Source organism: Hoplias malabaricus, chromosome 3, assembly GCF_029633855.1.
Source record: "Hoplias malabaricus isolate fHopMal1 chromosome 3, fHopMal1.hap1, whole genome shotgun sequence".
NCBI lineage: Eukaryota > Metazoa > Chordata > Actinopteri > Characiformes > Erythrinidae > Hoplias > Hoplias malabaricus.
The window spans coordinates 18,889,573-18,961,661 of NC_089802.1; the positions used below are offsets into that span (position 1 = coordinate 18,889,573).

Consider the following 72,089-nt stretch of genomic DNA (forward strand, 5'->3'; position numbering starts at 1 on the left):
AATTGTCTTGAACCAGACTATATGTGACTGCAGTCTCTCAAGAACTGTTGCTTTGGTTAGTTTGCTGCTTGTTGTTTTATCCATAGATCTCCCATATGTATTCCCGGTGTGGTCTTTTTCAGGCATCTTCTGGTACTAATATTACTGTGGTTTACCAATCCTGCTCCCTAAGATTGGCCTACTTGAAGTGTTTACCTCCAGAGAGAGTCCACTTAGTTGGATCAAGTGTGTTACATTTGGGCTGGAGCTGAATTCTGGTGGCTTGGTGACTGCTGAGGAAAGAACTTGATAGATTCTGCAGAACTGCAGATTGATAGATCTGTATCATGTTTGGTCATGAACAAAAGTAGATTAATTAAAAATATACAGAAATGTTTTAACACTCTGAAATGTGCTATATCAATGCTGATATCACATTTAAAGGGTATAAAGGACATGTCAAGTCAGTCAGAGTTGTTTATTGTGAACACTTATTTACTGCCTCACAAACACACTTTTTCTGCTCTCATAAGAGTGGCTTATCCTTTCATGTGTCTTCAGTAATCTTCCTCACACCTCTTTACAGCTCACACCAGGTTCATCTGACCTGCTAAAGCACTGACTCAAACTCCAGGAGTCTGATCCTGACTGAACACAGGGATTAGAGCTTTAATCAGTTTTTAAAGTTTGGTCTCAACCTGAACTGACCCAAAATACCAAGCTTTGAATCTGAACCCAACTATAGCTTCAGCATAATACTGTTTAATGCCAGCCTAAACTGACCAAATCTAACCAGAAACCTGACAAAATCTGAAATTCTTAATGTTAGAAGCTGCAACATGACTTAAGACCAGCAGTGGACAAAGTACACAAATAATATAAAAGTACAGACTAAAGGTTAAATATTACTCCAGTAAAAGTAGAAGTCCTCGTTGTAGATCTCCACTTGAGTAAAAGTATTTACCTTAAAATGTACTTAAGTATCGAAAATGAAAGTACCATGACGTATTATGGCTCTAATGTTCGATTATAATTTTTGTAACGAGACTTATACACACAAGGTGTTGCCCCTCCAAACCAACAGAGGTCACTGTCTCCAGAATATTAAGCCCAATTTATGCTTCTGTGTTGAACCTATGCCGTAGGCAGCGCGGCCTGATGTGCACCTCACCAGAAATGTAACTCGTTGTGTCTATGCAGACCACAACATCTGTAATTGGTCTGCATGATTCAAGTTGCTCAAGTCAAGAAGTCCAGAAATATTAACTCCATTGCACTACACACCCTAAATAGTGCACTAAAGATTTGTAAAACCAATGCCACTACACCACTACTCTGGGTACTACATAGGGTTGAAGATGTTTAATTTCAGCCCTAGTGGTTTGGCAGTGTAATTGCAGCGCGACACAGACGTCAATGCAGAAGTTTCACAGTGTTATAGGACAGTTGTGCATAACAGTTTTTTACATGTTTAGGAACACTAGGCAAGATTTGGGTATTTTATAAAAGCATTGTATTTATAATATGTATGTAAACCATAAGTAAATATTTGAGGACTTCTATTTCTATCTGACCTTAACTAACTGAGCCTCAGGTCATGACTGCTTTGAACAAATGGTCCCCATTCTAATACACTTGGGAAAGAAGACACTGAGTAATATATGAGCACAGAGACTCTGTCTTAAACATTCATGAGAGAATTGTCTTCACCGATGATGTCTTCTGGTGCTCTCTGTTTTTTGCTAATGACTTTTCTATATTACATGTTGCCCAATCAGAGGCAAGTCTTTTCCCTTGCATTCTTCAAGGATTTTCCACATGTATTCCCAGTGTATTCTTCCCAGTAACTGGTGATACACCCAGTTCATGACAGAATCATCATCATCATCATCATCATCATCATAATCATCTTCTTTTCCGCTTCTCCATTTCAGGGTCGTGGTGACGACAGAATATATTACTCTATTCGTGGCTGCCACATTCTTCAGTTTTTGCTTGTAACTAGCTTCTTGTGTAATAGATGGGCTTCAAGTCTATCACATTATTGCTGCTGTGCATTGTTTTAGTCCCACTGGGTGTTAAGAAGCTCTATAGATTTTCTATATATTACAAGAAAGGAGAAATATACAATGTAATTCAGGGTGGTTTTATGTGAGTTGATGAAGCTTTGAGAAATTACAGACTCCTATTTTCTTTACAGTAGTGGTGATATGACCCAGAGGTCACAAAATGTACATCAAAAATATTGCCATAGAATTTACTATCCAAAACCACCAATGAACCTACATGTGTTCTGAGGTTATACAGTATATCATGTTTATATATTTAAAAGTATCATAAATATAAACAATATATTTAGTGGAGTATTTTGCCTTAAAGCACATTGCATGTACTTTGTGGCAAATTATTTTTGTTGAAATATATATTTGCAAGGCTTTGGTAAAACAATGTGACAGACACTGGCATGTCATACTTTCCTAATATGTTTGTGTCAACTGGTTTCTCTAGAATGAAATTCACAACAAACTACTGTGAGTAACTTATATATTGACAATTCAATCATGCAGGAACTTTGAAAACATGACAGAATTCTGCTTATAGTTTACAGTATAATATGGTGGCTACATGCTATAATAGGAGATAAATCATTGTAGCATTTTGGCAATGTAGAAACTAGATTATCACATTAGCTCTGTGCACTACAGTGACTCAATCACAGTTAATGGGTGTTTTTTATTTTCATGGTGTTCTAAATGGCAGCTCAAAAGTAATCACATCACGCAAGTAGTTGAACTTCTGCCAGAAAACAAATTTCAGGTTTGGTCATTATGATGAATTTTACCTTAAACCCTTGTGTATAGCTTTCTTACATTTTAATAATTCATTTACACAAAAACTGTGAAAAATATATGAAATTCCCATTAAATTTTCAAAGAGATTCCACCTATGTTCTGTATATATGCTGTGCAAGCTTTGAACTATTAAGAAATCTCTGTTTTTAGAAATGTACAGGAGGTCTCCAAAAGTTTAGATGACACTGAGTGTGTAACCCAGCACACAGTAATAAAACGACTGCTTGTGTGGGCTGAGCAATAGCCAACCCCCCTCCCCAACACCCCTCAAAAAACAAAAAGAAGGGATATTCCACATAGAATTTACCACTGTCTGCTGCTTATATTGCACTAGAAGACACCCTCATCTTTCAAACGATTAACTGGCTGTACCAGCACTGTAATCGTGTTGCCTATTGGTGCACAGACCAGTGATGGAACACAACCTGGGAAAACAAATGTAGTGCTGTGTGATATGTAGCTTATACAAAATGAAACCATCAACTAGAAACGGACATCGACCATTGCTTATTTGAAGATACAGGGTATGGCAACACACAGGAGTATGATGTAGCACTCTTAATAAAGCCTTAGTGCTCATTTGGGTTTCATGAAAACGTTGTTTTGGCCACAACAGGAAATAAATCACCGGTGCTGTTCACTGGCCCTGACCTCAGGGTCACGTTTTTATAGATGGATACTTCATCATCCACCAATCTGTTCTCACACTGAACACAAAAGACACACAATTACTTGGGCCGACTTGCCCGACCTTGTTCCATGATCCTTGGAATGTACTTTCATTGATAAAATAAACAGGAATATTCTTCTGGAGTAAAGTTGATTCCTACCCAGGCAAATATGATGTTGGAGTCCCAGCTGTGAAACGGGTCCTTTAAAACACTTAAATGTAACTGTATTTTACTCAGATATATACCAGCCAGTGTGTATATGTGGTGATTAGATCATAGGAGTTTTTCTTCACACTGAAAAGGAGAAGCTATTGGATAATTCAAAATATCAAGGCAACTTGATGCATTAAGATTTTTTATGTGCTTTCAGCAGCTGCTTTTGTGACCTTGTGTCCCTTGCTAAGTTTCATTGAGTGAATCAATTTATATATCTTTTTTCATATAAGATTATGCAACTAATAAAACTATATCACATATAATTTTGCAGACTCTTTTCTCCATGTTATGGAGGAAAATATAATAGCCTCAATTTGTTAGCTAAGTTAGACAAAGCTGTGTCATATTAAACTTGTACATTAGCGATATGTCACAGTTAGGAAGTGTTGGAACACCCCAAATGTTAGCTAACTCGTGGGTTAGTATTCAGTCAGGTCCTAAGGAGTTTGAATTTGTCAGAAACTAATCTTAGAATGTGTAAATTAAGTCACTGTCTATAGAAAAACTTGTGATAAACATTACTGCAGACCTCTCTAAATTACAGTATCATTATGTGGATCACACAAAACTGCCTTTCCTCAAGGATGTGTCAATCACATCATCATAAATATCACCAGCTCCAAGGCTGTAGGTGTTCTGTTTAAGGTTAAAAATATGTAGCCCCTGAGTCAGTTTTATTAAAGAGGACACTGGGTTTGTTTATATTACATTATATTATATCAGTCCATTACAAAATGCACAAACAAATATAGTCCAGTATAAAAAACAAACAAACAAAAAAACAATAATGTGCTATATGTGTGATTGTGTCCTATATAGCTCATAACATCACTATTAAGAAACACACACATTTGACCTTTTGACCCTGGTCACATCTGCTGTGTGAGAATGGGGGGGGGGGGGGGGGGGATAAATCACAACATAAAGCAGATGAAATCACCCCAAATGGCCATGTGATAAATTTTTATGATGCGGTCATGATATAATAATTATATCAAGTGTGAGATTATATCATATCAATAAAGAGTCCACACCTGAGATGGTATCTGATATTTATTTCACAGGGATCATTATTTAGGCCCATGAAGCCTGATCATAACCTCATATCAGCTGCTAAACAATTCTCATTCCTTTATTGCCCTGTTTATTTGCTCATTTCTTTTTCTCATCCATAGAATAAGATAGCATTATCTCTCCTGGAGATGAATGCTGATAACTACTGTTGATATTGAAACACTGTATATCTTCCATCTTAGTGATGCTAAAAAGAATACATTAATAACTTGAAGCAAGCGACACAGACCAGCAAAGCTGAACTCCATGATCAAATATCAATGACATATTATTGGTAGTAACTAGATACATTTACTAATTTATGTATATTTATGTACACAGTGAAGGGTTTGTCTGTCAGTGATATATAATGCTGGTCCTGGAGAAACGGAATCCAGCACAGTATCAATACTCCTTCTCCTGAACACTGAGTACAGCTTTTGGAGGTAAATATAGCAGCATTCACTTGCCTAACTGAATCTCTGGTTCATACTGATTAGAAAATAATGCTTATTGGACTTGGTGAATAAATCACTTAGGTTCAGATATAAAGAACTGTGCAAACGTCATGTCATCATTTTATATGGAAAAAGGAATTTAAAAATAATAATGATAAAAAAGATTGTAAGCTATAAAGAAAATGCAACAACAAATAATCTTAAAAGAAGACCAACATTTTTTTTATGAATACTTCTTAAAACTTAGAAAAAAACAAGCACCTGTTGTGCATCAGATTTGAACAATCCAGATATATCTGTTGATCTTTTCACTTTGAGAGCAAAATTTCATTATATGGATTTAAAATAATATGTAGCTCTAAATAAGGCATTTTTGAAAAAAACAAAACATTTAACAATAAAGAAACTGGGTTAGAAAGGAGTTTAATCGTGAGAAGCAGAAATGCAACCAAATTCTAAGACTCATATTTGGGGAGACACTAAAGGATTACAGTTTAGTTATTTATTGGTCAAGACTTTTGATTCTTTTAATATTCTGTTTGCTGATATTTTCTTGATGCTGAAGAATGAATAGCTGGCACTGAGTGTTATAAATCTTACTTCTGCAAAGATCCTGGAAAACTCTGGCGTGAAACCCATCATCCTTGAGTTGCTAAGGAAGGACGTTGGCTCCGCCCCTTGGATTCGATCGTCCAATCAGGGAGAAGCGCTGAGCCGCAGGCGCTATAATGAATGAGTAGAGAGGACGGTGGATGTGCCGGAGAGTTTCAGACCAAACACCCAGCGCCACAGACCACAAACAAACACTGTTGTCATTTTCAGATATTAATATTTGGAATTCCTGCGCTTTTCTCTTTGAGCGAACGGCTCGTGTGAGGAATTTACAGACACCACAACCAGAGATATAATTAAAATTATGTAAATATTTTCGTAACGGTTGTGGGGGACATTGAAGTTGGAACATGTGAGAACTTGGGGCAACTTTGGTCTGTTTTCTGTAGGACGTGTTTATGTAGAAAAATGACGGCTCTGGGTAGTTTGAGGAACGGGGAGTTTTCATTTGAAGTTCGCGAGTGTTTTTAGCATGGCTTGGCCGCCCCTGAGCCTCTGTGTGGGATGGGGAGCGCTCGGAGCCCGGCGCTGGAGCTGAGGAGCCTGGCTCAGAGAGCCGCCCTCATGCTGTGTGTGCTCGTCTCCTGCGCCGCGGTGGTCTACTTCACAGCGGCGGGACGCTGCGAGTCCGCGGTCGGAGAGCAAGCGCTCTTGCGTGGACTCAGGAACAACAGCTCCGCGGTAGTGGAGAAGGAGGTGGAACTGGAGCAAGGGCAGCAGCAGGACGAGCTGAGCTCCGGCCGTGAGTGGACGGCCAGCCGCAGGCTCCCACACGCCCTCATCGTCGGAGTGAAGAAGGGAGGAACCAGAGCTCTGCTGGAGTTCCTCAGACTACACCCAGACATCAGAGCTCTGGGCTCAGAGCCCCATTTCTTCGACAGACACTACGGTCGAGGACTCAACTGGTACAGGTAAAACAGCACAGAAACTACCCTAGGCTCAATGAAAGAGAGAAAGGGCATTTGACAGGTCGATAGACAGGAATAATGAAGAAAAACTATCTTCATGTCGTTTTCTGTCTGTGTATCTATCTATCCGTCTTTCTATCGGTCTACTACCAATCAGTGACTTTTTAATGAGCTGTAAAGACTAATAAAGCAGAAGTGTACAGAACCATTTGAAAAGCTTTCAATTTACATAATACCAGGTTACTTCCAGCAGTTTCAGGGAAGAAATATTTAGGAATTCAGATAAAAGCCTGGAGCAACCATTTTAAGGGCATTTGTTGTCTAAAAAAACATTTTTCACCATTTTTGCAATTTTTTTTTCATAGTTAAAAATGGCAGCTGCACTTCAGGCCACAGTGTTCATAATTCACGACAGAATAAAATGACAAATGAGGGAATTAAACCTTGTCACAGAAACTCTGAAAGTTAACAAACATTTCTTACTTCTCCTGCAAAGCTAATTTTCTGGATATAAAAAGCTTTTATTTCAGAAGTGACAGTCTGTATAGAGACAGAATAAAGAAAAGATTTAAATGAAACATGAACACTAATGAGACAATGAGAAAGAGTTACACCCAGAATAAAGAGGAGCTTGAGACTGTAGGGAAATGCATAATATTCGTGTTTAAAATCTTTTGTGGGAATTTATGATTTAAAAACCATATTTCACAAAAGTAATTAATAGGTAGAGGAAGCGAACAGGAAATAGAGAGTCAAAGAAGTCATATTTGACAAAATAAAAGACATTCTGATTTAGTATCCCTCCACACATTAGGGTAAAACTGTATTTTGTTATAAATTATTTATAAACATGGTACGAGAGAGAATCGGAGAGTGAAGCTTGAAAGAGAAAGCGAAGTTCACACAGATACACAACAGGCCTTAAGGGAGAGCTGACCTTCTTTTCAGTCAATATGGAAACATTACTACAGTCAGGAGACCACTAGAGTGGTTCCTAATGCAAGTCCTGGGAATGTGTACATTTAGTGTTCTCCCTGCTCTAACACCAGACCTTGTGCAGAGCTACGATAATGAGCTGATGAGCTGACTCAGATGTGTTAGAGAAGAGAAAAGGAACACACTGAATGTTCAAGGCAGAGGGACATCTGTAATATTTCTATATTCACCAGCTACACCCGTGAAATATGAGCACATTTGTTTCCACTGTCTATCAGGCAAGATCAGCGTACATTTATAAATAAAACAATAGCAAAATATTCCTGGACGTTTGAGTGAATGGAAGATGTAATGCCATCTGCCATGCCTCAATCCGCTAAAGAGGGCCTGGATAAGTTCTCAGCGTTAATCATCTTTGTAACAGATGTTACTGTGAACAGTCAGAGCTCCATACACTCCTGCCCCACATAATACAAGTGTAGAGACACAGTGAAACTCCACTGGTAGTAAGATGCTAGTGGTTTTTAGGCACATTTTGTTTTAGCTTGTATGATCAGGGTTTTTTCTCCAGCTAGGATAATAATGTATTAGCAGACAAACAAACATTGTCTAAACAATTGCAATAAATAGTGTCACAGTGATCCTGATAATGAGTTACAAAGTGCAGTAATAAATGCCACCTGTGAGCTTTACAGAGCCTTATTTAATAGCTTATATTTTGCTTGATAGTAATATTATTATTAGCATTAAATCAAGAACTGGGATAGCTTCTGATATTATTTATTAATTTCACATAATATCAATATTCCACAAAGTATACATAATAACACTGCTAATAATCAGTAAATAATCAGTGCATTTGGTCAAAATTAATGAAATTGCTAAGTTGGCCTGTAAGCTCTATTCTTCAGGACAAGCTTGTCCATTTATATTCTGCTGGGAGTTATTTACTAAATTAACATATTTTCCAGCTTCCTTTGCCAGACAGATCTACTTTATATTTATCATTTTGTTATAATCATTGGCACTTGCTGTATGTATGTGTAGTAAATTAGTTGGATGTTCTTTTTGGAAACCTTGATACCTATTTTTGAGAGCAGAATTTTGGATTGTATATATGGGTGAACTAAACTCAGACATTCCCTGATTCAGCATAATTGTGCATGGCTTGTACCATTTGCAAAATGTACTTATTAGGAGTAAATAGCACATTTTATTCCTCAGGAGTGTTTTCTTTTTTTTTACTCATTAAAACTAAAATGAAAGTCATCGGAACTTCTGTCAATATCACCCACATGGTCACGGCAAATGATTTTATTGTCTGTTTAGCACCATAAACTTCAGATTGTTTGGAGAGTTGACAAAACTCAATTATTTGCCTTTTAACTGGTTGATTAATTGTTTTGTCAATTCACAATATATTAGAATTCAGTTGTGGCTGTATCAGACCCCTTCACACTCAAATACTCAACCTAGATGCAGCTCATACTTGAGTAGCACTAATATTATTTTAAAGAAATCAATATGTAAAGGGCACCGCTTAGTATTTTCTTGTTAAATATGTATTATGGCTGTGATCTTTGATGTGGCCCAGTGTCATACACAGGAGATCTGAGGCAGATTGTCATCCCTTCAGGAGCAGATGGACCTCACAGCATGGCAAACCACTTGACATTATTGTGAGACCTGTCAATTGATCTTTAACCCGAGTCACTTTTTCCACCCAAGATAATTGTGTGTGCCAGTCACTTCATAAGGTCAGGGGAGCTTATGGACAAGCACCCAAGCACAAAATTCTGCATCTGCCCCCAGCCCTGTGTCGGGCCTATGGAGTAGACCTGGTCATTAATCATGTTATCAAGATGAGATTGAAATCTATAGGTGTGAGAAGCAGAAAGCTGCTCGTACAGCTGTGATTCAGATGCGTACCTTTTGACAAAGGAGAAACCAATGGTGCTGGATCTTGGTTACAATCTGGTACAAAGCCCGGTGGAGACAGATGAAGTTCTGTGCTGATGCTGTGTTTCTATCGATTGGCCTCAGTGCTTGACCTTGAGTTGATGCAAACATTAAGCCAGTTAGCTTTAGTCAGCGTAGATTCAGTTACAATTAGCAAGAAGCTAGATCCTGCTGAGGCATAATCTGCTCAAGAGCTACAAGGTCAGGTTTCAGACAGCAACACTGTCACTTTCTCATAAGGAAGCTATTTGCCATAAACTTCACCCTCAGCAGTGCATGACATTGGTGCCACCCCCTGTGAACCTGCAGGGAAATGGACTTTCTGCAGTATGGCGTGTGTAAGAGAAGGTAGGAATGGAGCTTTGATGCACTTAAGTGTTGTTTTCCTCAGGTTTCTCAGGTTGGAGCAAAATTCACAAAGAAGGTAAGCTGTGTATCCTGAGAGAGTTATGAAACATTCTTAGGTGAAAATGTTAGTTTCTGTAGCATCAATAATATTGATTTTGGAATAGTGGAGGAGTCTGGGAGTTTAACCTGCAGGATTGGGTTTCCTAGAGGCAACCCTTGTAGATGAGCTGACATTGTTGTTCTATGACAAAATGCTTTCTCACCCTGGCAAATAGTGCACAGTCACATTGAGCTTTAATGTTATTCTTTTGTGTGTTGCATCTGATGTCATCACGTTGTAAGAACTCATCTGCAATTCATAGAAAGGTCATTAACATCAACATTTATATTCATACCCATGGACACAGAGCCAGTTATCAGAGTGTTATGTATGGGGCGCACATAAACACATCTTTCAAAACAGGAAAAATAATTGGCATTCAAATGATGAAGTCTAACCCTGTGATCTTGACCACAGAGACGGAAAGATTTATCTCACTGTATTACCTGAGACCAGCTTAGTATTCCCTTCATGACTATTTGATAGGTTTGCTCTGCAAGCAAGGCAAGTTGTTGGAGATGTTATAAATTATTTATGTTTTCTGTCAATATATGCTATTAGATCTACTTTATGTGAATATTTACATCCAAATGGCTGCAATTAATATAATTTTATGGGATGTTTGATATATTTGATGTATTCCTTTTTTTGCACTAGGTAAAAATACAAATAAAAGTCAAATTTCAATAAATTTAAGTATTTAACTGAAACTAATTAGGCACATGTGTAAATTAATACTCAGCACAAATCTCAAAATTAGCAGCATAGCAAGCAAATATAGACTAGGTAGAAATGTACACATCTGGGATTCTTTCACTTCATTTTATATTTTGTCTAAAAGTATGGACTGTATCAAAGATCAATATTGAGATAATATTTAAATATTTATAAAAATTAAGGGTAATCTTTGTACAATAATTAATCTGTAACTGATAATAAAGAAAAATATTCATTCATTCATAACTGATTTCCAGACATAATTCTATTTTTTATCAAATTATTAATAAATGTAAATTATTTTTAAGTATTTTGAGAAAAGAATTAAGAAATTTATTTTCTAACATTTGGGAATAGGCTTCCATATAAATTATGTAATTATGGCTAATTAAATGTGTAAAATTAAGTATTTGAAGCCATTTTTTAAAAATGTAAAGACTTTATATTAGAAGGTGTTTTGTTGTCTTAACAATAGACAACATATTTTGGACATGCTAATATGCCATATTACACTCTGGCAAGAGCTTTTGGCTGTATATCAGTAGATGAAATGGGTCAGGTGCGTCTGGGAGCGGGAATATACTGTAGTTTATGAAATCACCATAAGGCCTAGACACTTGGTTTGTAATTCAGCTCTCATTAGGTGCCTCATGGGAATGGTGAGGGGGTGAGTGTAGGGGGTTGGGGGCCGTCCCAGTCCTGTGTTTGATGGATGTCTACGGGAAGTGGACAGGGCACAGTTACAATTGACTGGGCCTTTAATGGCCACCATGCAAAGAAATGGATGGCTGAGTCCAAACCCACTCACAAACACACACACACACACGCACATACACACAGAAAGACTCACACACATACACCACTCTACCGTGACTGCTGCTCCATTGTCTGACTGCATGCATATGCTTACTCTACCCTAATAGCTGCAGGATTTTACAGGAAATGAATGCCAGGCAGATAATCCCCATACAGTACGCTTTTCCACATTTGGATATAATGGCCTTCATCTTCAGATGGTTGGCTTATTTCATTTATTCCAGTAATGAGGACCAGGATTGTGTTTAGAATATTAGAAGTCCTCTGGTTAGCATTGGTTTTACACTTGGGGGAAACGCTAATAGAAATAAAACATTATACAATTAAGCTAAAAGTCAAAACTTGGGCTAAAACATAAGATAAAACAATATTGTGTCATACACAATAGCATACATTTATAGAGAAATTCCACATGTTTTAAAAGTTCTCCATCACTGAACTGATTTAATTAAATAATTCAAGTGCTTTAGTGTGAAATGTTTGATTTTAAGGAAATTGCAATATCAGAATTGTTCACATTAATAGTGAAAAGGCCCAGGCATTCAGTATTGAATGGCTCCAAAATCTATATTACAGATATGTATTAAAGAAAATGTTTATGAATACGTTTTCTGATGTTTTTCTAGGTTTGTTTCGAGATTTTGGCCAAAATTATATTAAAAAAAACATGCAACTGTATATTTTTGGATAGTGAATAAAAGTTATTATGGTATTGATATTGTGATTCCTGGTTCCTGGTATCACTGTTGAAAAGAAATCCAAATAGAATCTATTCTCTATCATTTCAAAACTGATATAAAACCATGCTGGATACATTTGTTTACACCTCAGGGTTTGATTTTTTTTTTTTTTTTTTTGTTAAATTCCTCAGGAAAAAAATTAAAACCAAAATGAGTTAAATTCTTCTCACATCTCTAGCAGTAGGTGATGCCTGGACAGAAGACAGGGTAATTGCCTCACATCTGTTTGTGCACAGCAAGCTGCTGATGAGGCTGTAGAGTGGCCCATCTACACCCTCCACCTGCCACCCTCATACCAGCTGAGGCCCAAATTACCATACCCCCATCATGATCAATACCCAGGGCACCATTTGGTTTATTCAGTATACCTCTGAGGGCCTGGGCCAAAACGCAGCCTCAATTAGGAGAAACCTATCCGCCACCTCCTCTGGGCTGCTGGGATTTTGCTCAGCACAGAGCAACTCAGTAAACAATGGAGAAGCTTCAGAGCTTGTAGAGAGAATACGTATTGCTCAGGGTGATCTGAAAAACTGTTAACATTCTGCCAATATTTAACCAACAAAGCATTACTAATCCCCAGAGATCAGGGTGGCTGGAGCAAATTAGAGAGAATCTGTAACAAAAATTATAATTTCGCTTTGTTCTAGAGCATTTACCATAAAGGTTTGTATTGTAGAGTTACAAAGATATGTTACATAATGATTTACATTTTTTGCAGCACAAGAAAGGGCATGAGAGGAGAAGTCTGAGATTTTGAAATGGACTCACTGGCATACACCAGCGTTTTATCCAGCAGCATATAGGCCTTGGAGCACTTTGTGCCTTCTTTTTTTAGAACATCTTTTAGGCTTTTATATGAGCTTGTTCATGCTAGTGAGTGGCCAGAGCTTCACAATCTATTCTGCACCAGTGACTTTTGTCTCCCAGGCTAATGTAAGACTAACTGCTAATGGACTTCACCTTTTGATTGCCATCTCCTCTCTTGTTGGCTCAGATTTTCCCTATTCAGCGTAAGCAGATCACAGTGCATTTGCAACTTGCCATGTTATACACATGCATGTACATTTCTGCACATATAATTTCTGTCATGTATAAATATTTTCTGTTTTTTGCCTTTTTTTTAAACAGCATTATTTTTCTTGAAAGAACATTTGGTCTATAAGTAATGGACAAATGATAAAGGTCCAAAATAACACACATCTTAAGTTAAAACTTACTTTTTCATTTAAAGAGACTGGGTTTTTGGAGATCTTTTGTTATGACTGCCTTGATATGCATTCTGTTTTGGCGTATTTATGCCAGAACCCATGATTACATATATAAAGGGAGCTTGCTTCCATTGGGGGTGGAGTAAGGGTCAGTTGGAAGTACGAATAGGTCACCTCAATAGAAGGGAGTGAATAATTAATGGGCAGCTCTAATAGACTCACTGGCCCCATTATAGACGTAGGTAAACAGGGAAGTCTTTAGGTTAAGTGCTTTCCCAGATGAAGTCATTGATAATGCAGTGTGGCCAAGGATTGCAGAAGCTCTGTACTGCTGTATTGATAAGAGCTGGTGCTGCAGGGACAGCATCAGAGAGAAGGAAGACAGCATCCTGCTAGAGGACACTGGCATCAGATGTCCTCTGTGACCTGTCCACATAGGCCTAAAAAATAGGGCCTGGAGATTTCTTAGATCTGGCTGTAACAATAAAGTAACAAATGTTAAATGGCCGCATTATTTAAAAAAACAAAAAAACAACTTTTGACATATTTTGTCATTTACCAGTGTCCCATGTGGACAGAGACATGCAAAGTGGCTGCCAGCGCGCATCCATATTCCAGCTGTGGAGAGACTTATTTATTGATTATATTTGTTGTGCATTATTATGTGCGTTAGTTTAATTAATGTGATTTTTTCCTGTTGAACAGGGAAAGTTGTGTATTTTGAATGTAGTCACAGTCCTCATGTCTCCTCTTAATCATCTACTTTCCCCTCTTTATATATGGCGTGTTATACACTGGGTTGCTCCTGAGTCTTTGTAATGATGGCTGGTGAGCATCTGGTGTGAATGATATCCTCATTTCAACAACAAAATGCTAAATTGGTGTTGGAAGTGAGGTGGTGGCAAAACTTCAATGATGCCAAGAGAGTGTATCCAGTGAGAAGAGCCGTGAACAACGAGCCATCAGGACGGGTGGTACTGAGAGCAATGCCTGCCACTTGACTGACATAGCAGGAAAAAGTGGCAGTGGTGGACTGCAGGCAATGTGGAAGATTGCACTGGCAGTCCAGAGAGCTGTGTGCACAGGTGACTGCCTGAGGAACCGTGCCGGTCCATGATCTATGGTGTTGCTTGTGTATAAGGACAGAACCGTTGGCACACTGAGGGCAGCACAGAGCAACAGACCAGCCAAAGCCAGCCACCATGAGCCCCACACCCAGCTATGGCTTGAGGACAACAATGGCCAGCAACAGCAGATTCAGCAAACGGAGTGGAAAGCAATGTGCAGGCTCCATCATGATGCTTGTGGCAGATAGAATGTTGGTGATGATTTACATATGGCCACGGCAGTCTGGCTGTCCCATTTTGATGAATGCAGGGTTTGCAAACCCTACCACTCTTTGCTCCAAAAGCTAGCACACACCCACAGACAGCTGGAGAAGATGAGGGCATTCTGTTGTGGGGATGGTGGTTTAGAGGAAACTCACAGCCTGTGTCCTATCCCAAAGTTACTTTTCCCTTTTCCCAATTTTTTGTCATGCACTGGGTGTGTGTTCCTGAGGCCTGGTGGTTTGTTGGTTCATTAAAGAGTGTTTCAATCTGGAGTGTATCTTCAGTGATGCACAATACAATCAGAACAGAGGTCATTTCCATATTTCAATAGTTTTCAATAGTAACAAAACAGGAAAATGTTGGGTTAAATTAATTATGAGGGTTTCTCCTGCATAAACCCACACAAATGTCACAAAAGACGACCCTCATTGGTGAATAAAAGTAAAAAGTAGGATGAGGGGCCATTATCATTTTGGCAAGAACATATTTATTACATAAAACTATCAATATTACAATAATAGCATTATTCATTCATTATCTGTAACCACTTATACAGTTCAGGGTCGCGGTGGGTCCAGAGCCTATCTGGAATCACTGGGCACAAGGCGGGAATACACCCTGGAGGGGGCGCCAGTCCTTTACAGGGTGACACACACACGCATACGCACACTCACACCTATGGACTCTTTTGAGTCGCCAATCCACCTACCAACGTATGTTTTTGGACTGTGGGAGGAGGAAACCCACGTAGACACAGGGAGAACACATAATAGCATTATTAACTAATCAAATACTATGAAGAAAATGCAGTTACTATACACTATTTTTTATAGCTTCTCTGTTATTGGTCTTGGTATAAAGTATAATTTTATGACACAGTTCTTATACCATAGCTCATATGAGACCACATCTCATTATACCTTAACCATAACTGATGCTGTCATATCACAGTGTTATGTTGCCCTCATATTTACAACTTTATTAAGACATTTTATTTATTCTGAATTTATACTGAGCCATTCCTGAAACTTCAGCTACCATTCCTTGGTAATATTACTACTGAGGGGAGCCTTGGAATAACATATGAATGTTTTTAACTATCTGCACTCTTTCCTTCATTCACTTGTTCACATTGTTCCATGGGCACATATTAAAACTTAAGCTTGAAAAATGAGCTGTTAAGTAGCACATGAACATAGGTGTGGTCATTTTCAGAAGCAGGTGGGATGCAGGAGGTCCATTAAGTCCTGAGGCCTTCAGGCCACTTAAACTAAATGAGTCCCATCTGCTGGCCAGAGCGAGAGAGGAGAGTAAGACACAAGCGCATGCATTCCATTTGTTTTGCCTTGTATGGCAGTAGCCCTCCCTTGATTGATGCAGCCTGCACATCTGCACACCTAACAGCATCACTGATGCACTTACTGAGAATATCTCAGCGAGAAGCAGAGCCGCCTGGCTTCTCATTTGCAGCCAATAAACTGCACGGCTGTCCCTGAAGCCCTCCGCTGATCTGCTGGAGGACAAAAGCCGTGTCACCTCATTAGCTCTGTTTCTGCCACCCTGATCTCCACTTCTAATGCATATGCTGGAGGCATGATGTGATTAAACCGATCAATAGCACATTGACAAATGTAACACTAGTCTTAAGGAATACAGATCTGAGGGACTACAGGGGAAACAGGGTTGATGAAGAGTGGAGAAAAAGTAAGTCCAGGGCAGACTTCCGTCCTATTTCCTAAACCTCAGAGGTTCAGCGTTACTACTCAATGTTAAGAGAGTATATTGAGGCCTGTTTTCTGTCTTGTCTCTTGCTGCATTTATTTGTTTTTATTCAGTTAACCAAAGAATTTTCTAGCCATGCCCCTGCACCTGTGAGCTTCTCTAGTCATGTGACCAAAGCTCACAGATGCTCCTTGTTTTCTTGCGCGCTGTAAGTCATAAGCCATGTTCAGTTTTTTGCTCATTATCATATTTTATTGTGGCTTTTCCGTTGCATGGTATCTATTCTACTCTACTTCACATGGTGGTACTGAGCTTTTTTTTACCATTAGACAAATTTGGTGCCTGGTACCTGAAACAGGGTAGTTTTTTGGCATGTGCTTGCTTATGGTAGCAGTGAATATTTGGCTCAAATGTGGCACACATCTGAGCCAAAAGTGCAAAAATTGGCCCACATTAGGCGCAGATGTGTCTGTTGTCTGGCAAGGGAGCTGAGTAGGGACTAAACTTTGATGTCTAAACCTTGTAAAGCGCTGGTTTAACAGAGAGACGTGCCAATAATGATGAAATGCAGATGACCAGCACAAACTAGGTGTTTGAAAAAAATCTCCAATGTACAGTAGTGATCACAGTTGTTCTTATCTGATTCATAACAGCAATTTGTAAAATTATAGCATGGTCTTTTTGAAGGGGAAGACGAAAGAAGGGCAAGAGCTGATAAAAATGTGCAATAAAAAAAATAACAAACTACTGATGCAAGGAGCTGTTATCAGTGCCAAAACACAAAAAAACAATGTGAATACATGATGAGTAAACAACGTTTAATAAAATACATTTCAGAGGGCGAGCTTTGCTAGTGGAAAACTACCAGGTACCAGGGACCAAAAAGCAAGCAGAGTCAAGTCAGTACCATGCAGTAGAAAAGCACCATCTATGGTTATTCACCCACGAGAGTACATCCAACTCCATATTCCTCACCTCAAGTTGGTTTTTTATGCTCTTCAAATGTAATTACAGCATTTTTTAAACAAATGGCTTATATTTAAAATTCCATTTAAGCAACAGGGGTGGATTTATAGAGGTTATATTCACATACATTTTTAACAAATTGACCTCTGACATCCTTGTTCATGTCTTACTTCATGAAACTAGTTTCAAACACTGTTGGGATATTGACTGAAAGCTGATAGAATTGTTAGGATGAGCTAGGAGTAACAGGGAAGCCAAATCTAAGACAAATTTGCTTGTTGTGTTTTAGGAGCATGATGCCCAAGGCCCTGGATGGGCAGATAGTGATGGAGAAGACACCGAGGTACTTTGTTACGTCTGAGACGCCAGCACGCATCCATGCCATGTCCCGGGACGTGAAGCTGATCGTGGTGGTCCGAGATCCCATCACCCGGGCCATCTCAGACTACACCCAGATTGTCTCCAAGACACCTGGCGTGCCCAGCTTTGAGAGCCTGACCTTTAAAAACCGGACAACAGGCCAGATCGACTCCCTTTGGAGCCCACTGCACATCGGCCTATATGCCAGGCACCTGGAGCGCTGGCTTGCTTACTTCCCACTCTCACAGATCCACTTTGTCCATGGCGAGCGGCTCATAAGTGACCCAGCCGGAGAGCTGGGACGAGTGCAGGATTTTTTGGGCCTGCAGCGCATCATCACAGACAAGCACTTCTACTTTAACAAGACCAAGGGCTTCCCCTGCCTCAAAAAGCCAGAGGGTAGCAGCAAACCCCACTGTCTGGGCAAGACCAAAGGCCGGACCCACGTCCATGTTGACCCTGAGGTTATTCAAAAACTGAGGGACTTCTACCATCCTCATAATTTGAAATTCTACCAAATGGCTGGCATGGACTTTGGGTGGCAATAAAGGATATATATTTTTTCTTTCTTTCCTTTGTGAACCCATGCAAAAAATAGGAACTGAAAAATTACACTCAGTCATGCCATGCCAAGCTGCAGAAGGCAGTAACTCTTAATGGGGGCTTGTGTGCCTGCTCTGCTGAGTAAATATTTGATGCCGTTAGTTATCTTTAGTGCTTTTACGGCACACCATCTCAGCTCACCCACAGTCTCAAGAATGAAGCAATTCAACAGTCAAAAGACTACTAGAATTTAGGGAACAACTGATAGTGGTCATCGCTGTGTGATTTACAGGGTGTGGATAAAGATGACCTACTGTACAATGAAAGACACATCAATCAAATTAACATTTGATATTCAAAAGAGACATCATATTCATCAGCTTTAGCGACAGGCTTTATAACTGTAGCATTACATTTTTGAGTGGGAGTACATCTGAGTAGAGAGATCTAAAGGAACGGTCATAAAATTGGACATCATTCATAAAGGCCCAGGTTGAAGAAATTATGTTAGATGATAGAATATGATCTGTAATATTTAAATTCTGTAAAATACTGTAAATGAAGTTATACCATAGGACTCTGTGACAGAAACGAGGTGCTATGTAACAGTTTTGATGTAATGCAATGTAACCCAAGACTGATTTGGGGATTATCCAGTGAAAAAGCTACTGTTTTCCATGGAAGCGGCCAAGAACTGGGCTGCTCCATGTGCTGGACCATGGGATGGCTAAGACCTCACAGATCTAAGCCATGAGACAGGAGTGAGCCAAATAGCCACTTTTGATACTGCTATTACATTTCATACTTTAATTGTGATAAGGAACATTACAGAGAGCAAGCCGCACTCTTGCCTGTTTTAATCAGAGCTTTAAAGCTCTTTGCTATTGTAATGTATTTTCAGACTCTAGTATGAATTCAAACCCTGAGGGAAAGCATAAATAAACCATATCATTCCTTTCGGGAGACGACACGTTGAAGTAGGCTAGGGCTAAACCTCAAATTGTGGCATATTTCCTGTGTAGTGCACTACATAGGTAAAAAAATAATGGTTCCATCCCCTAAATAGTGCACTTTATGTCCCAATAGGGAGACATGCAGCCTAATGTAGAATTCCAAATGGTTCTCTGCTAAATGTATAGTGCACTATTTCAGCATAAGTCATTTTTTAATGACCTATGGAGCGCACTGTACCGGGAGCAAAGAGCCATTTGAGATTCACTTACGTTGGGAGAAGGTACTGATGTATTCTTTTACAAGGTACTCTCTGTATAGTAGCATTTACAGCCCAAATTCATGGAAACTATTGTTTGTATCTTCCTGTAGTTGATGATACATTCAGACACACAAAAACTGAGACATGTGTATTGCTTGCATGAATTGCACTAGTTTCAAATATGGCCAAGGAAAAAATATTTTGAAGATTTAACTTGTGTATTTGCTACCAACATTGGAAAACTGGAAAAAATAAAACTCTTTTTTAAAAACAGTCTTTGAGTTTGAATGCAGCTTCAAATAAATGGATTATTCAGAGATGGTCACAAAATTGTAGGGTTCACTTGCAAAGCACAAATTGTTCAGAGTTGTATACTCTACATGACTGTATAATGAACAGTATATAAAACAGTTAAAAGAAATCAATAGGGCACTGACAGTAATTCTCGTTCTATGTGCAAAAGTACTAGTGCAGTGCCTCCTTGTGGCCTTTCACACATTTCTCTCTGCTTTCCAAGTATTTTATTTTTACATTTCATTCATCCTATCAGCAATGAAATAAACGTACATCTTTCCAGTGAATACAAATTTGGCTAAGTAAACTATACAGTGACAGCACTTCGCTTCATATATATATATATATATATATATATATAAGTACAAAATAAAGCCATGTTAGAAACATGTATAAAACAAGAAACAAACAGTCTGATATGAGCCAACACAAGTAGCTAAAGGAGTTGTTCATTAGCCAGTTCAAACTTATTTTAATTATGCATTTCACATTTACGGCACATAATAATGTAAACACTTTGGGGTTTCGGTGTCCCAGACGCCCAAATATTTTGGTCATGAAAAATGTTTATCTACACAAGTTTGGGTAAGCATAGCACAATGAAAACAATTCAAGTAATAAAGATGAACTTGATAAGAGTGCCCTTCTGTCCAATTTACTGTTACAGTTCAGTCCAGTTCCTATCAGTCCTGTGCTCCCTTAAGCTCATTTAAGTATAGTCTTAAATTCAGTGACTTCATTTTATTATAAATGCTGTAATATATATATACGTATGCTCATACAGAAATATAACTTTGCACAATCCCATCATGATACATTACAGTAAAATATATTGCACTCTGGTGAATGCATTACTTTTAGAAATGTATCCAAACGGACATATCTTCAAAAACTGTTTGAAACCAAACTACTGTATTATTTTTCTTCTAAACGTCCAAAGATATATATCCAACATTGGGCTGATGCCTGTAGTGGAGGAAAAATCTGACATGTTAGTGTTGTAAATTATGTCTGTTTAAAAAATACATATTCTTATACATCCTTATAATTATAGTTCTGTCAAATGAATGTCTATTCAGTTATCAGCATGCTGTGGTGGAATACAACCAAGATCAATAGCACAAACAAAGGCACTCAAGCATGTAACTTTTATATTTAAACAACAGAAATAGCAGGCATGATTTTTTCTAATCAATTTAAAAGAAATTCCAAAAATACAGTCATGAGAAGCTTAGTTTTGAAGACTGGGAATGCTTCTATGCATTAGCATGTTGATGCTATTATTTTCTTAAATCCCATTTTGAAAATGGCAGCTGCCTTTCACATTGTGTGCGCATTTAACTGCGAATAGACCAACAGAAACAGCCAGAAAAAAATTGTAATATAATCTTGTTCTACAGCTATATTATGAAGAACATATTTTTCTGTCTCCTATAAAGTTTTTGGAAACGTTTTTTCAATGTGACATCAATATTTTAATTAGATGGTGCTTTCTCCAATTTTTGTTTAATATTTAAACAAAAATATTCAAGAAAATTCCAGCATCTGTGCCAGAATTAGCCTCTTACGTCAACAAATAATGTCAATACATCAATAGAAAAATCAATAACCACAGTGTCACCTTCAGCGAACATTACAGCACAGTACATAAAAACAGTTTTGAAATATTGAGTCTTTAGAGAAGCCATATTAAAGGCCCTCGTGGTTCACAGCCCTCAGTATAATACGAGGTCAGGTTCAGTTCGTTAAGAGCATGAGGCAGTGCCGAGCGGCAGGGGGTGGGATTGTGTTCCGGGGGCAGTTTTCGTGCTGAGGAAGCTCACAGTTAGCAGTACTCCTCTCCCTGCTGCTCAGGCATGTCATTAAGGTCCAGGAAGACGGAGTTGTTGGAGAGTTTACGAGCCGAGCCGGACAGGTCCAGCAGCTCCTCTGCCGTGCTGGGGACCGAGCTGATGTACATGTCCCACACCTGGTCTGGTGAGTCCAGGTCCAGCAGCTTCTGCTTGATCTTCAAGTTTTTCTCAATATTCCTCCGCTTGTGCTTGAACTCCAGGATGGTCTTGGTGTACCTGTTGATGGTGGTCACAGAGGACGCCATGCAGGCAGTAAAAGAGCCCCAGGCCAAGCTGCATGAAGGAAAACAGCAGCGACAAACTCAGGCAGCAGTAAATGCAGGCAAAATTATGACCAAACTCAAAACTATTAAACTGAATCACATTAGGTGTGCAGTCCTTAGTCATTGTCCAATGATTCTTCTTCATATTATAGAACTGCCATTACACATAACTGACACCTACTGGCCTGCGTGTGTTTTTTTTTATTAAACCGATTTGAGACATAGCTGCCCCCATGTGGGCAATCCATTCTATTGATCATAAACTTGATTATTCAGACTATAGGATATTCATGTAAGCTGCACAAAAATCACTTACATTAATATTGTTTGCTATCTTTTGCTGATAAAAAATAAACAGTAATCCCATTTCCAGTTTATATTACTGAAATAATAAAACGATTCTCTTGATTAACTTTAAGTGCAAACTATATGTAAACTAGTGTTTTATCAACTAAAACAACAGCGAGATCTGGTTGAAGAGCCATCACGTTAATCTACAAATATCCTTGTTCTACCTAAAATTATGTATGGGCTCTATTTTTGTGAATACAGCTCGAGTGCAGAAATAATGTACAGGTTACCTCGGGTTACGTCAGTCCCGAGTTAAGATGTTTCGTGGTTAGGACACATCTCCCATTAATGTATAAAGCCTTGTTTCGATTTAAGTGGTTTTTCGTCGTAAACGTCGTAACGCGAACTTCGTGGTTGGTGTGCGCGGCGGAGGAATACACGGTTACGCGGTCGGGATAGGTGTTACGATAGGATAAGTGCTTACAGTATGTTATTTACGTACAGTATATACGTATGTTCCGACTTACACCGAAAATCTGTTTACGACGCGACGTAGGAACGGATCAACGTCGTAAGTCGATGACCCCCTGTATTTACAAGACGTGGCGTAAACACATGTGGTCTTGGCAGAAATGCTGTTTCATGACTTGGACAGAGACGGCAAATACACAGTTATAAAAAGAGGTTGGGTTAGACCAGTGGTTCCCAAATATGATGAAGCATCTCAAAGCAGGCCAAGCTCATACCTGTCACTGAAGAGATGAGGGGAATAAATGTGTCATTTTTGCCAAATGTGCAAATTTTAGGCATTTTCTCTCAGGAAGCTGTTTTATAATATTTTTTGTGCATAAAGTCAATTAGGAGCAAATATGTTTAACAATGAATTTATTTTTGTTTTTTTCTATAAGTAGTTGCAGATTTGTTTGAAAGTTATGGGGCGCAAAAATATTCTCATCTACAAAAGGGGACATGGCCGAAAAAGTTTGGGAACCACTGGATTAGACCGAATACAGAAACAAAAGTTTTGGCCACGAAACCAAACCTGACTACCTACTTTCTAGGATCACTGTGATGAGTATAAAATTAATATTTACATAATTATGTAAATATTGACACAGATATTAGAAATATTTAAATTATTACATTGCGAAGTGAAACGCTTTCTTCACTATCTGCTGGCCACTTTGGGGCACTTAAAGACTCAAGCAGATTTGTCTGCCCCAAGCAATTGTATGTGGTTGGAGTCAAATGTTGTGGGCAAATGAGACACCTACGGACACTTTTGAGTCCCCAATTCACCGACCAGTGTGTGTTTTTGGACCGTGGAAGGAAACCTGAGCACCTGGAGGAAACCCACATGGACACGGAGAGAACACACCAAACTCCTCATGGACAGTCACCCCGATCGGGGCTCGAACCCACAACTGCAGGACCCTTTAGCTCTGTGACAATGACACTGCCTGCTGCACCACCATGTCGCCCTATCATTATCATTATTTAGTAATTGGGCTATTTATGTTTGTGGAGTGACGTTTGTGATGGACTGGTGTCCTGTGCCCAGTAATTCTGGGTAGGCTCTGGACCTACTGCAGCCATCATCAGGAAGAAGCGGTTAAAGAATAAGAATGAATGAACACATGTTCGTGGTTAAATCCCATTGAGAAACACTGGCCACTTCTTTATCTGTCTGCTTGAAGAAAAATAGTGCTGCACTTGTCCTAGATCACAACAGATGCACATATTTAAGTCAAAATATTCTTGAAGGTTTGTCAAAACTAACCTTGCACTGGCAGCTTTTACTAGTCGAAACCCCTTTGGTGCCACTCCACCCACATAGTTCTAAGAGAGTTTATTTCTATTTTCCAAGTTGCAATAAACCAAACGCATGCAGCAAAATGCAGCTGTAAGCAAAGTACTGAAATTGGAAGCTTAGGTATCAAAACAGTGTCTGTGTCCAACATATCGATTCATATTGATTGTGCACACAGAGGAAAGCAGACATTGCTGAGCTAAATAAGAATATAATGAATGGTAAACAGAGCTCACATGTAGGCCCAGCTATAGTCCCAGCTTTGGGGCTTCCAGTCCTCAGGGCCCAGGCTCACACTGAGCTGGAATGCTGTTGTGTACATCATATGTGCCACCATCCCAAGAAGGCCTGAAACAGTTCAACACACAGAATTACATTTTATTTGGTGCTCAAACACATGTACACACACACACACACACACACTCAGGTCAGGTATTATTATAAGTGATGGATCATTCCATCATTGTCAACGCCTCAGTGACAATGAGGTGGTGGAAGCCTGTTAGTATGTGCTGTGACTGTTTAAACCCCTCAGTGCCCCTGCTGTAATTAGAAAGTGCACCGAATAAAAGCATCCAAGCCAAGTCCCGTGGACAGCTTACCAGACCTACAGACCTACCCAGTGGTCAAGAACTACAGTATAGCTAACACAAACTGTCTCTTACTTCATATCTACATGGTGGACCAACAAGCATATGGATCATACCAGACCATATTTATTTATATTTGCAGATATAGTGTTACAGAAGCAATCATTTTGCTTAGTTTAAATGTACAGTACTGTCAGCATTTTATGACATTTTCAACTAAAACACATTAAATACAGTGCATTCGTTTAACAGGGCATATTGCTGAGAGACATATGATAAACCACTTGCATAAAGAAGGCAAAATCAAAGAAAAATTAGGGGAAAAAAGAAAATAAACATTTAAAGCTACAGAGACAATGGGAAAAACCTGTTGGACCAGCAAAGCTATCACCATCCAGTAAACAATACATTTTAAAGCTTTCATCTTTGAGAGATAAGAGAGAAGAAAGCTAAACTCCTGTTTTAGATCAGAGAAAAAAAATCATGAGGGTTTGCGTCCTTCTGACGTGACAAGACAAAAACAACACCGTGGGTCTGGTAGACGTTTAACAGGAAATGTAACTGAATAAAACTAATAAACAAAAAGAAAATGTGTAAAGAATCTTACTTGTGTTCTTTGAAACCTACACTGCCTTCAGTCCTCAACCTCATCACTCAATAATTTTTGTTGTGGGGATCAAAAAATATCACATTTAAGACTGAACTTTGGAATTGTGAAAAAAAATTCCTTTGAAACTCTATACACATGGTAAGGAAGGAAAGCTGTGATACAAGCAAAGCATGAACACACTTCCTGTTAGGAATTATTTAAAATAATTTATGTATAGTATTCAGGGGCAGCTGTGGCCTGGTGGTTAGGGAACTGGGCTTGTAAACGGAAGGTTGCCGGTTTGATTTCACATGACTGAAGTGCCCTTGAGCAAGGAACAGAACCCCCAGCTGCTCCCCGGCTTCTGTGGCTAAAGCTGCCCACCACTCTGAGCCGGCATGCTCACTGCCCCCTAGTGTTCAGCAGTGCGTGTGTGTAAAATGTGTATTTCACTGCATGGATTGGGTTATATGCAGAGAACAAATTCCTCTGTGTGTAATCACAGTGGCCAATAAAGTGATTCTAATTCTAGATTCTATTTGTTGATGCTTCCAGTTCCATACAGTTCTGGTAAATTTGCTATATTTATGACTGCTTTATTTCTTGACACTGTCTGCTTATTTCTGTCTAGCCATCGGTTAGTATTGTGCAAACAGCTTTCCTAAATCATCACAATGAGCTTGTTTATGTGTTTCAACCAGACTTTCTTATGTGGTTTCTGGCACTATATGACAAACTGTTATAGAAAAATGATCAAAAGCACAGGCTCAACTCAGGCTTCTGGACGCCTGCTTCTACTGCTCTGAACTGTGCAACATATCGTTCTTCATTTTTTATTGATAACACTGTCATGTAGTGTCAGAAACCACACAAGAAAGTCTGTTTGACGTTACTTTGCTAATGTAAGGCAGACGTGTGGTGATTTAGGAATGTGTAATGGAGTGTCTGCAGGACTCCATTACAGTATTAGTTGGTAGCTTCAATGCTAACTACAGAAGTAAACTTCATCTGCCAAACCTGTCTGGGCTGATCAGCTATATTTGGAGGAAGGGGAAAATTGTGTAAATATGTGTTTTGCTAAAATGTGTGTTTTAATATCAAAGTATGAATAAAACACAAGGTCCTACATTAAGTACTAATACTATATATTACGTGATGAAACACAGTCCTGGCTCGATCAAGAAACGTTAAATAAAACATTAAATACTCTTTGTGTTCATATAGTTATGCAAATGAGTATATAAACAATCACTGCTCCGTTTTCCCTATAGCACCAGTCAGAAGTTAGAGCTTTCTTATTTGTGTAAAACCCAGGACACATTCAGAAAATGTATTTCCAGCTTCTTTTAGTCACAATCATTTGAATTCAACACATGAAAACGTACAAAATTCAATCCAACAGATTATTGTGATGTAAACGCACACCTTTAAAAGCAAACAGCTGTGGGAAATAATTGCAGTCAGGTTAACTAACTGCTATGCGTTCAAATAGTTGCAGACATCCAGCGTTAAACTGTGACAAGACTGATGCAATGTAGTTATGTACTGCTACACAATAAAATGTAATATGACGAAATACCGATGTAATGTAAGATAAACTAGCAGATTGTTTAAAGGCTGTAGCATTGTACCAAGTGCACCAAGTGAAACCAAGCTGACATAACTGTATCTTGCCATAAGGGGGCAGTGTTACACCATGTAAAAAAAAAGGGTGCCCTCAGTCTGGCAGGAGACGAAACGGAATAAATAACCTACCTCCTCCAGAACAGTCTCTTAACGAGACACTACCGCTTCTAAATTTGAACCACTTTTTACAATAAACACATGATAGTTGCTTATTTACCAAATTTGCCCATAACTTCCTCTCAAAATACCCCCTTTTCAGACTAATGGCGTATTAGTGGCTTTATCTAGCGATGTAAACATAGCGTCACTACCTGCTCAACAGTTAAATTACTTTATACTGAAATATGCGTTAATTATTACAATGAACAATTCCTTTCTCTCTCTCTCTCTCTCTCTCTCTCTCTCTCTCTCTCTCTCTCTCTCTCTCATACAGAGCTCTTGTTTCACTTGTTGTTTTGAGCCATGACCATTTATTTTCTCCATGAACACTTCTGTGCCTGATGCTAAAGCTTGTCCTGAAACTTCTACTTGAAAATGTTTTTAAAATTTTCAATTTATTGTGATTACATTTTAAAATTGACAGACACTACTAATATAAGAATTACATTTTGTTAAACTTTATTTTTCTTTATTTTGCATTTGTGTATACATTTTACACTTCAATCCTTTACTAAAATCTATGGGCTTTATAAATGACAATGTGATTAATTTCAGCAAATAGTTGGGTTTTTTTGGAAGTAATTTTTCGAATCGATCAACAGTCCTAAAGTGTACAAATAAATATGTACATATGTGTGTGTGTGTGTGTGTGTATGTAATGTTTACAGAAAAGCATTGAGTAATGTAATAGTGTGGAACAATACTCTCTGGAGTAAGGAAGCACAATTAAGTACTTTTCGGTTTAATAGGATTGTGTCTTGTGATTCAATATTAATCATACAGTATCGGGTCCTGACTTCAGTAATGCTCCATGGCGGAATCTTTAAAGAAAATGTTCCAACATCTAGAGTAATATTGTCATTAATGCAACAAAATGGTGGACATCTCCCTATAAATAAATTTAATTTTGTATGAAAATTAAAACAAACATGTCCACATACTTTTGGCCACATAGTGTACTTAATGTACAGTCCATCTCAATGTTGCCAATCTGTTCACTCATTATTCAGTGCGAACCCCAGTGGCAGAGCACTTGGGAGCTGACGGAAGGTGGTAATTAATGAAGACTGTCAGCTTTGGCTAGCACAGGTAGCACAATGGTGCAGTTCAGGGGCATTGCTTAATGGGGTCAGTGCATGAAAGTTTTAGAGAAGGCAAATCTTGTGTCCAGATGGTAATGCAGACTTAATCAACAGCACCAGCAAGTCAGACCTTGAGTCAGGACAATCAGAGTCACCCAGTGCCAGAAATAGCCAAGCTGAAAGCGTGATAGGAGATTATTTAGAACACACAAAGTCCTACATATTAGGTCAATTGGTGTTCATTCTCTAAATGACTTGCGTGAGGGCGAAGAAATGTATCTGCTGTATTGTGTGTGCAAAGAACAGAAAACCCTTGGAATACAACCCTTGTCAACCAGCCAAAGTATTACACGTCTGAGAATAAACATACTAACACAAGTACTACTGCACTGATTTCCTCTTGCTAAGAATGATCTCCCTGGTTTTCTTTGAGCCTCCCTCTCTTACTCTCTCTAGCCTCTACCTCAGAAAGGCTTTTGGACATATCAGTGATACCACCAGGGTGTGAAATGGCCTCTGTGTGGACTTCATCTCAAAAAGAGGATAAAAAAAACACCCTTACCAATCCCATTACAGTTTATGGAAGTACAATCCCTGAAATAAACAAAGGCAGACCACATCTAGTAGAGCTATGTTAAATTCAGGAGTCCCCATGCTAAATTAAGTCCCAATAAATAGTAATACTGCAATAATTACAAAAAGTCAAAGCAGACATACATGTGCTTTGAAAAATCTCCCTTAAAGGCATTGTTCACAATTATAATAATAAAATACTTTTTATAAAATTCAAAACATGTTTCCTTGCCACTTGCTATCTCTTCCATATCTTTGCAAACTGAGGTGTTTTTATGAAGCCCCAGTGTCTGTAAATGAATGAAAAAACATACTGGTTTGGTCTGGTATGCTTGCCTTTCTCTCTCCCTCTGCTCATTTCAGAGGCATCTGGAGTATTATTAGACAACAGAGAGAACTTCAAATGTTGTAAAGTATGAACCGAGATGAGGGCATTCCTTGTGACTGCACCATAGGTGGGGAATATAGACTTATTTATAGCTGTTTCGGATCACGTAAGGTGGAAATGTCTCCGAATTTGGGAGAAGGCTAACTGCATTTCCGAAAATGCTATAAAATAAAACAACCCAGGTTACAAATGAGTTTCTGTGGTAATTCAAACAGGGAATAAAAACTTACAGTTCATCCATGTACAAACAGTGACCCCCACAATCACACAATTACAAATTGTGTACTTTGTACTGACAGAGAAAGGCAAGGACAGATAAATAATATAAAACGCAAAAAAAAACCCAAAAAAAACTATTTTTTATTATTTGATTAAATATTACTGAATCGATATGTACAGACTTTTAAAAATGTAAGTAAATATAGTATCATTTTACAGTGTTGATTGTGTCCACTCTTTGACTTTCTTAAAGCTTCTATCAATTTATGATACATAGGGAGTATGGGGTGATTTGGGATTAAACCTCTGTGTTCTTCTCATGCTTTGTGTCATATTGATGTGTTGTCTTTCTTTAAGAGGAAGTATGGACCCCTATTGGACTGGCATGATAATGCAACCGCTTTCTTATTCGTCTGCACAAGGATATTTTAAAAAACAGAGGATCTCAGTTTTTAGTAATATCTAAATCCATGTGGACATGGCCTCAAACTAGCAGAAAAGAAAATATATTGCAAAACATTGCCACAGGTCTTGTCACAGGTCAAATCTTATCCTTTTTTTCAGTATTTTCCTAATTTGATTAATCAGTGCAACAGCGTCTGATCAGTAATGGTTTGCTTTTAGATTGGACATGTGTTTTTACATACAATAATACCAAAAGTGCTATATTTTCCCCATAGAAATGAATCTCAGACCTCATTATCATCGTCATTATCTATGTCATCATCATCATCTACTATTCGACATTATCCATTTCAGAGTCGTGGAGGCAACAGGGTGAGCAAAGAAACCCAGGCATCTTTGTCCCCCACAGCTTCCACCAGCTTCAGCTGGGAGATCCTCTGGTGTTCCCAGACCAGCCGGGATATTAAAAACCCTACCCTGTGGCCTCCTCCTAATTTTCTGCGTCTGGTATACGTCCAACAAGTGGCATTCAGGAGGCATCCTTTTAAGATGCCCAAACAACCTCATCTGGCTCCTATCAACACAAAGAAGCAGTGGTTTTACTCTGAACCCCTCTCAAACCACTGAGCCCCTCCTCATTACTGAGAGCGAGCCCAGCAACCCAACTGACCTTTTGACCGTCCAATAACATCTCACCACTCAGGTTCATATCAGGATGGCTGTTCTTTCCAATCATTCTCCTCCAAGAACACAGCAAAGTCTTCTCCAGAAGTCCACCTTCTTTGTAGGAGGGAGACCAACCCCTATTGAGGTGTTTGAGTCCAGAGCTCACACTGTGCACAGATGTGAGTCCATCTATATCTAGCTGATATCTCTCAATCTTCTGCACCAGCTCCTCCCCTCCCCCCAACATAGTGAAGTTACCTGCCCCCATCCTGTGCTAGACAAGCATTGTACTGCACCGTTAATCTTGATCTTGGTGATGGTGGGTGCACATGATCCTCCTACACTGCCTTTTCAGTCTGATCCTGACCAGGTTACGTGTACTGCACTAACACCAGACGCTCACTCTTGGTCACTCAGGCCGGATACACTCTGTCCCAGTAACTCTCTCTCTCATGCAGCGTGCATATTATTCTTTTTCTCATAATATGAGCTCATATGGGTGCTTCTTAAATTGTTTTGTCTGGATCTGTTTGCCATGTGAGAACGTACTGGGAGCTCACAGCTTCTGGTGACATAGCCCCTGAGGACATGAGACCACACAAGCTTTTCTAGTATGACAAGGGCTTAATCCAGGTATGCATGACAGACCCCTGTGGGAAAATGTCTGTGCAACCTACTAACATCACAAAGATACAAGTACACTAGCAACTCCCTTTCAACCATTACAGGAACCTCAGGAACCTCTTAACTACATATTTAGCAGACACCTGAAACCATGTAGGGTATTATAAACACCAGTAAGAAAGGCATGGTAACTGCTTAGAAACACTCTAATAACCATTTGGTATACCACAGCAACCTACTTACAACACCATAGCAACCAGTCTGGATACCAAAATAATCACCTACCAATACCCTATCATGCATTTTTGAATTACTTAGGCTGCTTGATCACTGCTTGATTACATTTTTAAAAAAATGTAAATAAAAGCAAAATGTGACAATGTGCAAAACTGTTCAAAGACAACATTTAATATTTTGAAATTAAAAACTGCAGTGCTTTATGAAACATATTTGCTCATTTTCCAACAAAGTTAGGATGGGGCAACAAAAGCATGGTACATTTGTATAATGCTGATAAAAATATATAATTAGGTTAATAGGCAAAAGGGTTTAAAAGGAGCATCTCAGAGACACTGATTGCTTAAGAATTAAAGATGGGGAGGAGTTCGTCAATCTGTGAAAGACTGCACAAACATTTAAAGAAACACACTTCTCAACCTAAAACAGCCAAAAACCTTTCTTCATGTACAGTACATAATATCATTACAAGATTCAGAGTATCCAGAGAAATGTTTATATGCAAGTGAAAAGGGCCTGCATTAAAAACAGAAACTTTTTTTGTGTGGAAACTTCAGAAAACAAGAGTCACTATTTGTTATTATTAAAACACACAAATGCAAAATTAAACCATATTTACAAAGGATCCAGAAATGCTCATTTAACTGAGGCAAAGTGGAAAAGTGTACTGTTGTTAGACAAATTTTTGAATTCATGGATCCCATATCTTTCAAGCTAAAGAGGAGCGGGGCCTTGTTATAAGGGCACAGTTCAAAAGCCAGCATCTGTGATGGTATGGGGTGCATTAGCACACATGGCATGGTTGCCTTGCACATCTGTGAAGGCACCATTAATGCTGAGCTATATTTACAGGTTTTTGAGCAATATTCTGCCACATTCTGAAATAAATAGATTTATTTCAGTCTTATTTCAGTTAGATCAGGCCAACCCACTTTGTGCATAGAATACAACAGCAGTGTCCCATTGTGTAAGAAAGGTGATAAACTACTTCAGACCCATTGTACACTTTTGGCGCATTATGAAACAAAAAAACACTATAATGGAGACTCAAAGTGTTGAGTAGCTTAAATCTTGTTATCAAGCAAGAATGGGAAACATTTCACTTTCAACACACTTTCAACAGCAATTGGTTTCCTCAGTTCCCAAACATTTACAATGTTGTTAAAAGACGAGCTGATGCACAGTGGTAAACAAGCTCTGGTCCAAATATTTTCTTGCCAAATGTGATGTTGGCAAGAAATTGAAAATGGGCAGAGAATTAAAAAAAATATATATATTCATCATCATCATCATCTTCTATTCCCCTTTTCCATTTCAAAATAATAATATTAAACAAAATTAAATTCTCAATTTTAACATTTGAAAATTTGTCTTTGTACATACACACCACTGCATTCTGTCTTTGTTTACAAGCCCAACTTTTCTGGAAATGGGGTTTGTAGTTCCTCTTACATTACTTTGCCCTTCCTTTTTGTTCTATTTGGGCTAATCCAATAATCCAAGCAGATTATCTCATATAATCTCCTCAGAAATGTCTCCTGATAAGTGAATAACCTGTATTTAATGGTCATTTTGACATCAAGAGTGGTATCTGACTTTTTCAGAGTACTGTAAACAAAAGACATGTTTTAATTTTGCTGGCACATCCTATGTCATGTTCTAAAAGCTGTCGTCTGAAGGACAGTACACCTGTAAACATATGTTTAGTGGTTTTGGTGACATCATAAAAAGAATGTATTCAAAATGTGTTGTTTTTGTAGCTTTATTTCTATGTAGGCATTGTACTGTATTGACTGAGAAGTAAATTTGTTTTTATTAATTATTTAATTAAATTTATTATTTTAACTTTAAAAGTATTTGTTTTTTTATTGTGTCTAATTAATGTCATCCCTACACTATAATATTCCAATATGGAAAATACAGCAAGTTAAACTTCAGCAACTTTGAATGTCTTTACAATTCATGCTGCTGCTTCTCCAAACGGAACTGAATTAATCCCTTCCTATGCTGAAGGACTTTAACAAAGCCCCTAGTCTCACATGTCTGCAGAGCTAAATAAAGAATCTCACACTGATGTCGAGGGCCATGAGTTCATTGTTGCAAAGCTTGACTAAAGAATCATGTCAGTCTAAATTTAATGCGAGCTCCTCTTGCTACATATGGATTTCAGTGGCCACCGTTACGTCAAATACCCTACACACATGTTGGCTTAAGGTAGTATTAATTTTCTAGCCATGTGTTGCCCAAAGCCCTTAAATAAATCAAGAGGTCAAAAATAGCCTGGATGAAATTCAAGAGGATTTGATACCACGAGGCTTATGCAGGATCTGGACCATGAAGCCACAATTCTTTGACTATAGAGCTGGCTGCTATACACGGCATGGTTTGGGTGTCTATTTCTCAGGAAAGCAAAGGCCAGCCTGGAGCATCACACACATCTAACACTGCCACTCTCCTGACACTACAAACGCTGCTATCCTTTGAGAATAGTTTCAATGATAGTTTCAGCCAAGCCGTCAAGTCTTGGCTTCTGAAAAATATCTGAACTGTACTCTGCCACTCCAGCTCCATCCAGTTTACAGCCCAGACCTTCACTATAGAGTGCGTGGATGATTACAGAGATATGCAAAATTTGACATTTCGCATGGCTGAATCCTGATGAGCTCTATGTATTCCATCAAATACTCAATATCTGTCCTACAGTCAAAAAGCAGGCTTTCTGTTAGGGGCGGAGTAATTAATACAGTTTAGCAAATCCAGCATTTACCTGACAAGACAGTGAAAATGGCAGCAAAGGCGTTCAGCTTGAGGCCGTCAATGACATTCCCAATATGGCAGACTTCAATGGACATGAGGATTCCCCCAGTGGACAGAAGAAGAATATACAGACACTCGGCCACGATACACAGCCACAACACCCCTGTTGAACAGATGGGGTTAAAAGAAAGAGCAGACAGGGCAGACAGAAACATAACAATAGAGAGAGAGAGAGAGTGGGGAAGAAAATAGAGGTTGAGGGAGAAAGAGGAAGAGAGGAAAGAGGGAAAAAAGAAAGGTGAAAGGGATGAAAAGAGGAAATAACACATAAAGAATATAAAAAAAATGAGAAATAAAGAGAAAATATAGGCAAGACAGACAGTGAGAAAGAAAAAAGCAGAAACAGTGTAGGGAGGGGGTAAAAGGCACAAAAAGTGAGAGGGAGCAAGAACATTAAAGGAGAGAGGAGAAAAGGGAAAGTAAAGGACAGAATATAAAAGAGAAGAAGGCAAGCATGGGACAAAGCAAGGGGACAAAGACAGGAAACATGACAAGAAGAGAAAAAACGGTCCGAGGGACAGGGAAAAAAAGGGGCAGAATGAAAATGAATGAGAGGAGGAGGAAAGAAAATAAGGGAGAGGCATCAAGAGAATGAAATAGACAGTGGACAGAGAGAGAGAGAGAGAGAGAGAGAGAGATCAGGCTAGTGCAGACAGACCCTGGAGAAATGCCTGGTAACACAGGTATCAGAGGTCGGAGGTTTTTATCTAGATGAACTCTGAGGCAGCAGCAAAGCTGATGTCACTGATTAGCTCGGCCTCCACAGAGTCCTTGTATACAGAGGGAAACTACAGCAGTTGTTTCAGCTTCACTCCTACCACACCATTCATCTGCAGGATTTAAATATTCACACATGAAGGATACTGAACACTGCGCTTTACAGGGAGATTTCAGTGCTCAAAGCTTTAACAGCATGTATGTGCAGCTACATATTTTATGAACCTGCAGAAAATGTCTCATTTTTATGAAGAAACTACTAAAAGCAACAGCATGTTTTATCCATGATCCATGAGTCAAAACAGCACCTCATTTAATATTCAATGAGTTTTTGTAAATGTGATTTTAAACATATATTATTTGGATAAATGCTAATGTCTTACTATTCATTATTTAATGTATCATATGGACAGTGATGTGGAGATTATAATCCTACTACCTATTCTCTAGGTATGTTTCATGCTTGGGACAAATGTTCTGCGATGGACAGAATACAGAGTGTGATTCTGTGCACCACAGAGTGAATTAGTCCAAAAGTTATGATCTCTTCATATTCATGAAATTTCAATAAATGTTTTTGACGAAGGACACATTTAAACTAAAGGTAGTAGAAATGTATCCCATCAAGGTTATGTTACTCCTCACACAGAAATGTCAGACAGCTAACTGAAAGACTTATTCACATGTAGCCTTGAACATGATTTAAACCATGCCCTTCAACAGTCCAAATGACAAAACATTTTTGAACACAAACTTTTTCCTGAATTCAAGGACAATAATAAATGTGTGTTTGATGCAGTAAGAATCTCTACCGTTCCAAACAAGGCTTTTGGCTAATTGTTGGCTTTAGACTATTTGGACTTCATGAAATTCACCCATAAGAAAATTGGTGAAGTCATGTACTAATTTTGGATGATTACTTTTGGATCACAAAAGCCACTGTAATCATCCAGAAGGTATTGGAAGGAGCTCCATCACTCCAGAGAACACAGTGCCTCAGGGCTTTATACCCATCTAGCCTTGACTTGCCTTTGAGTGGAGTGACCATAAGCCATTTTCAGTTGATATAAGGACGTTACATTATGTACCAGCACAGCTGCATATGTGTGTTCACTATGGCTACTTATTCATTCATTGTCTGTAACCTCTTATCCAGTTCAGGGTCGCGGTGGGTCCGGAGACTACCCAGAGTCACTGGGCGCAAAACAGGAACATACACTGGAGGGGGCGGCAGTCCTTCACAGGGTGACACACACACTCACACATACTGAGTCGCCAATCCACCTAACAACATGTGTTTGTGGACCGTGGAGCCCCCGGAGGAAACCCACGCAGATGCGGGGAGAACACACAGACAGTCACCCGGAGCGGGACTCAAACCCACAACCTCCAGGTCTCTGGAGTTGTGTTACTGCAACACTACTTGCTGCACCATCATGCTGCCTTTTATGGCTACCTAAATAACCTTAAATCATTCATTAAAAGTCACGTCTATAAACCTTTATTAACTTAACTCAACAATTTAGTCAGATCACAGAAGACAACTATTTACATTTCCAGTTACTTATTACATCCCCACAAGTTCAACAGAAACTACAGCATACATTTGAACTTACCTCTCTCATGAGGTGGTGCCACATTTATAAAACTTCTGCATTTCTCACCTGGTGAGAAAGACACCAAAACAGAATCACATAAATGTACAGTGATATTGATATTGGCATATATTTGCTAACATTCTTGACGATATGACAAAACACTGACAAATATTTCATTAACCCACAAGAGCTTATGGTGATATATGTGTCACAAACACTTTATAGGGTCTGGAAAGTTCCCTACACATCTTTACCCTTCACTTTAAATTATGAATGTCCCTAAGTGACATTTGCTGAACATCCGGGATGAAGTCACATGACAGTTTGTGAATGTGTGTTTGTGTGACCTTATTTACAGTATGACATTGTGCTTCATGAGGACATAGAGGTACTTTCATGAGGACATAGAAAAGCTTATTAAAATAGTTTTTGTTTGTTTCAAAAGGTGTGTTCCAACATATGTAACAATTAAAAAGCTTTATTCACCTGCCCTGTGTTACATACAACACACTCCGATCCCATTTTAGGAACAAAATGTTGAAATACAAAATGGTTGCATTTTGACTTTCCTTGTACTCAACTGTGTGCTTCTGCTTGAGGTGGTGAAACAGATTAATTGTGTTTCCCCATTTTGTTGTTACAGGCCTCTAGCCTATCGTATATATTACTAGTGTTGGGTGATATCAAAGCAAATCAATATCACAATTAATTGTACATTTTATCACGATTACAATTATTATATAATTATTATCCATTATCTGTAACCGCTTATCCAGTTCATGGTCACGGTGGGTCCAGAGCCTACCTGGAATCATTGGGCACAAGGCAGGAACACACCCTGGAGGGGGCGCCAGTCCTTCACAGGGCAACACCCACACACTTTTGAGTCGCCAATCCACCTACCAACGTGTGTTTTTGGACTGTGGGAGGAAACCGGAGCACCCGGAGGAAACCCACACAGGAAACCCACAGGGAAAACACACCAACTCCTCACAGACAGTCACCCGGAGCGGGAATCAAACCCACAACCTCCAGGTCCCTGGAGCTGTGTGACTGCAACACTACCTGCTGCAACACCGTGCCGCCCTATAATTATTATTTATTTATTTATTTTTTCTGGCCCTTATAGTTTAGTGACTCCAGTATGCTGCAGTATTAAATATGGGATATGTTTTCTAATGTTGCTAGGAGCTTGTTCCTCTCTTGTTTTCTGAGCACTGTTTATATTTGGTATGTGATTGTGCTTTGGTCACTGAAACGTTTTTTTCCAACGTTTACATTTGACTTCTTTTTGTTCAGTGTCATCTTAATTAAAGTCAAAGCAAAACACATCCAAACCACAGGCACTGTTTTTCTTTGGTAGGAGCTGCTAGAGTTGCTCTGTTGGCCTTTGCCTTTAGGTGCTCCTTCCATGTGGCAGAATCACTTGACTACAGCATGGTAATGTGGTTTTAAAGGGAGAGTACATGAACATACATTGGGAACATAACAGAATAAAAAAGGAAAAACAGTCAGAAAAAAATATAATTGACAAGATTAGAAGATCAGAAGTTCTGAATTTCAATTTGTTTTCGCTGAATTGCCCAGTCCTACATATTATCATGGTTTGTTGTACATCTGATATTCAGTGACCAAACCACCACCACACGACCTTGGACACTCCCCTTTTTAGAACAACCTCTTCCACCACAGAGCCACTTCCACTGTACTTGTTGCTGTGCCTAAATGACTCATGTAATGAACGTATGTCATATCATATACACCTGCATGATGTCATTATGTAAACATGTCAGAATATTGTTAATATCACTATAAGGATTTTATTTAAAAAAATAATTAAAAAAATTTATATTAATGTTATCATGAACAACACAATACGGCACAGCCCTAGTGTGTTCTTCATTAACACCAACACTGAAAACACACTTCATTCAAGACTAAGTGAATAAACTACATTATTTTGTTGTTGTTGTTGTTGTTCTTAAAGTCCCCCTCCATCATTGATTAAATCTGTTAAACAGAATGACATATTTAAACATTATTTCCAAGAAAAACTTCCCCTAATTCTGTAAAATGGTCAAACACAGATATATGAATAGGCAGTTTATTGTCACCTCAATCTGTACTCACCCACAGACTGAAAACCCTGCCCCACAAGTTAATGTGACTGGTTCCTTAGGTAGGAACCAGTAGGAAACCCTGACTGTCTGAATTAGCTCATTTAAGTCTTTGGAATACTGCAGTTTCAAATTGAATATGCTCATCCATGGCATTAATGCAAATTTCTAGCAAACACCACTCCATGGCAAAAAAACATAACCTTGATTGTCATTGGAGGGGTCTTTAAATATTGCAATATAATGTGCTATAAAAAAAGCTGTGAGCTACTGGGTATAGCCCATAGTAAAAAAAATATAATAATAAAACAAAACCCTAACAAAACCCAGGTTTACAGGACACTAAATCTGGTCTTTGTTGATACTGTGCTCTAACTTCCATTCTCTGTTGTACACAGTCATCTAATGCAAAAATAAATAAATAAAATAACAGTCTCCCCATAAAATACACTTTTAGAAAAAATGAATATATTGTAATTTATAAAAACGCACAGTCCTTAAATATTCTTTATCAGTGACACAGGATGTATACGCTTGACTCACAAAATGTCGGTCAGTGGGTTTGCAGGAGCATCCAGAGCCTTGAGTGCAATCTGATTTAATTAATTTACCATCTACAGTCCACATTAAAACATACCAACATGTTGATGTCATTATGATGCACTCAAGTGTACAGCCCCAAAAATTTAAATAAGGGCACATCATTTCTATATTTATTGTACATTTTTAATTTCCATTGATTCCAGGTTTCAAATGTCCTTACTGTGTACATGTAAATGTAAAACAAAAAAAGTACCGTGCAGGTATATTTTCCTTTGCTGTGTACAGACAGTGTGTACATGTGGTGATATATTCAATGCACACAACAGGACTTTAAGACCACTGTTGTGACTCACTGTTGTGAAGGTTCATTAGCACTGTTACTTTCTGAAATGTAAAGATTGAGAAAAGTGACTGTTCTGTGTAAAATATTTCCACAAGCTGAGCTTACTCCTCTGTTCACTTAAATCATGATTCAACATTTATCTGTTGTAACTTTTTAAAACAATCTAGCTTTATTCATCTTCAAACCTTCATACGATGATAAGCCAGTTTCATTTTTTTACACAAGTAAAGGAGTTTAGGAAGTGCGTGGTGTACCTATGAGGTCGATGTTTTCCTCGCAAGAGAACCATATCCCGCTGTGGAATCTGCGGAGGACGAACTTGTCCTCGCCGGTCTCAAACACGTACTGAACCAGGCGGCTGTCGTTGCTGCCGCTCGTGCTGTTGAAGCGGATGCAGTGCGCGTGCACCAGCGTCGTGCAGAAGGGCTTCACCACTTTGCGCAGACCCTCGCACCAGTGGCTCGAGGCGAGCGCGCACACGGCCAGCAGCAGCGCGCACACGTTCAGCGTGAGAGCCGCGCACGCGCGCCGCCGCCGCTCCAGAGCTGCCATGTAGCGCGAGAAGCGGTATCCGACAACGAGCTCCAGGAGTTTGTGTGTGTCTCCAAGACGCGAGTCGGTCAAATGGCTTCAGTGTCCTGAGAGAGAGAGAGAGAGAGAGAGAGAGAGAGAGAGAGAGAGAGAGAGAGAGAGAGAGCCGCCTTGCGCTTCCCCGCCCATTTCACTCCGCGCGCGCCCTCACACTGAACGACTTTCATTGGCTGATCAGAGCGCACTAATTTGTGATGTGTGAAAAATATTATTTCACCATATTTCAACTCATTCCTATTATGTGCAAATGACCGTGTCACGGCTGCACAGCTCTAGGGGCATTGGCTCAGGCTTCACCTTGGATCGGTTCTAGCCCATTTCACTCAAAAGATCTCTGGTTCTTGAACAGGCTTCACGAACAACCCCTCTTCCAACAGTTTAGATGGGGACCAAATATACGAAATCCACAAGGGGTTTTGCAGGGTTGCTCAGTGCCAGCCTCACTGTGACTAAATTCAGCCCCAGTGCCACAGATGAATTATTATTAATGCATAGAGTCATTGTTTACTCTTTGTTTACAGCAGGATCAGATCTGAGTGATCCATGAATCACTTGTGTAAATTTTGCTGAGTCCAGAAAACACAGAAATGGGTCTTTTTATTTCCTATTATTTACTTACATAACATGTAAATGACTTGTTCAGTTTATTTGAGGCTCTGTGCTCTTTCTGGAGTTTTTTTTAGCTTGACACACACAAGGACACCTGATGGTCCATGCTGAGGATCCAACTTTGGTTCAAGGTGGGATTAAACTTTTCAAACAGTACTATTCCTGTGTAGTGCTGTGTGTTCTCACAGCGTTCAACCACCAGCCAGAGGTTGTGTTGTGCACTCCTGGTGCAAATCTCAATCCTGTGTAAAACAAGAAGGTTGTGTTGGGTAAAGAGTTGTTGTGCATAGGCATTTTATCCACTGTGCTCACATGTCGGATGAAAGGATGGAAAACACAGGTGTGGTGTTTGTCTGGAGATCAGCGGTCGGACTTTTTCACAGATGAACTTGAATGTCCATCGCTGTATGTGAAGGAATGACGAGAATTGTGTACGTAAAGCCGAGGTCACACTTGCCCGTGAACAAAACTTATCTCTAACAAAACTTATCTCTGAGTGGCCAAAAGATCAACAACAACAAACTTGTCTTTCTCAGATGCTTGAATCCATTATGATAATAAATGATATTACCCACTTAATGCACAAGACACAACATGTCACACCAAATCACCAAAAGGTACTGTTACATAGAACCACTTCTTGCCCAACTAAGGGAGTTTGGGAGTGTCATTATTTATTTATTTATTTATTTATTTTATTTTATTTTATTTTTTACTTATCTAGTTTTATACTTATTTCCCTCTGTCTACATAAGCTCCATTTAATCCTTTATGATGCATATCAACGTTACTGCTCTGACACTCAAAGGCATTTACCCATTATCCACTGTGATAAATCACAAAGTTGAGCCTTGCCACTTCTACTTAGAACAGCCTTCAGGAGCTGGAAGTGGACTCAATAAAAAATGGGGAACAGAGAAAATTTAGGTTCATTTGAGATTAAGTTGGCAGCTGCCATGAAGACAGAATATAAGATGCTGTTTACCACCATGCCAAGGATGTTTCCTTTAGCACAGTTTATTTAGGGATATTGGAGAATATGCCGCAGTTTACATTTGGTGTAGCAAATCATGTCTTTTGATAACTGAGGCTGAATCCAAACAGCTCCCTAGTCTCAATGTTGTTACACATCAGATGGGAGTATAGAAGCCATAATTATGTGTCCTGTGTGTTTTAATTATGTTTAATTACGTATTAGGTTTGGTGGGCTAAATCAGTCTCCATGGTTGCAGGTTAAGACACAGTCCCTTCCACAGGAGTTGTGTTATAGTTAAAAAATGTCTGCGCTTCCACTTCCCGTCAACAGGAAAATTATTTTTCAGTTCACTGAAAACAGGTTTTCCAAAACACTCTCCAAAACATAGCTGTCAATTGTGTTGTGTTTATGGGCAAAGTGTAGCTTTTCAAAGATGCTGTTATCAAACAGTGTGCCAGTTTTTGGCTGAAACTCAAATATCTCCTCGTACATAGTGAATTCAAATAATGTGTACATGCAGATAGTACTAGACTTAAGATTCCCACATACGGATATATAAATGAATGTATTAGAAATTTATAAAATGTAAAAACCTTAAAATCTAGGTTCAGTAATTTCATGACTTGCATGGTGCACTACCTAGGGAACATGGAGTGATTTGGGATTAAACCTTTATGTTGCTCTCATGCTTCATGGTGTTTTTATGTCTCTCTTTATGGCCCCAAAAAACTGGAATTCCATTTTTTGTATTTGTCTGGACAGGAACCGTTTCAAAAATGGGTAGAGGAAAGTCTGTCACAGTTCATTTCAAACAGTGCCTTTAATTTAATAAACATTGGGCAATATTCTCATCTAAATATCTGTAGCTCAGGGGCCCTCTTTTTCTGACTGGGGAGGCTATAAGAAATTCCTTAGTTTACTTGTCCTCTAGCTTTGTGTCCACTTAAGCCACTGAGGCTGAGAGAGATGGCAGTGTGGGCACCAATCCAGTTCAGTAGTGTACAATTAGGTCAGGGCAGATTTGTCCTTGCTGCCTGGTGGCTTGTTTTATCGCAAGGGGCAGTAGGGCAGCACATTAAGAGCTTACATTTATTTCAGCACCATCTCGGATACAGGCCTTTCTTTCTGTCTGGACTAAAGGCCCAGTCTTTTTGGATCCCAATCCTAAATGCAGTTGCAAGATTTCACTTCCGATGATGAACACTACCATCGCCTTGTGTCGGCGGTGCAAAGTTTCAGCTCTCCCTTAACTTTAATAAGGATTTACAAATCTCATCCCTTGCTGGGTCTGGCAGGAACCTTAACACAAAGTGAAACACAAACCAAACATTACAGTAGGTGGTGTACACTGTAGATTTAATAGAGATAATGCACTCTCAATAACACATGCTATAGTAGTATGTAGTATGAGTATAGTAGTATAGTGCTGATTAAATTAATCATCCATGCTACTGCTGTCTGGATGCAGAAGTCATGTTTATGCCTAGCTCTTGGCACCCATTGACCTGTTCACTGTGTAATGGCACTTTTCCATTGCATGGTACTTACTCGACTCAGCTCAGCTCAGCTCTTACACGCTTTTCCATTAGCCCAAAATGTAGCACATGACATCACAAAACACTATCTCTAATGGAAACTGCAAGCTTTGGAATGCACAACAATGGCAGCAGTAACATTAAGTGCTGTTTACTCATTATTCGCATGTTGTTTTTGTTTTATGGTACTGAACACAGCTTTGTCGTGCACCAGTTCACACATCAGTTCAGGTACCTTTTGGCTCGTGATGAATGCTGTCATTGGCCATCCCCTCCAAAAGACCATAGCATAATTTTACAAGCTGCTGTTGTGAGTAGAATAAAAAAAGTGTGATCTCTACTGTAATAATTGTGCTTCAATTATTGATTAGTGAAGTATTCTATTTAAACATATGCAGTCCTCATATTACAGGAACATTTAATGCTGATTGGGTCCCCTAATACACTGATAATCTGAAATATGTGAGTTCGTCCCTTGCAGGAATCACAGGAAGTGTTTCTGTGGGCTCCATAATCTATACGCCCCTGAGAGTGAATGGCCTGGGGCAGAATGTTATTTCTTTTTTTTTTTTATCAGTGCCACCCACTCCACTACTCAGCCTCCAGGCATTTTTTTTTACCTCAGGCTAGATGGAGTTACTGTCTCCTATGGTAACAATTGAAGTTAACCAAAGTACACTACACAGTAGCTCAGAGTAATGGTGGCCAGCACCTATTCATGAATCATTCAAAGTTAGCCCAGGCCTCACTCACAAATGCGGAAAAGCCTCTGAAGCAAGTTCTAATTGGCAGCATGTGTGAGCTTTAAAGAGCTAAGCAAAGTTCAGCTTCATCTGTATGATGACAAATGTGAATTTTTCTAGAGATCAGTAATTAACTCAAAGCCACCAAAAGGAGAGCCATCTCTTTTACATTCTGCTTGGCCCGGCTTTTATTGTATGAGAAATAGGGAGTGTGTTTGTAGGGAATCATTATGCTGTATCTCCTGCACATGTCATACAGGTACAGCTCCTTGCTTAAAATATGTAAAGCAGCACGTTTTTCAGTGTGAGAATGTGTATCCTGCTGCTGTGCGCTACTCCAGGACATGAAACTTCAGAGTTTCTATAGAGCTTCTTCATATGTGAAAGTGGATTTTAGTTTCAAATAAGCAGAAAAATGCAACTACATAATGTAGTTGTTTTATATATTTATAAATATTTATGATATTAGTTAGTAGTTACTTGTTTGAGTTTGTGGTTAAGAAAACTCAATACGATTTAGGGTAGGCTTACTTTTTTTCCACCCCCAATCAATCATTCAATATGGATTGAGCAAAATAAATGGCAGCTAGACTGTTGGAAAGTTTGAGTCTTTAATGTTGAAACTGATAAGAAGGTACGTCTTTGTTGGTCTCATAGGTTACTTCTAAGCAGGCGAATAGTTGCACAAAATCAATGAAGATGTTTTCAAACTGTAAATCATTGTTGAGGTCACGGCGCCTTGGAGGTTGTATTGGACACAGTGGCTTGCTAATTTATATCTCCCTCTCGCATGTGGGTCAGGCTTGCCAATATCAATGAGCCTGTGTGTTGAGGAATTTCAAATAGCCTCTGTCTCTTGAAAGTCCCTCGATGTCAACACTGAATCTGTAGGGTTTGCTTGTCCAGATCTTTAATGGACAACGCCCAAGGGTAAAAAACATGTAAGGATATTGATGGGTTACTAATAGCGACTGAGTAATTCAGAGGTGAATGCACACAGAGGCACATACACATGTGTAGATACATATAGTAGGTACACACACATTTATTCGAAAAAAAAAGATTTTCATGAGACAATCCCAATTGGTAATGAATGCAAGAGAACTCCTTTATACTCCTTTGGAAATCTATTTGTCGTTTCTTCTCTAAATTACATCTGGATGGTCATGATGCACAAGATAATTTTCTATAAGTTTTCTAGGGCCTGTAATCCAAATAGTCAATTGTTTAAGTTTGTATTTTATTCTGCATTTAGAATTGATCTACATAAATAAACAAAATAAATAATAAAAACTTAATTTATTACAAGCAAAAGTTTCATATAAATAAACTATAACTGGTTTAGTGGAATGCATCCTAAGTTCAGGCTAAATACTCACACCAGCTAATGCTAGGTTCATGTTTTGTTTTGACAAAAGCACAGTTTATAGGTTGTTGAAATGCAAATTTTTTAGCATATATTCCTTCCATTTCAACTAAGAAATGGATGTAGAAGCATGCATAGAGAAATGTAAAAAAGAATCACAATAAGAAAATAAAAGTATTTTATGTACACAATGTAGGCTGTGTTAGATTTTTAAATTAAATTACATATTTATTTACAGATATGTATGAGTTTTAGGGCCACGGCCCTGAAAATAAAAATAATAAGATTCTGAGAATAAAGAATAAAACACGTATAATGGGGCAGACACACCGTGTAATTGTGGAATGCTGTGTGTTGCTTAAGTCATACTATGGTATAGATTTCAGGAATAAACACTCAGTTCTCTTCCACATCAGGACTAGATTGTGATTAGTATTTAAACCTTGAAACGGTGCATGAACCCATTTATTCAGAAGAGGACATGTAGTTTCACAGGATACAATTAATGATCACGAAAATGCTAGATCCAGAGAGAGTGGAACTCCGGGGTGCCCACGAGGCTCCATCGTGTTACGGCTTGAACTCGTACAATAAACTAAAGCCGTATGCATCGCAGTCAGGGGCTGCACTGACGGGGTTTAGTCGTCATGTCGCATGGATGCGTTTAATAAATTATTCTGTTCACTTCACTGACTGCTTCTTTCACAACTTACTCATGGTGCACAGACTGTGAGTCTGTCTGTCTACATATTATAATAAATAATAACCCAAACAGTGTTTCTCTAAATATTCTGACTATATTCACGGAATTATACAGACCTCTTTTACGCAATTATTCCAAGATTTGTCTCAGAATTCTGACTATTCTCTGAATCTTATTATTTTTTTTTTTTTTCAATGCCGTGGCCCTGAAACTCTATTGTAGATATGTAGCCTGTATTCACTCATTTATTAATCTTCTCTAACAGCTTTATTTTGATCATAATAAGTATAGAGACTCTTCCACTGGGCACAAGGCAGGAAAACATACTGGACAAGGTGCCAGGCCATCATAAAACATCACACACTTGCCCAACCATTCAGACACCTCCACTTATGGCAATTTCACTAACACACTTCCATCTGTGCCAATAAACCTATTAACATTTGTTTTTGGATTGTGGGAGGAAACCAGATCATCCAGTCAGATAGGGGGAGAAAACATCAAACACAGAGTGACCCAAGGTGAGGATGTAATCCAGGATCCCAAAACCTTTCAGGTATGGCAGTGACTGTACCTATAGTGCCACCATGACACCAATTGTGGAATTTGAGGAACACATCATTTGTGTTCCTGTGCAAAAATCAGTAGTAAAATGAAAGTTGTCATCCACATATTGTACATGTTTGTGTGCAAACTGCAAAATGCAGAGCTCAGCAGCAAAAGCTTTAGCATGTGTGAGAGTTGGAGAATATCAGTTCAGTGATGTGAAGGTTGCTTCTGTGATGATTCTGGCAGCCTTCCCCACCTTCTGAAGAGCCTCGTAGTCTTGTACAGAGCAGTTACAGACTCTAATGCTGCTGCTGAGAATGCTTTTGAAGGCACCCCTGTTGAAGTAGCTAAGGACTTCAGATGTCTTTAGCCTTCTCAGGAAGTGCAAACTATAATCTTCTTTACTAATCATCCCAAATATGTTAGCAGAGTAGTCATTCTCAGAGTACCACAAGCAATGTCAGAAGGCATTGCAAAAGTCAGGGAGCAAAGCCCCTTTGACCCCTTAAAGGAGACACTTTTTGAAAAATCAATATTTGAGTTCATTAGCACCAGGGATGGACAGTGTCCACATTTTTTATCCCATCTAAATATTAACACAGTATATGGTGTTACCATGGGGTGGGGGGGGCATGGGTGCAGTGCTGGGCTGCATGAGCCTCATATCTGTGAGTGCGAAGTTAAGTGTTTGCGCTGTGTAGTTCAGTTCAGCAATTTCAGTGACTGGTGTTGGAGGAACAGAAAAGTTAAAAATAAGCTAAATAAAACAGGTTCTGCTCTGTTTAGAAGCATAACTGGCTGGCTAACAGGCACTTGTGGTTTAGTAAGATGCAGCACAGCAGATGGTGCTGTATCTTACGCAGATGACATGCACTATAGCATTCTCCCATCTACTGAGTCTCTCTAGTCACAGATTTTATGTGAGAGCACTAAGATAAGGTTTAACGGAGCATAACAAATGACCACAGAGAAATGAGCACTGATGAATTAATGCCAAAACAAGATAGGAGAAGAAAGAAAACAAAGCAAAAATGTCTAAAACCTGTGTTTCTGCTCCTCACTCCTCCATCATATGCTCTCTGGCATTTGGAGTAAATCAAAGCTCATCCACATTTAAAAGAACAGGGGTTAAAACTGGTCTTTCTGAACCGACATCATAGGAAAATTGCTGTTATAAGCATGTCACATGGCTTACTAAAGATCCCAGAAAAGTGTTACCTTGTGTAAAAGGGGTATAATACAGACCCTTTAAAATCTGTTAGTTGTGGCGAGCACCAAGGCTGGTGATAAAGTTAATCCACAAAACGTATAATGATAACTAACAAAAACTGTATTTGAGTGAGGGGCTACAGAAGTGGCAAACACACAAGTAGGAGTCAGCTTAACTATTAACACGCTACTGTGTTAACTATAGTGACAGCCATTCTTAAAATGTTCCATTATTAAATAAATTCAGATGCTTGTTTAAATATGCAAATAGTTTAGGCCAGCCCTGGCATTTTTCCTCTTTTATCTGCTTGTGGAGTCATCAAGGTGAGAAGAAATGGGAAAATCAATTGCAGGGAAGGCAGCAGTGCATAAATCTGTGTGAACCTACCTTGACTTTTATGTGCTACTTAGCTGCCAGCTTCCCTTATAAAGTGCACAGCCCAGCAGGTGTAGCAGTGGTGCAAAAGTCAGCTCCAGTCCTTGAGAAATATATCTGTATTTATTTGAGATGAAAAACCTTGAGGTTAATTTGTCTGTTTCCCTTCAAGCAACAGGGAAGGTCAGCAGAGTTTGAGTGGCAGAAGAATAGGTGAGTTTATAGGATCACTTATCCTACTCTTGGGAGAACACCAAGGACACATTTTAAGTGAGGGATAATTGACAATAAAAAAGGCTATTGATGGAAAATAGGGGCTATAATGGTAGCATTTCTCACTCAATATTCAGCACAAAAGACTTCATATTATGCAGGCTGGGCATACTCGGGGTAAGGTTTCGGTCCCTTGTGATGTGACACATGGCTTGAATATTCCAGTGTAGTTACTGGAGGAGTGCTGACGTGATGTACATATTAACAATTTTCTCATGAACAGTGTCACTCTTACAGTTCTATTTGTTGTTGATGATTTTAAGAAGCAATGTTTCTTCTAATTTGCCTGTCATGTTATGTGTGGTGGGATATATTGATGGTAATTTAATATAAGAAGCTCTGCTGGGTCACTTTGGGAAGATTAGTCTGAAAAATCTGACAGAACCTTTCTGAATGAGTGCTTTTACTTTATTATCATTTTGATGCTTCTGTATATGTAATGTGATCCATATTCTTTGAAGAACATGGATGAAAATCCAATATACTAATGAGGCAGTTTTTTGATTTACTTTTTGTGCTTCTTTTTCTCTCTCTCTCTCTCTCTCTCTCACCCAACCCTCCCTCCAAAGCCTACTTCGAGTTCATGTGTGCTCACATAAAACCAAATAGCTCTAAGGCATGTAAAGGGAGGATGACAGAAAGGAGAATATGGCAAGTTCTTATTTTTTCTGCAAACACATTTATTTGCATATTTATTCTCCACCCTTTCAGGAATAATATGAGTGATGAAGAGGCTTTATTATAATAAAATAATAACATACAGTCCATAAAGCGTGAGTCTTTATGTCTGTCTGAATACTATGTGGAAGTCCTCAAAACATTTCTGATCCATCATATTATTCTTAATTTCCATCCTGCTAAATATCTTTGTCCAGGTTCTTATAGAGCCTATTCAATTCAGTTCAGTTCAATTTTCTCGTACAGTACTTTCACTAATATGGTCACAAAGCAGCTTTACAGAAATGCTAGTCTAAACCCTATTTAGCATGCCAAGCGTGACGGTGGTAAGGAAAAACTCCATAATAAAGTCAAGAACTAAGCTTAGTAATTAAATAGAGATTTACTGATTAACCAATGACTAAAGTCAGAATTACATCAAAGGGTATCCAAAATAATGATGAAATTTAACCCACAATCATTAATAGCAATCTTTAATATAAACAGATAAGGAAACAAAGAGCACACATAAGGCAGTTGACAAGGGGATACATCCCCCTTGTCAAAAATTTAAAAAACCCATAAGCAGCATCACTTTCCTATATTTGATCTAATTGTTTGACCTCATCATTTAGCCTACATTGACAAGCAATACCAACTAGGCTCCTCGAGGCAAGCGATTTCTGCAGCCCACTCAAAAAACGAACATGCATTTCCTTTGGTCTCGCATTCACCCTGTGTGCTAGATATTGCGAGTAAATCTCAGTTGTACCTTGGTAGCTTAGCGTTAGCTCTGCCAGCAGTATTAAAAAAGAAGCCAACCAATAAATAAATAATCATACTTTTCCCCAAAGTATACAATGTAAGTACACAAATTATACCACACATTTCCCATCTGATCTCATAAGTCATCATCACAAGTAAAACCCAACATGCTGGTAATGATATTTTGAATAGTTTTCAAATCTGATTCGGCAAGTAAAATGTGCCACTATTTATGAAGCCATTTTATCATTAATAGGCAGCTAATATATACATCCATCCATCCTACAAAATAAATACAAATTATTTGGGGTGTGACTTGATTAAAAAAAATAATCTAATTAATTAGAAACAGTTAACATTACTGACCTCCGCGCTAGCCCCCACATGTTTTCTGTTGAAGGGTGGAAGTGCTCTTATGATAAGAAAACTCCTTCCTGCATAAAGTGCAAATAACAACATTTTTGTTTGTACTTCCATCTGGAACTTTCTTGTATTTAAATTTCCCATCCACCAGCGTAGTCTCGTCCTTCATCTCCATCATGTTCATCACATTGTGCGTTGATATAATCTGTATGCCTGGAACTCGTGCACTGAGAAATGTTCCACGGTGCAAAGTGGGATTAAAATGTGTTACATTTTTATTTCGTTATTTTCTCTGTAGTTTGAAGATGTACAGTGGCCAGACAACATGCAGTACTGCTGTAGTTCAAGGGGGCTATAGTAGACCCCTGGTTTAGAGTTTACAGTTATTGTCTGAGGGAGAGTGTTGATTGCTGTCTCATCCAACTACCAAAGAAGCTAACAAGTCCGGTAAGTAAGCAGCATAAATGTTTGCAAGTTCACGTCTGCTTATTCTGGTAGCCCAGAGAATATTATGTACACAAGAAATCCATTAGACGGCTCATGTGTGCTCTAATGGCCCTGAACAGCATCCGTGTATTCATTTGTACAGGGAGGTGAGGTGAATTCAGAGCACAGTGCTTTGATTCATAAAGTCTTTCTTTCTTCATAGTGTGAGGGTGACCTCTAAGCTTTAGTGTTGCCTTGCCTTTCAGCCTCGCCTCTTTAGCACTGCTGGACTGATGAACAGCCAATTACTGGAGATGATTACTGTCTCGCCTTAATGATACCCACCTCTATAACAGCAGTGCTTTGGCAAAATTACTCCTAATTTACCCATGGTCAGGGAGGGGTGGGACATGATGTTTTTTTCAGGCCTTGAGGGATATGTTTGGTGCCTGGGATATGAGACACACCATGGTTGTGGAAGTTAACTTTAGAATATCACAATGACAAATTTGGGCAAGCTTATTTTGCTTTGAATATTGACTTCTGGAATAAATGCAGTGTGCCAGCTCTGATAAGAGTGGGCACATTACAGGATAAGGAGTGTCACTTACATGTTAACTTTGATAATAATGGGGAAATTGTGCTCTCACTTTCGCCTCCTATTGCAGCAGTTGTGTAAAGTCATTATTATGTGCTGTGAGTCCTGTGATCATGGCACCTCATTATTATAACCATTTCATTTATCAGCCTTGGAGCAAAGGTTAGTTACCCCTATGGCCTGGCCTTGAAGAATTACCAAAACCAAACAGTGGGGAGTCAATTTTTGACAACTGTGTTACTGTATTCCATGCCTTTCTATTCTATGCCTTTCATTCTATGCCTAAATGAGCCAAATGAGCCTCTTTTGTCGCTTTGGATAAAAGCGTCTGCCAAATGCATAAATGTAAATGTAAAATGAAGGTATGTCATATTATGTGTAACTCCATGATGTCATTTTGTAAAAAACAAAAGATATTTTTTATCAATTATCATTATCTAACCAGATTATCATTATTATTATATGCTTTTTTATCATTTAAAACAATATATACATTTTTATAAATTTTACAATACGACACACATCCCTACCTAGAGCAGATTAGTACGAAATGAATAAACATTTATTTGTTGCAATATTCTGTATATTAAGGCAAGATTCTAGAGCATCAGTGACATTTTCTGTGCAACAGAGGCAATGGACAGGACCATGGGCCACAGGTGGCTACATGGACTTCCCAATTATTTCACAGATATTATCCTAGAGGGAATGAAAGGACTTTCCCGTCTGAGGTTACAATTGAAATGCTAGACATAACAAATATCCCATAAAAATCGACACAATGGGTGTACGCATATGTGTATGTGTGATGCAAAAGAAAATAGCTTTCTGTGTGACATTTGCTGATCTCATCAGATTATAATTGATATTGTATAATGGAGTTTATCAATGAATAAGAAATTCCAAGATTGTTTCAGTCTTCATCAATGATGCACATGCTAAAATGCAGCAACAAAAGGGTCTACTTTCCAATCTCCAAGGACATGTTAGCTGTTAAAGAAAGAATGTTTTGTGAAACACATGAAAGCGGGTGTTCCTATGAATAATACCAGCCCCTACTACATCAAAAGGAGCTATTTCAGCAAGCTTATATCAGGCCTGGGGAGTATACAGATACAGAAACAAAACATTGTACTGTGGTGGACTGAAGTCAGATTCACTGACCACTTTCACTTGGTTCCTGTCTGAGAACCAGCCACTATAGTGTAGTGAAACTCAACGAGTCAATAAGCTCTTAGTCAGGGTTGACTAATTTCACACAGGAGATGTATGACTTCAGTGCCAGCACACTTTATGCAGTTTTCATTTCACCAAGTTGTTTTTGCTTGGTTAATTTAATTAAAGGATATGAGATGTAATTATAAGCCTGGTAAGAAAAACAAACAAATACGAGACTGGTTTTAAGTAAATTGGATTTTGTGAATAAAGGTGTTTTCTCAGAAAGGCTAACTGCTTCTGAAATGCTGCCACAGACCCACTGTTAAATCAAATGAAATTTCAAGCACCTACAGTTTTTTGGAAATTTTTCACTTTTTAACTCACAGTGCCTATTCCTTGTTAGATTAGATATCTTATTGGTTTAGGTAATACTTACAGTGAGAATACATCATATAAGAATATTCACAAATTTTGGTTCAAATTCTACATTGCTCTTATATTTTTAGTTTGTAACTCACTCACCAACTCATGTTTAGGAACTGCTACACAAGTGGATGTTGTGTAGTGCTTTGCATCAAACCTTTGTTTTAACTTAGATGAATGACTGGCAGATTATACTGTACCTCAGTGAAAAAAAAAACTAAAAGGTATGTGCTCTATGTTTACATCCTTCTAAAAACAACTGGGCTGTATGCAGTTGTATCTGATTATTTAAAAGGACTGACTAGGAAAATAATGGTTTAAAATGTCTGTTTCTGTTTCGGTGTCAGTTTTGTGATATTTGGGACAGCAGAGACAGAGAAGCTCACCTGAAAACAGACTGACAAATGATTGCAGGAACAGAGAACACAGAGGGACAGATCCAGAGCCGGTAATCAAATCCAATCGCATTAACACCTTCTATATTTCAAGCAGAGATTTGCTGATTAGTAATTGATTTTTTTGTCAGGCTGATTTTTGCAGATGTTATATTATTAGGATGCTGGATCTCACCATTAATCATTTAATTTCATGAATGTCAGTACACATAAGAACCTAATTTCAAAGATATAGAGAGCAAACTACTCGAGAATGAGAATATTTCACTCTAATGAAAGTTTGAGTGTTTCAGTGAAAAGCTTGATGAACAAAGGATGCAATGCATTGAATTTGTGATATAAGAAGATGAATAACAAATAAAATGACTTATGATTAGCGCAAGTAAACATGGGATAAAATTATTTGTTCTTGTGTCCCACGTCTAGATATCTCCAATCACAGTGTGGACTCACATTACGCGAGAGTAAAAGATTAGTTTAAATGGAATAAAACAGAAATGAATGTGGAGAAGTAAGAGTACTAAGTGAATACAGTGGAAATTTGAATGGAGGAGAAAGAAAATCCCCCAAAAAAAGTCTAAAAGCCAGAGCTCCTGGTTTTGAGCTGTAGCTCAATTTAATTTCAAGGAACAGGTGCTGAATCAAAGTCATTCAATAACAGGGCTGTTTAGACAGTGGAAGAAAAGTACTGTATTTTTTATCAGTAATATTTTGACCAAAGTAAAACACAAACTTTTCATTCAGACCCCAGGGAACTACTAACTTGTTGTAAAGGGGTATAATATGTCACTGTTTCAAAAATCTAAATGATATACAATTTGTGTAGTCTTTATTTTGAATGCCCTTTTAACATTAAATGGAATCGTGTTGAGGCTTTAAATAATAAATAATTTCACAAGATTTCAGTTGGTCCTGTCAACATATGCATTTGTGGCTTTCTGCTTGTGTGGGTTTGTGACTGTTTCTTCTTGTGACTGTTCACATTTTGAAAGAGTGCAGCTACCCTTTATGGATTTGTTCAGGCCTATACTATATATTCAAAAGTTTGTGGACACTCATTCTAGTTATTTCAGCTTAATTTTAATGTGCACCTATTGCTGACACAGACATTTAACTGTAGAACACAGCTTGTATAATCTCCACAGACAAGGACATCCAATAGATCCTGACCCTGAAGCAGCTGTATGTCACATACTCAATATCAATTTTAGGTTATAAAGATTTAAAGCTATTCAATTATGGGATGTGGAGCAGTAGGACTACATAGTCTGTAGAGATGCAGCAATATCTAATAATTCTGAGGTGCATTAAAGGCGATGCTTGTGAATTTAAAAAAATCACAGTATATTTCCTCACCATTTACTAGCTCTCCGGTCTGTTTGTATGCTGGAAACAGCTCTGGTGTTTGTACGCAAACTTAGCTTGGTAAATGGGGGGAAATCAAAGGGTCTGAAATGGCTCAGACTCTTTCACTGTGCTTCGCTAGGCCATGTGAAATGGCATCTGGAGGTGTTTGGATGATGGAGAGACCTAAGAATGTTAAAAAGCATGAAATCAAGATGATGTTGCTCTATTTCTGCTCCATAAGAAGGTAAAATTGATTTACCTTTGCTGTACAAATATTACTCAACATGGACTGGTTCCAAATTCAGGAGAGCACTAACTGCGTGAAAGTAAACACAGACTGAAAGTGGTACAAAACTAAACAGCTTGAGTTACAAATCAGTTTCTCTGGTAATTCAAACTGTGGGTGGACAGTAATTCCCCAGAATCGTCTACATCAATCCAGAAATAATCATCAGCACCTGACCACACTAATGCTCTTGAAGCTAAATGCAATCAAATCATCACATTTAGTGTAATGCTTTCGGAAGAGCCTTGCTACTGCAGCAAAGTGGGCAATACATTGTTAACTACATTAATTCAGAAGAAATACTGCCTCAGCAGGTATCCATAAACTTTTGGATATGTAGTGTACATCAGGCTTGCTCTGGCAAAAATCACAAATGATGCTCATGGGCTGAATTTGAGCTGAAATGAGGTCACAAACACAACAAATTCTATGCAGTTCATATGAAAAATGCAGAAGAGTGAATCCATTTATTCTATTCTAATCAGCTAGATAACTCAAAGCACCTGCAAAGGACTTTAAATTGTCTCTCATTCTAGTTCTGTAGGCTGCACGATCATGGGGAAGACTGCTGACTTGACAGTTGTCCAAAAGGCGACCATTGACACTTTACACAAGCAGGGCAAGACACAAAAGGTCATTGCTATGAAGGGACGAAGGGAAGGAAAAGATGTGGTAGCAAAAAGTGTACAAGCAATAGGGATAACTGCACCCTGGAGAGGATTGTGAAACGAAACCCATTCAAAAATGTGCGGGAGATTCACAAAGACTGGACTGCAGCTGGAGTCAGTGCTTCAAGAACTTCCACAGACGTATGCAAGACATGGGTTTCAGCTGTCGCATTACTTGTGTCAAGCCACTCTTGAACAAGAAACAGCGTCAGAAGTATCTCGCCTGGGCTAATGACAAAAAGGACTGAATTGCTGCTGACTGGTCCAAAGTTATATTCTCTGATGAAAGTAAATTTTGTATTTCCTTTGGAAATCAAGGTCCCAGAGTCTGGAGGAAGACAGGAGAGGCACAGAATCCATGTTGCTTGATATCCAGTGTAAAGTTTCCACAGTCAGTGATGGTTTGGGGTGCCATGTCATCTGCTGGTGTTGGTCCACTGTGTTTTCTGAGGTCCAAGGTCAACGCACCCATCTACCAGGAAGAGCACTTCATGCTTCCTGCTGCTGACTGACTTTATGGAGATACAAATTTCATATTCCAACAGGACTTGGCACCTGTACACAGTGCCAAAGCTACCAGTACCTGGTTTAAGGACCATGGTATCCCTGTTCTTAATTGGCCAGCAAACTTAGCTGACCTTAACCCCATAGAACTGTGAAGAGGAAGATGCAATACGCCAGACCCAACAATACAGAAGAGCTGAAGCCAACTATCAGAGTAGCTGATACTCAACTCCATGCCACGCCGCATTGCAAAAGGAGCCCTAACTAAGTATTAAGTGCTGTACATGCTCATTCTTTTTATGTTCATACTTTTCAGTTGGCCTGCATTTCTAAAAATCCTTTTTTTGTATTTGTCTTAAGTAATATTCTAATTTTCTGAGATACTGAATTTGTGGCTTTCATTAGTTGTCAGTTATAATCATCAAATTAAAAGAAATAAACACTTGAAATATATCAGTCTGTGTGTCATGAATGAGTATAATATAAGTTCCCCTTTTTGAATGGAATTACTGAAATAAATAAACTTTTTAATGGTATTCTAATTTTATGACCAGCACCTGTAGTTTTCTATGGTATGTCCATTTACCATATAGTGAGCCTATAATGAGATTAGAGACTTAAGTAGAAGAGTCAGGGAGAGACCTGTATGAATAAAATGCTTTGTAACACTAATATTACAGCACCTTCTTCATTACTGAGCTTTCAAATGAATCTGCAGGATAACAAATGATGTAGTTCACTGGGACCTTGGGACAGCAAGGGTGTACAGCATAGTGGGTGGGACACGAAAAGGCTGTGATCTGATCAGGGGACTTTTTTTAGAATGATTAAGCCCTATTTTGAACATTGACACTCCTAGAAGTGGTTTCAGTAGGAAAATATCTTTATTTTCAAATTATTTTTAATATAATTATTTGTAAAAAAATTATAATCATTTTTTTTGCTCCTCCAAAGAGTGTCATTACTGAAAATCCTTGAGAACCACTGGTGTAGTGCAGTAACTGGGGATTTCATACCCTTTCAGATTGACCATAATCCTTCATAAATTTATTGTTAAAACTGCTTCGTCCTATGAGGGTCATGTGGATCAAGAGACTACCTGGAATCATTGAGCAAATATCAGGAAGACATCCTGGATGAGGCACCAGTCCATCAAAGGGCATCACACTCACCCAGTCACTCCCACATGTGGACAAGTTAACACAGCCAATCAACCTCCAAACATGTGTTTGGACTATGCTATGAAACTGAAGTATCTGAAATATCCACACAGCCAAGGGAAGAGTACACCAAAATCTTAATCAGCATGAGCTGTGGACTGACTTGAGGCAAAGCTGAAACCCAGGACCTGGAGATAAATATTGCATAATTTTTTCTGGGTGTGTTCACTTATTGACAAATTATTACAATATAGGGTTCAATATAGGGTCTCCAGGTAGCGTTCATGTTGTCATTTTGCTTTTAAATAAGAATTTAAAGGATTAGTTAACGGAAAAATGTAACTCGTTTTGTGCCACTTAACAATGATGTAGTCAATCAGCCAAGACCAGCTCAGTGTCCATAACTGGTTTCTTTAGAGTTGGCCTGGAGGTCTGCAGCTAATGCAATAAATTTGGACACACTTAAGCCCCACCATAAACATTAGTTAACTGTAATTAAAGGAGGAGTGAAGTGCAAAAGGATTTGGAATCTCAGTAGGATTCACATGGCAATGTACCTGCCAGCGATCTACCACAATTAAGGCAAAATCGTTGGGAGGCTGATGTGTGAACAGAAGCGAATACTTTAATAAGCAAATTAAATAATATATTGGCACCTACTGTTCTTTCTGTCAAGATTTCTGCCTTTGTGGGTAAAGTAATGGGAGTGCATGTTGTATGTTTCTAGTGGGAGACCACTCCAGAGAGGCGGAAAACACATGTCACGTTATGCATGTGTCTAATACTGTCCAGTGCTACAGTATTGTAGGAAATGTGTTAGGATTTTTTCCTATAAATGTGTGCTGGTACAGCTGTTTTTTTGTGTATAATCGTTGTTGTTGTGGCAAATTTTGCCACAGATAGCATGTTTTTTAATGGGTCTTTCATGACAATTTCCAATAAAACACTTCTTAATACTGCCAAAAGTATGACTAAGCTAAGTATGAAAGTCCAACCTAAGTGTGGAGATTGCAGCAGATGGCAATTATTGTTACTTACTGTATGTCAGAATTCAATGAGATTAGAATTTTAAAGTAGCCATGTTAACCATAGGTTAAAGTAACAAACTGTTAGAATTATCATAATAAAGCTGAACAGTATTCTAAACTGTTGGTAAAAACACAGTATACACACACCTATGACCAACTCACAACAGCTGAATTCCATATTAATGCGCCACTGTAGTAAACCCAGTCAGTTTATTAAATTGTCTCAGAAACAGGGAAATTGCTAGAGATTTACATGTGGAGGGTGGGAGCTGAGTCTGGAGTAACGTTGAGGACAGGGGGGCTCCACTACACATAGTGCCAAAAAAAAAAACATTCCCTGTGATAAGATGTAATCACAGCCTCTCATGGTGTATTGCTTTATCAAGCATGTTCAGTGTCCAAGCCATCTGTGACCAAGGTGGTCTTGTTTTTTGTTACGTTTTTATTAACTGAACACAATGAACTACTTGAGTGCAGAAATTGTTCTTATCTCTTGGTGCAGCAGTAAAATCAAGCCAGCTGGCTTTTTTTTTTTTTTGCGTACTTGTCCTAATCATATAAAGGCTGCAAGCTGTTTGCTGTCCTCCTGTACAAAATGCAATGCTAATCAATTTATACATGTGAATGGTCAAGACAGCCAAATCTGATCTGGGCAAATATTTTTTAGAATTGTTTAATGAGGCCTGTAATCTGAACGTAGGCTTAGTCATCACTCTGCACAATGTTAATACAGGCAAGTGTTATCCAACATAACAGAAATGGGCAGGTGGTGTTCTCCCCCAAGTGCTTTGAGCTGTTATAGTCAGTTTAAATATCAGCAGTGGTTGGCTTCACATGTTTTATGTTTTAAGGAAGTGCAAGACTAAACCCTCTGAGCTCAGAAGCGTGTGTGATAGGAGGAGTCCTATAGGACTATCGTAAGTGGCGTAGTGCTATAGCAACTGGGTGGACTGACAATGGCTAATGGAAGGAATATTATATAAAAATCTCTACAAAAGAACAACAAAACATAAAACAATCACTTCAATAAACCTTTTAAAAATAACTTTTCAAAGAGAATATTTCTCAAAAAGATATAAGCTTATGGCTGGGCGATATGACCAAAAAACGCCTATCTCAATATGCCTAAAAGAAATGGCAATATACGATACGGTATTATGAAAACCATAACAAAATATCATGTCAAATTATTAGTTTTTATTTTTAAAACAAAAAAGAACATGCTACATTATCTAACTGTAAGTCTAAGAAATTGTGGTGAAGTTTTTTTTGCCCCCCAATCCTGATTTGAGTCTTTTAATACTGAGTATCTGCCAGTACCGAGTCCTGATTTGATACTTAGATTTTCCTAGCTGTTACATACAGTGCACACTTCAAGTAAACTCAGTTTTATTGTCATCACAGATGTGTAGTTTTTAAACGTAATTTCTTCAACATTAAACGTAGGCTGTGTCCGAAATCATGTACTTCAACAGTATGTACTGAACTGGATCCACTGCGCACTGCCTGACTGTTAAAGCAGTACGCTGCTTAAGTACATGAGTGTGCAGTATCCATGCAACCTCGGACACACTACATCTGCCATCTTACCGTTCTTTGACCTATGACACCACACCACCAAAGACAAAAGTCCCATTAGTGATTAAAAGCCCCGTTAGCCAACTGTAATGTTTTAATTTAGCATTTTTTGCTAAACTTGCCAGGACATGGATTCTAACTCCACACTGAGACACCTTCATGCAGTAGCTCAGAGAAGACACATTATGAGGAATTTATTGATTCTTTACCTCAGGAGAGATATAAGTATCACTAGCCTTCACTTGTAACAGGTTTAAAAATGTCAAAAAATAATTTTAACGTAAATAAAAATGTACATTAATACCACTTTAAACAACAAGCAAAATGGGTTTGTTGTTTACCATAGAGTTACTCATAACGCTATTTAATGTTGTCCATAATCATAATATTTGTTTTTTATTTTTATTGTTCTATCATAAAAAGCCGGCTCCTCCCTTTCTGCCATTTTTCTTTCTAAGCGCCACAGCTACAGTGGAATAATGGTATAGGACAGTGTGCTGGGGTTGCATAATTAAAATTTCTCCAGATGAAGGACATCATCTGGGGACTTTTGCATACTGCTCGATGAATACTATATATTCGGACACCCTAGTCTTTCTCATGTACTGCTTTTGCGTACTGTTCAATACAGAAGTACGCAAATTCGGGGGCATCCGTAGTTTCTTCAAGACACAGTGCAAAAATATGATTTTTTTAAAAAAGCACTTATCTGTTTCTCTCAGCCCTTCTACAAAACCAACAATCCCCTTTAGGCAGGACTCTAATTCCATTGGCTGCAGCACTAAATGATGGACAGCTAAGTCTGGCTGCTGATTGGCTAAATAAAAGTGATGACCAATGAGAAGCACATTCTCTGTAAAGGAGCCGTGGAGTATTTGCCCATACCTCCGTTTGAGGGAGAGAAGCATATCTTAAACAATTTATGGTCTTAACAGCACTCTTTTTTAAATTAAATCTGAGTCGACTTGCTCACAATTATCAATCAGAGAGGTAGACTTGAGTGCGCGTGATAAATATGCTGAAAACTGCTCAAGTGGCATACACGAACAATGGCAGGACAGTGTGGTGTGTGTCTGTCTGTTGGTGTGTGGGAGCATTCGTGCACGTGCGTGCATAGGTGGCTGCGCGTGCGAGGGAGAAAAACATAGAGCTGTTTTAAATGTACATAGAGTTTTAAATGTACTCAGGTGTCCCAGAAACCGTTCAGAGGACGTCTTTTCTGACGTCCTCACAACATCCCCTGCACTCATAAAACCACGTCTATAGGACGTCCTCAGAATGCAGAATGGCTTGAAAGTTGTAAATAAGTGTAAAAATAGTTATATGAACATTATTTTGTAGGGTCCCAGAAACCGTTCAGAGGACATCCTCACGCTTCAACGTCCCCAGGACTCTAGGATGTCTTTTTATTTTGTAGGACGCTTTTATATGGCAAGATTAATACACATTTGTAAAGTAAATATCCATCCATTATCTGTAACCATCCATCCATTATCTGTAACCGCTTATCCAATTTAGGGTCGCGGGGGGTACCTACCTGGAGTCCAGAGCCTACCTGGAATCATCGGGCACAAGGCGGGAATACACCCTGGAGGGAATGCCAGTCCTTCACAGGGCAACACAGACACACACACATTCACTCACACACGGACACTTTCGAGTCGCCAATCCACCTGCAACGTGTGTTTTTGGACTGTGGGAGGAAACCAGAGCACCCGGAGGAAACCCACGCGGACACAGTGAGAACACACCAACTCCTCACAGACAGTCACCCAGAGCTGGAATCGAACCCACAACCTCCAGGCCCCTGGAGCTGTGTGACACTACCTGCTGCGCCACCGTGCCACCCCTGTAAAGTAAATAAATTTTTTGAAAAAAGAAATTACTTTTCTAAATACATTATCATTAAAGTGACAGTAATTGTTTAATCAATAATGAAATTAACATTACACATGACCATATTTTGTGTGGCTATGTAAATGATATTGTGTTATAAAGTTAATCAACAGACAGCATACATGTCTAAAAATTATTAAGGCTCAAGTGTTGTTAATCGCATTACATATTTTTTGTAAATTGTACAAATTCCACAATATGTTATCTGTGTCAGAGTAAGTCACCTCGCATGTTAATGCTATAAATGTAAATGGATCAATACAATTGTTAAAAAAAAAAAAAAAAAGAATCTAAAAATCAATACTAAATGGACTGATTCAATTATGCTAAAGCATGATTCATGTGTTCATGCTAAAAAAATCTAGGACTAGTTTGCAAAAGTAGGTTTTGCAAATTATGAATATTAGCAAAAAGATTTAATTAGGTGGAAATTAATGGTACAATACACATACAAGCACACATGCACACAATTCCTCCTCTGAGAGATACTCATTTCAATACATTCTTATGGGTGTGTACACACTCCAAACAAATGCTTGTAGTTCTGAAAATGTTTTCAAACAGTTTCATTGCTTAAACAAAGACACTGTTGTTACAAGAACACTCAATTCAATTTGTTACAATAACAATCAATTTGTTGCAAATATTGTGCAGATCGAGCAAGAATTAGTCATGTTATTACAAGATAAAAAAGAAGAAATTTTCAAAATCCATGTGCTGGCTTGCTCAGAAAATACAACTCCTTGGAGGCCGAGACCCTCCCTAATGCTGAACAAATGGTCATAACAATTTGCAAAATACACACCTGGACGGAGCTTTTATTGTATCGGGAGATTTCAACCACTCTGATTTAAAATCTGGACTACCAAAATTTTTTCAGAATGTATCCTGCACCACAAAGGGACAAAAAACAGTTTTTACAAACATGGCACAAAACAACACCCCTTCCCCATCTTGGACTTTCCTTTCATCTTTCTTTGTTCCTGCTTCCCAAATACACTCCAGTCATGCAGAGGATTAAGCCTTCAACCAGAACTGTAAAGATCTGGATAAATGGGGCTGACTCCTTCCTTCAGCAACAGTTACAGCACACCGACTGGTGTGAGTTTGCTGCCTGAGCCACCACAGGCTCACACATCCACTTGGACACCTACACTATCTCTGTCCCTAAACACATCAACATCTGTGTGGACAGAGTGACATCACAAAAGACAATAATAACATTCCCTAATCAGAAGCCCTGGATGAACAGAGAGGTTCGCACTCTGCTCAAAGCCAGAGATGCTGCCTTCAGATCAGGAGACCGGGAAGCATACAGCTTGGCCAGAGCTAACCTGAGGAGAGGAATAGCTATAGCCAAGCACTGCTACAAATGCCGGATTGAGGAGCACTTTACCTCCTCTGACCCTCGGCGTATGTGGCAGGGAATTCACATCCTGACTGACTATAAACCAGCCAGCTCTGTTCCGTCTACCAACAGTGCTTCACTCCTTGATGAGCTGAACAACTTCTACGCTCGGTTCGACCAAGGCAACAAGATATTTTCAATAAACGATCCTCCACCAGACGACAACCCACTTGTACTTTCCACTTTGGACGTCAGTCACATGCTGAGCAGAGTGAATGCACGAAAGGCAGCTGGCCCTGATGGTGTACCTGGCCATGTGCTAAGAGCTTGTCTTGTGGAACTTGCGGGTGTCTTCACTCACATTTTTAATGTTTCGCTTGCCCAGGCAGCTGTACCATCCATCTTTAAGTCTGCCACCATTGTGCCTGTGCCTAAGCACTCTACTGCTTCAGAGTTAAATGACTTTCGACCCGTTGCACTCACCCCAATAATTTCCAAGTGCTTTGAAAGACTAGTTCTTTCCCACTTGAAGTCCTGCGTGCCTGCTATGCTGGACCCACACCAGTTTGCCTATTGTAGCAACAGATCCACTGAGGACGCTATCTCAACAGCACTACACACTGCACTAACCCACTTGGACTGTCAGAACTCATATGTGAGAATGCTGTTCATTGATTTTAGTTCTGCATTCAACACAGTGATTCCGTCTATGCTGATATCCAAACTCAACCAACTGGGTATCAGCACATCACTCTGCCACTGGATTTTAGACTTCCTGTCTAACAGACCCCAATCTGTTAGATTAGGCAACCTTCATTCATCAACCATCACCTTGAACACTGGCGTTCCACAAGGTTGTGTTCTGAGCCCAATTCTGTACTCTCTCTTCACCCATGACTGTGTACCTGCCTATGGTTCAAACACCATAGTCAAATTCGCAGATGACACCACGGTGATAGGCTTGATTACAGATAATAATGAAACAGCCTACCGGGATGAAGTACAGAATCTGTCCTTGTGGTGCCATAACAATAGCCTGGTACTAAACACGCACAAAACAAAGGAGATCATCATGGACTTCAGAGGGACTAGAAACCAAGCTCACGCCCCCATTTACATCAACGGAACTGCAATGGATCAGGTGCCCAGTTTCAAGTTCCTCGGTCTCCACAATTCCAATGATCTCACCTGGTCCTTGAACTCCTCTGTCCTCATCAAAAAGGCGCAGCAGCGTCTCTATTTTCTTCGGAGTCTGAAGAAAGCTCACTTGTCTCCCAGGATACTAGTGAACTTTTACCGCTGTACCATCGAGAGCATACTTACCAACTGCATCGCTGTATGGTACGGCAGTTGCTGTGCTGCAGACCGCAAAGCTCTCCAGCGGGTGGTAAAAACAGCACAGCGCATCATAGGCACCGAATTACCTACCATCGAGGACATCTACCATAAACGCTGCCTTTGCAGGACAAGTAGTTTCATCAAGGACGCCACCCACCCAAATCATGGACTTTTCAGCCTTTTACCATCTGGCAGATGTTACAGGAGCCTCCGTTCCTGCACTAACAGGCTTCGTAACAGTTTTTTTCCTGAGGCTGTTATCCGGATGAACACTATTCAGGCACTTTAAACAAACATTGCACAATCATTTCATGGCACCTTCTGTAAAGTTGTATTTAACTTATCCTTCAGTACTTAATGCATCACCTACACAATGTTACTTTGTTTACATGTTTTATACTTCAATATGTATATATGGTTACTTTAACTTCCATAATCACAATGTCATATCACAACTGCTCTTTAATCACAATCCACAATCACAATGTCATTTCACAACTGCACTTTATGGTAAATAATCACAACTGCACTTTATGTAAATTATGTAAATAATGTTATATATTGCACTTCTGGTTAGATGCTAACTACATTTCATTGGCCCTGTACTTGTACTCTGCACAATGACAATAAAGTTGAATCTAATCTAATCTAATAAGTCAAAAAACATATTTTCAAACTATCTCAGATTTACAGGTGCTAGAAAGGGGTAATTTCTTTACCATTTATAATTAATACATTAAAAAATAAATGAAGTCTCTAGGTTAAAATGTAAGGGGATTTTAAGGGGAAATGTTCAGCTGAAAAGTGGTAAAAGCCTTCCTGGGCAGAGGAGGCAGAGTGAATGGAGCGATATTGAAAGATGGATAAAACGGGACGGATGAGTGCGAGAGGTCTGTCATTTGATGTGTATATTAATGCAATGCACATCCATAATAATAAGAAAAATCCTAACAAACACAAAAGTGTCCTCACTATGTGCTTCTACGAGCTAAGGGCAAAGGGCAAAAATGGGATTTCTCCATTTCTATATATTTTTTGCTACTTAATTCAAAGCATTTTTTAAAGATAGAAACAGTGTATCAATCACAAACAGTCTAACATTTTTAGGAGAAAAGAGGTTTACTGATCAGACAGCATCGAAACACAGCTGGGTACTCTATTTATTTACAGATATATTCCTCAATTTTGCCCAATGTTTAGGCCTGGTGCTTCACTAAATATACTGGCAGTGCTTATAGAACAAAATCCACATGGTTTCCCGATCTCATATTATAAATAAAAATCGACATGAAGTTTAATTTTACTACTCAAACACAGGCTCAGTTAAGTTCAATGACTGCATGTGATCAAATAGTGGAAAAGTCAGATAACTAGCTGTAGTGCATTGTGTATCTACATAACAGTGGCTTCCATAAGTCAGACGTCTCAAAAAAGTCATATTTTTATAATTAAGTATTCTGGGAGTTCTTAAAATTATTTTAATATATTTTCTCCACTTCAGGGTCTTAACAGTGTCAGTATAAACAAGTCTTATTATAAGCTCAATATTTTCACTGCAGTTTATTCCTTAATTAGGCAAGAACGTGTGCACAGCTTCTTTTCTGAATGGCTATATGAATGAAATTTTAGTATAGATGTCACCAGACAGATCCTTGCGAAGTAGGCAAGGAATGTCTCATATTTAGTTACTGTACAAAATATCTCAATACCTTCTTAATGCAACCGTTAGCTGGGCAGTGCTTCAGTGTCACTGCAATGTAGTTGTCAATAGTAAGAGTTATCTGACTCTGGATGGGCATTACTGTACGCACCTACAATATATGTGAGAGACAAAAAAAACAAAGTTCCTATTAATAACATAAAGTATTACACATCACGCTGGAGCATGGTTAAGAAATGCTATGATACACTACAGAAACAATTTTAAGTGCAAGAAATATACAAACCGGATTCCAAAAAAGTTGGGACACTAAACAAATTGTAGTAAAAACTGAATGCAATGATGTGGAGGTGCCAACATCTAGTATTTTATTCAGAATAGAACACAATTCACAGATCAAAAGTTTAAACTGAGAGAATGTATCATTTTAAGGGAAAAATGTTGTTTCAAAATTTCATGGTGTCAACAAATCCCAAAAATGTTGGGACAAGGCCATTTTTTACAACTGTGTGGCATCCCCCCTTCTTCTTACAGCACTCAACAGACGTCTGGGGACAGAGGAGACCAGTTTCTCAGGTTTAGAAATAGGAATGCTCTCCCATTCATATCTAGTACAGGCCTCTAACTGTTCAATCGTCTTGGGCCTTCTTTGTCGCACCTTCCTCTTTATGATGCGCCAAATGTTCTCTATAGGTGAAAGATCTGGACTGCAGGCTGGCCATTTCAGTACCCGGATCCTTCTCCTACGTAGCCATGATGTTGTGATTGCTGCAGAATGTGGTCTGGCATTATCTTGTTGAAAAATGCAGGGTCTTCCCTGAAAGAGATGACGTCTAGATGGGAGCATATGTTGTTCTAGAACCTGAACATAGTTCTCTGCATTAATGGTGCTTCTCCAGACATGCAAGCTGCCCATGCCACAAGCACTCATGCAACCCCATACTATCAGTGATGCAGGCTTCTGAACGGAGCGTTGATAACAACTTGGGTTATCCTTGTCCTCTCTGGTCCGGATGACATGGCATCCCAGTGTTCCATAAAGAACTTCAAATTGTGACTCATCTGACCACAGAACAGTCTTCCATTTTGCCACACTCCATTTTAAAAGACCCCTGGCCCAGTGCAAACGTCTGAGCTTGTGGAGCTTGCTTAGAAATGGCGTCCTCTTTGCACTGTAGATTTTCAGCTGGCAACGGTGGATGGCACGTGGATTGTGTTCACTGACAATGCTTTCTGGAAGTATTCCTGAGCCCATTCTGTTATTTCCTTGACAGTGGCATTCCTGTTTGAGGTGCAGTGACGTTTAAGGGCCCGGAGATCACGAGCATCCAGTACAGTTTTACGGCCTTGACCCTTACGCACAGCAATTGTTCCAGATTCTCTGAATCTTTTGATGATATTATGCATTGTTGATGATGATAACTTAAAAGTCTTTGCTATTTTATGCTGGGTAACACCATTCTGGTATTGCTGCACTATCTTTCTGCGCAACAATGGTGGAATTGGTGATCCTCTTACCATCTTGGCTTCAGAGAGACACTGACACTCTGAGAAGCTCTTTTTATACCCAATCATGTTGTCAATTGACCTAATTAGTGTTAATTGGTCTTCCAGCTGTTCGTTATATGCTCAGTTTCCTTTTTCAAGCCTCTTATTGCTACTTGTCCCAACTTTTTGGGGATTTGTTGACACTGTGAAATTTTGAATCAACATATTTTTCCTTTAAAATGTTACATTTATTCAGATTAAACATTTGATCTGTCATCTATGTTCTATTACAAATAAAATATTGACATTTGCCATCTCCACATCATTGCATTCAGTTTTTATTCACAATTAGTTTAGTGTCCCAACTGTTTTGGAATCCGGTTTGTAGAAGCAACAGACTTGCTATGTAGTCCAATTCTATTGTAAACAAGTCTATGTGATTCTGCTGCTAGTTCTAGGACATGCTTTAGAAACACTGTATCATGCAATGTCTACAAAATGCAGTAAAATAAATAAATGTATACATAAATAAAATGGCTTTACTGATAATATACAAAGCAACAATGTACCTATGTAAAACTAATATCCTGAAAACTACAGTGTATATTTTTTATATACTGAGAACACCTGTAAACCTACTGACTCTGAAAATAAGAGGTTTTAATTTACTCTTTAATTTCATTAGCCCAAGTCTAATTTAATACATGTACAGTATGAGTGTACTTCCTTGCACTAAAGAAATTTAAAAAGTTTGAAACTTTTTCCACTTAGCACATAAAACCACTCCATGCATCTCTAAAGCCTGGAAGGACCATTTTCACAAACTCTATATAATAACACACTATGACGGAGGATGTGTACATTTGAAAGTAATATTCAAGCAAATCCAGTTGGTTCTCAGAGGTCTGCTTGCTAGCTGTTTCTGTCAGTAAACTCTTAAAAAAATAGCTTTAGCAGGCGACCTATAAAACAATATAAAAAAGGGGAAGTTTTATTTTAAATGCCGAATGTTAAAACCACAGTACTGAATTATGTACAAGAGAAAAATAGAACACTTACAGTTACTGCTGCGACGTCGTGTCCAATAGAGGTGGGCAGATCGATCCAAATATCGATAATATCGATACCAATGCTGGTACTGGTATTGAGCAACACTCGTGTAAAAAGATCAATACTCAAGTTTTTTTTTTCTATCCTGCACGCACTGACTGCTATTATTATTATATTTATTCTTATATTTAATATTATTATTATTATTATTATTATTATTATTATTATTATTATGCAGAGGTTACTTTTTCCCAGTTGATTGAAGGGTCCTGGTTTTGTATAAAAAAAATTACAAACAAAATAAGTATAGAACCATAAAACACAATATGTAAAAAAGGAGAAATAATGAACAATAACATCATGTTATAACCAGCTGTTACGAATTCACGGTTGGCGGACTGACGGAGGTGGACGCAAACGCTAAAACACATACTTTAATCTAACAAAACAAAGAAACAACACGACATAACTAGGAACATAGCAAAACCAAACAAGAACAAGACTAGAACTTAGCAAAACAATACCTACAATACAACATGACTTAGGGAGTAAGACGAAAGCGAGAACGATACAAAACAACCTGATAGGGCAACAAACAATACAATACAATGACCGATACCAGGAAGTGACACAAGGGAACTTAAATACATCAACAAACGAGAAACACTTGAAACGGATAATGAGGGTAAAGGACAAGGAGGCAGAACAAAGGCGGGACATGGGCGGAGACAAGGACAAATAAACAGAGCCATGTGTAAAATGAGCACATGGCTAGAAAAATAAACACAGGACGTTACACCAGCATGGGACCATATTTGTCCATTGCTCAATGTCCCTTGAATGTCATTTCTGCAACGTTGTACAATGACCAGTAGACGACCAATTATTAACGGTCAGAAAATTAGTCACTGTGGTGGTACCCTCAAGGATACATTTTCAGTACCTTTAGTTAGGGAACATAACTGTACCATATTCTATAATATTTGTAGATTTCTAGGTTTAAGTTTAATTTCCAGGACTTACATTATATTCTTTAATTATACACAGTATGAGGAGAAAATAATGTAATGTACCTTTAGGGAACAGGACTTTAAAACCATTGCTGTACTTTTAAAAGTACATTTAGTGTTTTGTTTTAGTTTACACTTTAGTTTATACATTTATCAATAATAAGTGCAGTATGGAACTATACAAAAAAAGCAAGAATAATTCAGTGTGAACTGCTAAAGTAGAAACAAGAGACTAGCAGATAACAAAAAAAAAAAAAACAACAACTTCATTCATCATCTGTAATCACTTCATCCTGCTCAGGGTCGCAGTGGGTCCAGAAGCTATTTGTAACCTTCACACACACTCCCTCAGTCACTCACACACTGACACCCATGGACAATTACACACAGCCCACCAACTTGTTGTGTTTTTGGATTGGGGGAAGAGACCCACGTAGACACAGGGAGAACACACAAACACTCCTCACAGATGATGACCCAGGGCAAGGATCAAACCTAGGAATCACAAGATCCTGGAGGTGTGTGGCAGTGAAACCACCTGTTGTAGCATCTCTGCTGCCACATGTTGGAACATTTGTGTGAGAATTTGATGGCATTCAGCCATGACACTCTTAATGAGGTCAGATAATGCTGTCTGCCAGTTCCTATAGATCAAACACCACTTCAACTCAGTATTCAGAACAAATTTCATCAGTTCACAGAATGTAATTCCACTGCTCCACAGCCAGTTCTGGTGGATTTATATTTCTCTAGCACCTGGTGTTGGACATTGTGACCTTAGGCTCATGTGTCACTGCTCCCATGCATTCAAATTCATTTCATGCTATTCTATGGAGATTTTACAAGCTGAGTGTGCAAAATTGGACATCTGTATCCTCAATAGAAAATATAACTACTGTCTAACTGAGTAAAGGCTACAGTAAATCTGGCAGAAATAGGCAGCTCTCACTGCAACAAGTAATGGGACCAAGCATTTTGAACCTTCACCCCAATGACAGAGTAGGAACGGTGAGTCTGAGGGGGAAAAAAATGCCCTGCTTCATCATGTGGCAGGTCCTGCCACCGCTCCTGGTGGTTGCACTCCATCACCGAACTGGAATGGAATGCTGAGGGCACTGGCTGTGTGTGTGGAGCTAGGACTGATTGCCTGAGACCTTTAATTTACCGCTCTCCAGCCTTCAGCAGTGCTGCAGGAACCCAGCACACCGGCCTGTACATACACACACACTCTCACACAAACACACACACACACACACACACACACACACACACACACACACACACACACACACACACACATACTCTCAATCAGCGCTCACTAACAGCATCCTGTAACACAGACCTCTGAGTAATTATGATTTATAATGCCACTGCTGTAATTACCACTAAGCGCCGCTGTGTTTTTTTTTTTTTATCTGAGGATGTATGAGGCTGGATTAGAGCGTGAGCACATCAGAGATCAGTCATATAACAAGCCCGCCAGACTTCATCAAGCATTACCTGAGTTCTGACCTACATATTCTCATAGAGTCAGGGCACACAAAACCCCAGTGCCTGAGATGCTTACTTGTGTTGGGAATTTCTGCCTTGTTGGAGGGGAACCCACGTTATTTCAGCACCAAAATAATGCCTGTGTAAACAATGTAACTGACAGAGGATTTGTGGGAATTTAAATCACAGTCAGGGAATTATTTATTTTCTTTACAAAAAGTGGGGCAGTTGCTACTAGTTCCTGTTATAAGAGCTTTTATTATACTTTATACTCTCTCAAAATATTAGTGAGGAAAAGCATGCAAACTTGTTTTCAGTTACATTTTAAACACTAACATTTAATTACAAATTATGATGTAATGTTCAATTTCATTGTGTTATGTTGGCAAGAGTGTTCCTACATGCTTCCAAAAGGCACATAGTGCAGTTTCTACAGCGCTGAGCTGAGATTAGCAAGGACAGTTATTTTCTCTCTATTACAGGTCAGTCAAGTATCACAAAGATTTTAAAACAAATTCCTGAGTAAAACTAAGTCATAAGTGAGGACCAGCCTTTGGGAATTGCCATCTGAAGAGCTGAAAGCCTTTTTAATTTGAAAAAAAAAAATTGTTTTGTTTCGTCTACGAAAAGTGGGACAGTTGCCACTAGCTCCTGTTATGTGTGTCAGCCTTGTCTCACATGGAACCTAGAAAAAAGCCTAAAAGTTTTTGTAGGGCAACTGTGAACAATCAGAGCTCATTTGCATTGTTTACTACGGCTTCTGCAATGTAAACTAGTTTGTTGTTATGAAGATGAAATTTAACCTCAATCAATTTGGGTCTTTTGACAATTTATATGACATAAACTCTGCGAGAAGAAGGGACTTTAATATCACTTTAACTCACATAACACAACACCACATCTTGATAATTAGGCTCAATGAAAATACTATGAAAATCAAAAGATATAATCATTAATGTATCCACTTATGAAGGCCAGATCATGAAAAAAAATCATGTTTGATGTAGTAT

General features: G+C 38.7%; 2 protein-coding genes across 2 annotated transcripts; one reads left to right on the forward strand and one right to left on the reverse strand.

Annotated features, from left to right (window-relative positions):
• The first annotated feature begins 6,345 nt into the window (after nucleotides 1-6,345).
• Nucleotides 6,346-19,888, forward strand: hs3st3l (heparan sulfate (glucosamine) 3-O-sulfotransferase 3-like). Its single transcript, XM_066665446.1, has 2 exons — nucleotides 6,346-6,752; nucleotides 17,882-19,888. The coding sequence occupies exons 1-2, from the start codon at nucleotides 6,346-6,348 to the stop codon at nucleotides 18,498-18,500; spliced, it is 1,026 nt and encodes a 341-aa protein (XP_066521543.1). The 3' UTR covers nucleotides 18,501-19,888.
• Nucleotides 19,889-20,285: 397 nt separating this feature from the next.
• On the reverse strand, nucleotides 20,286-40,064 carry gsg1l2b (gsg1-like 2b). The gene is made up of 5 exons (XM_066665727.1): nucleotides 39,767-40,064; nucleotides 36,528-36,575; nucleotides 34,145-34,297; nucleotides 24,456-24,567; nucleotides 20,286-22,128 (listed from the first exon to the last, which is right to left on the reverse strand). The coding sequence occupies exons 1-5, from the start codon at nucleotides 40,062-40,064 to the stop codon at nucleotides 21,828-21,830; spliced, it is 912 nt and encodes a 303-aa protein (XP_066521824.1). The 3' UTR covers nucleotides 20,286-21,827.
• Nucleotides 40,065-72,089: the final 32,025 nt, after the last annotated feature.

What these genes read in the sequence shown, in the direction of transcription:
- hs3st3l (XM_066665446.1), top strand. Translation starts at nt 6,346, where the DNA reads ATGGGGAGCGCTCGGAGCCCGGCGCTGGAGCTGAGGAGCCTGGCTCAG. An exon ending in CGAGGACTCAACTGGTACAG is followed by an intron (nt 6,753 to 17,881) that starts GTAAAACAGCAC and finishes GTTGTGTTTTAG; the next exon opens with GAGCATGATGCCCAAGGCCC.
- gsg1l2b (XM_066665727.1), bottom strand. Translation starts at nt 40,064, where the DNA reads ATGGCAGCTCTGGAGCGGCGGCGGCGCGCGTGCGCGGCTCTCACGCTG. An exon ending in GGCACCACCTCATGAGAGAG is followed by an intron (nt 34,298 to 36,527) that starts GTAAGTTCAAAT and finishes TCTGTTCAACAG; the next exon opens with GGGTGTTGTGGCTGTGTATC. An exon ending in GACTATAGCTGGGCCTACAT is followed by an intron (nt 22,129 to 24,455) that starts GTGAGCTCTGTT and finishes TCCTTCATGCAG; the next exon opens with CTTGGCCTGGGGCTCTTTTA.